A 72,089-nucleotide genomic window follows, 5' to 3' on the forward strand; every position below is an offset into this window, starting at 1 on the left:
CTTTGTATTATACACTCACAGTAATGATTTTTTAAAAAGAAATTTATATATGTTTTCTTCACTCCACTAAAAGCTCTGTTAGAGTATGGGCTGTATCTGATTTTGTTTACAGCTACATCCCCTGGGCCTACCTTAGTGTCTGACACAAAGAAGGTGCAAAAAAGTATTTTCACCAACAATGTAGGAGGGTTCCCCTTTCTCCGCATCCTCGCCAGCATCTGTCATTTCCTGACTTGTTGATTTTAGCCATTCTGACTGGTGTGAGGTGATATCTCATTGTTATTTTGATTTGTATTTCCCTGATGCTGAGTGATATGGAGCACTTTTTCATGTTGGCCATCTGGATGTCTTCTTTGCAGAAACGTCTGTTCATGTCCTCTGCCCATTTCTTGATTGGATTATTTGTTCTTTGGGTGTTGAGTTTGTTAAGTTCTTTATAGATTTTGGACACTAGTCCTTTATCTGATATGTCGTTTGCAAATATCTTCTCCCATTCTGTCAACAAGATGGGATAGGGAGGGAGACAAACCATAAGTGACTCTTAATCTCACGAAACAAACTGTGGGTTGCTGGGGGGAGGGGGTTGGGAGAAGGGGGGTAGGGTTATGGACATTGGGGAGGGTATGTGCTTTTGGGTAAATTGGAAGGGGAGATGAACCATGAGAGACTATGGACTCTGAAAAACAATCTGAGGGGTTTGAAGTGGCGGCGGGGTGGGAGGTTGGGGTACCAGGTGGTGGGTATTATAGAGGGCACAGCTTGCATGGAGCACTGGGTGTGGTGAAAAAATAATGAATACTGTTTTTCTGAAAATAAATAAATTGGAAAAAAAAAGTATTTTCAAATGATCAACTGAGCACAAATTATAATACATGCTAAGAAAGAAATTACCAGAATGCAGAGGTAGAAAATGTAGCTAATTAGGATGGTCAGGGAATCCTCTCTAAAGCCATAACATGTAAATGAGTTCTGAGGGAGGAGGAGGAGGCAGCCAGGGGAAAAGTGGGTGAATGTATGTATCTCTGGGGAAAGGGCTGAGTATAATCAAAGGCCATGAAGTAGAGAGTTCTGTATCTTCAAGGGAAAAAGGAGGCCTGGGTGGCTAGAGTGTAGTGGCGGGGGGAGACAGCCACAGGATGAGCTGGGAACATTAGGCAAGGCCCAGATCATTTAGGATTTATTGGTCATGATGAGACATTTGTGTTTTATTTGAGGAATAATGAGAAGCTATTAAAGGTTTTAGGGAGGAGGCATGCCCCCTGACCTAATTTCTGCAGAGATAATAGATTGTAGATGTGGAGGACCAGGAGGAGCAAGAACACCCGGCGAGGATACCCTCCGCATGAAAGCCGGGCTTGGGACGAATCACATATTAGGAAGCAAAAGAGAGAGGTGGATGGAGTCAAGAAATACTTTGGAGGAAAAAACGAAACCAGCAGGACTTAGTAATGGATTGAATTGGAGGCAGAGAGAGAGATTATAATTAAGGAGGTGTCCTCCTGTCCTTCTTAAACAGTTATGTGGATAGTGGTACCATTTATAGAGATGGAGGCGTGTGAAGATTTGAGGGGAATGATCGAGGATTGAGTATCAACTTTATTAACAAGGAGATGCCCATGAGATATCCGAGGGGACATTTTCAGGAGGGGGTTGTGTATGTGCGTCTGGAGCTCAGAGGACCGCTGTGGGTTGCAGCTCTAAATTTGGGGGTCACCAAATTATGATCGTAATACCAGTAATTTTTTTTATATTAATTTTGGTAATACCGGTGAGGACACAGGTAATCACCTATGAGCGTGTGAGGACCAAAGCAGGAGGCTAAGCCCTGGGAAACGCTAACGTGTGAGGGTCAGGTTATGAGATGCTTACAGAAAGACTGAAGAGTGACCAGGGTGGAAGAAGAGTGCCCAGGGGAAGGCAGGCTTGTGTCAATAAAGAAGATGTTATTGCCTGAGCCAGAGGAGGCTGAAGGGCCAAGTTCTCAAATGTACTTAATGCCACTCAACTGTACACTTAAAATGGCTCAAATGATAAACCTTAGGTACATTTTACCACACACACAGACATGCAAAAGTAGCAATTTGTGTGAGTTATGCTGGCTGAGAGTGTGTTGTGTCAGGAGCTCAGAATGCAGAAGATGAAGGGGCTGAATGGGGCCAGGAGTTAAGGCCACAGTCCCGGGCACACTTGAAGGCAAGAGCCTAGTGCAAGTCCATGAGCAACCGCAGGGCAGGGTGGGGGGCCCGGACACTCTGGTCTTGAACCCAGAGAGGTACCAGGCCACTTTGTCAAGGCTTCTCCCTTCTCATGGCAGTCTGCTCTCCTGATGCCAGGAAAGGGATGCCGGCCTGGGCTGCTGTCCCCTCAGAGGCCCCTCGGGGACACTGCATGGCCACATGGCCGGCCCATGTCTGATGACCATGAACCCAGAGCAGCGAACAAGCCCTGAATTTTCTCACCAGCTGCTCCATCATGGCTTGTGTCGACTTGAAATAAATCTGCATTGCTGGTGCCCAGAGACTAGGGAGGGCTTCCAAACCAGACATGCCTCCCACACAGTGAGAGGTGGGAGGCGGAGAGGGGTACGGAGCCTTCCTTCTTCACTGGATCCGGAGAGGCAACTTGTGTTTCAGAAAAGTGACAGACTTATTCACTGATTCAACATGTATTTACTGCAGGCCAACTCCATACCTGGCACTGCCAGGCGCTGTCAACATTCCTGCCCTTAGGGAGCTTATATTCTAATGAGACAGACAGACTACAGTAGGCAAAATACATAAATGAGTAACACCCAGGTGGTAAGTGCTATTCAGACAAATAAAGCACAGTAAAGAGATAGGAACTGTTAGGAGAGTGTTATTTTATGCATTAAATTAAAATTGCATAAAACTTATATGCATGATATTAATTTTGCACAAAATAAATACCATGCATTAAATAAATGCACAACCGGTATAATTTCATATTATGATCAGTACTTTCTTAGTCTGTTCGAGCTGCCATAATAAAAGGCCACAGACTGGTTGGCAAAGGGACCACAGAGATTTATTTCTTAGCGTTCTAGAGGCTGGAAGTCCAAGAGCACGGTGCCTGCATGGTAGGGTTCAGGCCAAGGCGCTCTCCTGGGTTGGAGACTCTTGACTTCTTGCTGTGTCCTCACAGGGCAGGAAGTGCAAGGGACTCTTGGGGGCTTCTTTCGTAAGAACACTAGTTCTGTTCACGAGGGCTCCGCCGTCCTGATGACCAAGCACCTCTCAGAGGCCCCACTTTCTGATACCATCACAGTGGGCATTAGAATTTCAACACAAGCTTTTGTGGGAGGGGAGACAGACCTTCAGATCATAGCAAAGACAGTGAAGAAATTAAAGCAGGGCAAGGGACTAGGGAGTGCCACTGGGGAAAGAGCATCTAGGGTAGAAAAGGTGAACTAGGAAGGACACAGTGGTACATCTGAACAGACACTGAAGTGATAGGGACATCCGTCCCAGTGGCAGGAATACCAAGGAAAAGGCCATGAGGCAGGACAGGTTGTAGTGTGCCTGGGAAAAGTGAGGTGGCCACAGAGGCTGGGCAGAGGGTGGGGAGGGTAGGAGGAGGATGAAGAGCTGGGGCAGGGACAGGCAGGGCTGTGGAGAGCAGGTTGGCTTTATCCTGATGTGTTGGGAGTTTTAAGTACGCATAATCCGACTCATATTTGGAAAGGCGCCTTCCTTCTGCTCTGTGCAAGCTCACCGTGGGGAAGCAGGAGCAAGCGTAAGCACATTCTTAGAACAATGTGGCAAGAGGTGATGGGGACTTAGTCTGAGATATTCATGGTGAGAGGGATGAGAATTGGTTCAGATTTAGGCATGAAACAACTGCAAGAAAAAAATATATATAAAAAAAAGGTAAGTTGATATTGATCGAACCGTGCCCCACACCAGCTGCTCTCCTAAACCCCATAATTCTCGTAACGACTCTGAAAGAAGGTCTCCTTATCCCTGGTTAGTGTCTGGGGAAGTGGAGGCTTATGAGGGGAAGCCCTATGGCCAAGGCTGCCATGTGTAATTAGTGCTGTTGTCACTGAAACCCCGGTTGTGTTGACTCCAAAGCCCGTGGCCTTGGCTATGGTACTGCACTGTGGAGTATCCCTGACAGGTCAGTGCAGGGTGGAGGTGAGGCGGGAGCCATACCTGGCACAGCAGAATGGGCGTAAGGGTGAGGAGCCAGAGAAAGAGGGAGATGAGGTGATGAGGTGTAGGCAGACAGCTTGGGGTCTGTTCCTCCTGACCTACAGACTGAGGTCTGCAGCCTGTGGTGTGGACGGAAGTCCTCAGGAGTTCTCTCCACGGGCTCTGTGAGGTCACAGTACTCACAGCCCTGCTTGGGTCCCCAGGTATTCAGAGAGGATGAGAGAGATGTTCTCCCCATTTTTACTTCAGTCAGAGCGCCATGAGGGCTCTGGGGTGTGGGATACCTGGTGGATGATTCCTTGGGTCTAGATTTCTAGAAACACTTGCCTAGGGGCATTTGACAGTGTTTTGAGCTTCTGAATAAACTCTGGTCAGTGAAATTTGAGTCACTACTGTTTGTGTGACCTCACAAGCCAGAATATAAAATAATTTTCAGGTCACATGGTCAGAGTGTCAGATTGCTAATGGTGGTTTAAGATCATTTAACACCACAAGGTCAGGGGTGCCTAGGTGGCTCAGTAGGTTAAGCATCTGACTCTTGATTTTGGCTCAGGTCATGAACTCAGGGTTGTGAGCCCTGTGTCAGGCTCCATGCTCAGCAGGGAGTCTGCTTGTCCCTCTCCCTCTCCTTCTGCCCCTCCCCCCGTTTGTGCTCTCTCAATCTTTCTCTCTCTCTCTTTCTAAAATACACAAGTAAATCTTTAAAAAAATAAATAAAAGTATAAGGTCAAATCCACACACAGATATGCCTGGAAAAGAAGGTCAAAATCTTTTTTAGACCCAATTGCATTCCACACAGCAGAAAGGAGTGGGGTGACATTCAGGCGACAGCCCCCCCCTCAGTGGCTGGAAACACGTGTGCGAGGCTGTTACGAGAATTTACCCTTCAATGGCTGAAGTCATGGGAATGGCTAGGACTGGCCCACAGGAACAAGACCTCTGCCATCTCTTACCGGCTTGATGCCCCGTGCAGGACTGCTCTTGTTCAGAAGCACCCGAACCTCCGAGTAAAAGTCACACATCAGTGCCTCGTGTGGAAGCATCATCTTAGTAATAACTTGCGTTGAGCATTACCAAGTCCATTCACATCCCCGGTGTCATGTGCCGCCATCACCGAGTCCCGGAGGAAGCTGAACAGGAAGCTGTTACTGATTTACAGCTCTGCAAAGGTGCCCAACAGCATTCGTCATCAGGGAACTGCAAATCAAAAGCACAGTGAGATCCCACATCACCCCATAGTGTGACTATAAAGACAACAGCAACAGCAGCAGGAAACCACGTGTTGGTGAGAATGCGGGGAAGTGGGAACCCCGATGCCTTGGTGGTGGGGCATAAAATCGTGCAGCCACTTTAGGAAACAGTCTTGCAGTTTCTCCAAAGGTTGGTAGAACCCACTGTATGAATTCAGTAATTCCACTTATATGTATGTGTCCAAAAGAAATGAAAGCAGGGACTCTAATACTGCCTTGTGCTCCCATGTCCACAGCAACCAAGAGATGGAAAAAACCCAAGTGTCCACTAATGGATGGATAAACAGAACAAGGTCTACTCATACAGCGTGATAATATTCAGCCATAAACAATTACAGAAGGTTCAATTTATTTTTTTAATTTTAATTTCTAGTTCTCTTTTCGTTGACTATCAACACTTAAAAACAAGGAGGCTTGATAAAAACAGGCAGAGAAGCTGTTTCCTGTTCTCTCTCTCAAACATGAGAGACATAACGAACAAGGTCCCATGTGTCCATCATCCCAACAAGTCTAGGATCACAAAGCACCATGATGAAGGGTATAACCCGAAGCCACAACAGTGTTCTTCAGTCACATTTTTTAAGGTTATCAGTGCATTTCTAGGGTCTCTTGATTTCTTGGCAATGATTCAGAATCCCTAGAAGAGAAATGCCACGTATAGTGAGAATGTCCCAGGCTTCCATGCCATGTCATTTTTTTGTTTGTCCAACATCAGAACTTGTCAGTGCCAGAAGTTTGCCTCCAGAGCCAAGGTCTGTAGAGACTTTCTCAGACTGGCTGAGGAGAGACCTGTGTTTGCTGATAAGAGGGCCTCATCATCGCAGTCAGCTTTTCTCCAAGTGTCCTGAGAGCACTTGGTATCTCCACTTTCTGTTGGGCGTTCGGGTCTCTTTCCATCTTCTCTACCATGAGAGCTCCATCCATCTCCACTCACCTTGTCTGGAGCTGACCCGACCCGACCATTTCTTTGCAAGTAATCAGATGATGTGTGGGGTCTTAATGGCCTGGCTGACAGCCGCCTGGATGGCAGTTGCATTCCACTTGGCTCGTCTACCGGAGTCGTATTTCCAGACATGATTTTCTTCAGTGACATCATTAAAGTGGCTTAGTTGCTCCAGAGTTTCCTTTATTGGTTTCTTCCTATTCATATACATCAAGTTCCTCTCTTGTCTCTTAGTATCCAGTGCTGACCGGTCCCAAAGTGCATAAAACTCCTAACATTGACGTTCCAAGTGTCTTGAACTTGAGGAAGGTAAAATTGTTCATCAGGGCTACAAGAGGCTTGAAGTTTGAACTACTTGGGGGTGGAGTTGGCTGTGGGCTCCAGTCTGCTGGACACTCCCAGTGGGAGCATTTCCCAGAAGATACAATTTCAAAATGATTCCATTTCACTTTAAACTATTTAGAACTCTTGGGGTGCCTGGGTGGCTCAGTAGGTTAAGCCTCTGACTTTGACTCAGGTCATGATCTCAGGGTCCTGGGATCGAGCCCCACATGGGGCTCTCTGCTCAGCGGGGGGCCTGCTTCCTCTCTCTTCTGCCTACTTGTGATTTCTCTCTCTCTTTCTCTCTGTCAAATAAACAAATAAAATCTTTAAAAAAAACTATTTAGAGCTCTTATCTTAAGTAGAAAGCAAGAAATTGGTCAGAAGTAATAAGATCAAGTACCAGCTTCCTTCTTATTCCTTCAAATAATTGTTTTCTGGCTTGTTCTTCCGTGATTGCCCTTCTCCAGACACACAGAGCACAAGTCATTGAAAGGCCAGCGGCTTTTGCATGGTGCCAAATATATGTACTGATGGGAAGTTTGGAAGGGCAAAGAATTAATCAGACGTAGTCAGCCTACTAATTAAAACAATCAGAAACACCAATTTAGAATTAGACACTTTGTTTCTTGCCACCTGGAAATGGCTGGCGATGGAGCTTGGGACTGTCAGCCACAGGAGTTCCAAGTGTCCTCAAACTAAGGAACCCTTTTACAAACTCTGTTCACCCTCTGAACCCCTTCTGGAGTCCCACCCCCACGTCCCCTCCAGTGGTATTTGATGTCACTGTGCTGAAGCAGGACCAACCGCTGGGCCAGGACATCTCATCTTCTCTTACCTGGTGGTACCTCAGTTTCCAAAGCATCTCACTCACATCTCCATCCCAGCCCGCTCCAAGGAGAAGTCCAGTCGATAAGGGATGGCCCATCTGAGCTGGTTGTTAAGAGAAAAGGATCCAAGGATACTGCTTCATACTTCCGTGTGAATCACTGTTTTGTCCAAAGGTGTTAGATGTCACAGGGATGTTTTGTTTTCAGAGGGTACAGCTTGGTAACTCACGTCGGTGAATGTTATGGAGGAAGCTGAAATGAGGATTTTCTCTCATCTTTCAGGTTTCACATATTCATTCAACAAGCATCTCAAAAGTCCCTTCTCTATGTCAGAAACTCTGTTAGGTGCTGGAGTTATAAATATTATAGTGTAGGGGATAGTGTAGGGGATAGACCATGGTGATACATCTTTTTTTTTTAAAGATTTTATTTATTTATTTGACAGAGAGAGATCACGAGCAGGCAGAGAGAGAGAGGAGGAAGCAGGTTCCCCACTGAGCAGAGAGTCCGATGCAGGACTTGACCCCAGGACCCTGAGATCATGACCTGAGCCGAAGGCAGTGGCTTAACCCACTGAGCCACCCAGGCGCCCCCATGGTGATACATCTTGATGACGGCTATAATAATGACATAATGTGAACATTTATCAGAACTTTTATTATAGGGGATGTTAAATGTCCTTGTCTTTTGAGTCTCTTGAACTTAGGAACTTAGGAGGCGAGCAGAGATCATTGGCCTGTCTGCACTGTGTACTGGGGAGTGTCTAGAACAAACCAGGCATGTAGAGGGCGTTCAGTGAAAATCCGTGGAATGAATGAATAAATGAATACATTTGAACAGAGGGCCCAGGTCCCGAGCATGGTGAATATGGATGAGACTGCAGTTTTGCAGGGAGTCGGGACTTCCCGTGGCGTGTGCACGTGTGCGCTCGTTCTGTCCGCCCCCTCCACTCTAGCAAAAGTTCCCCTCGCCTGTGGCCCTGGTGCTTTGCCCTTTGTTATTTTCTTCCACGTGCCTTTCCATGCCTGCCCATGTCCCTTGTCCTTGCTCCCCTTCGCAGCAGACCTCAAGCAGGTTGTCTACACCCGCTACCTCCACATTCTCGTTTCCCCACTCACTCCGGTTCACTTCAGTCAGCCCTCACTCCAGTCTGCCCACCAAACCTGCTCTTGTAAAACCCACCTCTGCCCTCCGTGTTGCTGACTCGTGACTCTGAGCACGCATCTTGCTTCCATAATAGCAGTGTAGACAGGGATGATCTCTCCTTCCTCCTCAATACCGCCTCTCCACCTGGCTTCCACGCTGGCCTCATTTCTGGCTGCTTATCAGACACTCCTTGTAGCCTGCTCTCTGCCTCTGCTTCCCTCCTTCCTTCTCTTGAGTTCCTAAAACTGGCCTGTCCAACAGCCCCCTTCCGTCCACCCTTTCTCCTGTCCCCCTCAACTCTCTCTGTCCCTTTGACCCTTCTCTACTTTTTCCGTTTTGCACACACTTAGCCAACCTCTAACACGTTATATAATTTACTTGTCACTGTGCTTGTCGTGTATGGATACCCCCTGCCCTTGCTAGAATGTAAGGCCACGAGCATGGGCATATTTGTGTGTTTTGCTCACCGCTGTATTCCAAGTTTGGAGATCCGTGCCTGGCATGCAATGGGCACTCAGTAAATAGTTGTTGAGTAGTATTTATTACGAGTGGCCACTTATTAGTGAATGTTTTCAGAAACGGTGGTTTTTGCTGCTCTACGTCTCAGATAATATACACTAGGCATCAGGGAAGGCTTCACAGAGGAGCTGACATCTCGAGCTGAGTCTAAACAGTGGAGGAGAAATTCATGGGGCACTGAGGGGCTGAGGGGAGGCAGTCCAGGCAGAAGTAACTCTTTCTGGGAGGCAGGGAAGAGTTTGAGGCATGAATGTTAGGGTTGGCTTTAGTTTGGCGTGGGCCGAAGGGCCGTGACGGGGAGAAGCTTAAAGAGTGGGTAGCCATTGGGGATGGCAGTGCTGTGAATGCATATAGGGGCTATTCATAGATTGAGATTTCGACTCCGAGTAAAGCAGACTTGCTTCCATCATATCATGCCCAGAGGCTTTTCTGAAAAGTAATCCAGGATCCTCTGTACTTTTCCTAAGTACTTTTCTCATGACTGCCCCACCAGAAATAGCTGAGCTGCCTGAGATCTGGCATGTCTGACCAAGATGCTCTGGGCCACAGTGCTTTCTAGAGGCCCCTCCGGGTGGCAGGTCCTAGCCTGTGCTCCTTAGCCCCAAAGTTGTGAATAACAAGATGGTGAGATTCAGAGCAACAGAACCCCACCCCAGCCACACTGGTGCCCTCCTGACCCCTGGAAGCCTCTAAGACCTTCCTTCCCTATACCGCCTGGGGGAATGGCTGAGACCTGGGAGCACAGAGAAGTGTTTGCATTTCTCCCCACCTAAGGTATGCAACAGCTTTATGGGGCCTGAGTAATGATGTGTGCAAGAAGCTTCTGGTCCAGGAGGAGAGGGTGGTCCCCTGCACTAAGCAGCATGCTGATAATACCTTCAAAGAGGGGAAGGAGTCCGGAGGCAAGAGTGTCCACTTCCAAGTAGAGAGATCAGGGAAGACTTCATGGAGGCAGTGGCATTTTGTATCATTCTTCATCAAAAATCAGTAGGGAGATGGGAAAGAAAACTCCACAGCAGGAGTGTGTGGACATCTATGGGCAGGCGGCCTCTAGATGAGCACCACTGTGAACAATCTATTAATTGTATAAATTAACAATTTTTTCTCAGGCAGCCAAAAAAACCCAGCCCTAGCAGATGTTGTCAGATGTATCCATTTTGTCCTATAATCTTTAAATAATCTTTTCATAAAGTGCCAACTGAAGTAAAGACCTAATCCATCCTCCCCCGGTAGGAGGGGAATTATCTTTCTGATGGTATAAAATAATCCTTTTAGGTGACATGAAACCAACTCTCCGCCTAAATCCTTTCTTTTTCCTCCCCCACAGGTGCCATCATTACTGTTAAGAACTCCATTTAAGAAATAAGCAGGGAGACTGGAGAGGTTATTTTGAGTCCCGAATAGTATTTAGTTAGAACCCAAATCTTCTAAAATGACAGCCTGGCTTCTGAGTGGCCCTGCTGAGGATCGTGCTGTCCCCATTGGAGGGGAGCCCCCATTTCCGGGGGGAAGAGCCAGGGGTCCCTGCCCACTCTCCGGAGACTGGGCCCTAATGGGCCCTAATAGGGGCTTGGGACAGTGAGAGGTTAGGTGTGGGAAGTGATTCAAGACAGCCGCAGGGAAGAAAGTATTGGCACCAAAGCGTTTTAGAGGTGGTGGTAGCAGAGATAATCCACTTACTGGTGCTCTCTTTGGAGGGGAAGATGACCCAGCTGGGTGAGGAGGACACGCAGCTTAGAATCAGAGACTCCTAGCTGAAGTTCTACTTTGCTGATTACCAGTCGTGTGGTTTGGGGACATCCTTTTCCTTTTTCAGTATCTGCACAATGGGAACAGCATTAGGAAAGCCCTTTCTTATAATATACACGTGGGAGAAAGCTACTTAAGCAGTAAATGAGGACTCCCGGGACAGGGAGTTTAAGAGTCATATTGGAGGTCAGCGTACTGGTGAGGTCTGGAGCTAAGGGCTCCTTCAATCCTGGGATCCTCTTCCTGTTACTCCGGGTGTGTATCCACTTTGTAGGGTAGCTTTATTAGGGCAGAACTGAAACTAAGAGTTGATTCTACTTTCCTCTGCCTTCTTTTCCTGGTCGTATCATGCAGGCTCCGGATGGTAATGTAATTAGTCCATCTATTATTTTCTCTCCTATACCTAATACCATCTGTCCATCTAGTCGCTGGAACGAGATTATTGAGCACATGCTATGTGTCCGTGGGGAAGGACATGCTGTGTGAAGTATTGGGCCCTCAGAGGAGAAAGGCTGCTTGTTCAGCCCTTGAGAAGCGCACAGATGAACCTGTACCCGAAGAGCATATGGTGCCATGTGATCTTGTAAGAGAGGTTTGCATCAGGCACATCATTAGAGCTATTTTCTTGTTTTCAGGAGGAGGGTGAGGAGGGTGGGGAGAGGCTACGCACAGCACCGAGAGGGAGAGCAGGGGAGCGGCAGAGAAGGCTGCTCTCTCACTCTCAGTAGGTGGGTCCTGATGGGAGTGTGTGCATATGTGCCTGTTCCTTAGTGTGAGTTTGAGGAGGCGAAGGGGGAAGGGCATCCCAGGGAGAGGGAGCAGAAAGTGCAAGTACATGTTGGATCTGCTACCCTGGCTCAGTGTGGTCGAATGGGGTGAGGCGTCCGGCCATGAGTGGCAGACATACTGGCAAAGTGGCAGGTGCCAGAAGGCAAAGGTATCTCGTGGCCTCTGAGGAGTTAAACTTGATCCTGAAGCTCCTTTTAAATCCTTCTAAACAGGGGAGTGACATTATCAGATTTTAGAAAGATAATTCTGGTGGCAGTGTGCAGCACAGATGGGAGGGGAGAGAATTGGAAACAGGGAACCCTGTTCTGCAAAGATTGTGATAATCCAGGCAACGGATGATGAGGGCCTGAGTGAGGGCAGGTGCGTAGGAATGAGGATGAAGTAGATTAGAGAAAGATTTAAAAAAGAGAATCAGCCTGGCGACTGATTAGAAACGGAGGAAATGAGTGAAGGGGAGGTGTGGAAAAGTACTTGAGGAGTCTGGTTGGGGGGACAGGGTGAGGGATGGAGGCATTAATCAGGAATAAGATGAGGACAAGGTTGGGGTAAGAGAAGAGGGGACAGAACTATGAATTCTGCTCTGGGTCTCTGGAGTCATGAATTCTGGGAAGAGGAATCTAGTTGGCAGTTGAAACTGGGTTTAAAGTTTGGGAGAGACTTTTACTTATTCATGACACAAATATTACTGAGTGTATGTTATGTGTCCAGTAACCTTGTAGCGTCTGGAGATACAGCAGTGACTGTGATGGACAAGATCTCTACTTTCATGAAGCGCTCATTCCCGAGGAGGGAAAACAAATAACAAACTAGTGGACAGATGCAAAGTAAAACAGGATAGCATGACAGAGAATAGCTGGGGGACTCCATTAGATAGGGTTCAGGGCAGGCATTTCTTAACAAGCTAGGATTCAAACCAAGATCTGAATAATGAAGAAGGGCCAGCCATGTGAAGACCTCAGGGAAAAGCAGTCTGGGCAGAGGAATCCGTATTGTGCAAAGGCTTTGAGGTGAGAACACACATGGCATGTCCAAGGAAGAGAAAGAAGGCCAGGGTGCTTGCAATGTAGCGGGTGAAGGAAGGGAACGTAGGAAATTAAATTGGAGAAGTGATCAGGGGTTGGATTGTATCATAGAATATGTTAGTCAGATGAGGCTCCTCTGAATGGTAACAAAGAACCCTCAAATCTCAATAGCATCTAGTAAAGATGGTTATTTATCACTCATACTACATGTCTGTAATGGATGGGCTGCAAATCTTCACTCCAAGACTCTGGTAGATGGGACAGCTCCTACCTGGGACATTCCTTGTCTTTTCGCAGAGGGAAGAGAGAAGGTACAGGATCATGTGATCCTTACAGCTTCTGCATGGAAGTGGATGGGCCCCTTCCACTGGCCCAAGCAAGTTACATGGCCGAAAGTGATGCCATCAGGGGTGGGGAGGCACAGTCCTTCCATGGAGAGGAGCAGCAGGAGTTGAGATCATCAGTGCAACCTTCCACATAGGCTATGGTGAGGAGATTCGATTACAGGATGGAAAACTATTAGGATTTTTTATTTCATTTTAAAGCAGAGGATATTATTATTGGTTGCCAAAGTAGGGTAAAAATAGGTCAAGAGTGAAAATAGGAGATATGAGAAGCGGGGCAATCTGGGAAAGTCCGTGTCAGATATGAGCACATGGCAAGGGAGTTCTTTAGGGTAGAGCCTTAAAAATACTACCAGGACCAGGCCCTCTGCAGGAGGCACATTATGGGAATGACTTAGCCTTGTTGGCTTTCCATATGTATCAGGCACTTGAGGATGGTCTTTGGACAGGGGACCCTGGAAAAGCCGTATTCTGCCCAAGATCACAGCATTCCTCCCTAGGAGTCTCCTAGAGAAAGACGCATATGATGCAATTTATAAAGGGAAAATAACACCTAAATGCTAGTGAGGGTGGGCCCTGAGCCACAATAAGGTGGGTTTTGTAAATTAGGCCAGAGGAAACAGAAGCAGCCGTGGCTTTTGCTTTCTCCTCCTCCTCACACCAAATACCATAGGAAAAGACAATCCCTGCTCAGGAATCTTCCTTCTTTTCCGCTTGGAAAGGAGAGAGAAGAGGGCAGGGTGGGTGGTGTGCTCAAGAACAGTGAGCCCCCAGGGCAGTGTGCCACTTCTGCCACCAAGCTGAAGAGAAAAGAGAAAGAAAAAAGAAGATGCCTCAAAGCTCCCGGTGCTGTGTGGACCAGGAGCAGACCCCCAGCCCACCTGCAGGGTGGAGCGCTGTAGCTGAGTTTGGGTCAGTCTTCCTTTTCTGCAGGGTGGGCTGAGGAGGGGAGGAAAGGAGAGCTTCTCTTCCCTCGAACGCTGTCTCCTGAGACCTAATGCCTCCAGTCCAGGAGGGAGAATGAGGAAAGCCAGACAGAGGAAGAGAACTTTGACTTTTTAATTTCTCCTGCCAAAGCTCCCCCTGCTGGTGGCTCCGTGGCGGTTACTCATTGCATGCTTGAAATATACCAGGGGGTCCAGGAAGTGAGGGGGGACCCATGGCTGAAATAGCCAGGACGATTGATTTTGCCACCTGGAGTTTTCTCTGAACACCAAATCTTGGCCTCTGTTTTTTATAAGAGAACGTCACAGTTCTTCAACTAAAATGATAAATGTCTCATGGGCAGGGCCCATAGCTTCGACTTCTTTGGACCCCTTCCTTCCCCACAAAGTCCAGCACAGGCCAGTGAAAAACAAGTTAAATACTTCTGTGAAGCAATGAATGAGGGACCAAATGATTTCCCAGAAGGCTTATCCAGAAGCAACACTTGTGTTCCAGTTCTCCCACTGCCCATGGTGTCCGTGATGAACTACGAAGTTCCGGATGAGAATGCAGATGGAGAGAAGGACATTTATTATGCTGTCAGAGAGGGAAAGCAACAGTGTAGGCCTTATGATTCTTTTCCTGCTGGCTGGGCCCTGTGGCCAACAGTTCTCCGTTTCCTCTAGGGCTCAAGGGACCACGATAGGCTCAGGCCATTACCCGTGGAGCTGGCCAGGAAGAGCCTACCTGTCAAATTGGCCAGAATGTAGCAAGATAAACTCCTGGTGAGTCCTTCTGTGACACCCTGGGGCTTTGGTGACAGAGTTAATTAATCAAGACACCAGCGTCAAAATTAAAGTGTGGAGGAAAAGTCAATTAGTGATTGAATAGCTATGAGGAGACATATTTTAATGAGGTTTCCTCTAATTTGGGCTGTTCCTTGCCCCTCCTCATTAGGTGTGGTCACGCTTCCTTTTTCTGAGCACTGTGAGGGTCAGGAAGAGGGAGGAATGAAGGGTGTCTCTCTAATTTACTCAGGGGTGGATGGGGAGAGACTTCTCTGCTGTCTGCAATATGCCAGGGCCCCATGAAGCTATTCATCACCACTCTGAATTCTTTACAGCTGGATGTTCATTTCAATTTGAAGTCACCTCCTCAGCAATCCTTCAGCAGGCTTGGCCAGGCTCCTGAGAGATCTGAGCCGAGAGAGGGAGACACAAGCCGGCCAGGAAGGCTGGAGCTGGGCTCTCCAGGGATGCATCTGCCACCATTCCACCCTCCACAGCCTCCCTTAACTCTATTTGCTTCTACAGGGAGACAGGGAAATTAGGATGTTTCTCAGGCTTTCCAAGCCCTTGTCATGGTTAATAAAGGTCTGGCATGAACCAGAGCTAGGATGGCTTAGCAGGCTCTGGTGCTGGGGACTCGGGGAGGGAACGTAGGTATAGCTCTTGCTCTACCGCCTAGGTGACACCAAGGAGTCCAGGAACCAAGAGAGACCAGACTGAGGGTCCCTGTTTCCTGCTCTTACTTCCCGTGTTGGGGGGCGGGGAGGCATGGGGACAGTGTGACTGACGGGTGCATGGTCAAGGGACAGGAAGTGGAGCATGGATGGCTGGAGGAACCGCTGACAGGGAAGCTTCTGGCTGCATTTCCCCCCTTGACTTGGATCGAGCTCGTGTCCAGGGCTTCAGGAGGGCTTGAACCTGAAATTGGGATCTAAGTTTACCATTTCTTTCTTGTCACAAAATAATACAGATTCACTGTAGGAAAAGCAGACAGAGAAAAAGCAGTTTGACCTTATATCACTACCCAGAGACTAACCACTGCTAGTCTTTTCAGATGCTTTCCAAGTAAATAGACTTAATGTTTTACATTAATCAGCATAGAGTTTAGGTCTGTATCATGATTCCTTCTGGTAGGCGCAAGTATTTGGGTCATTGGGAAGGCCCATCCCATTCGTTAATTTGTTATATTCACAAATGAAGTCTCTTCCCATTTATTTTCTAGAAGCTAAAAACTGTTGGGCAAAACTGAGGTCCTTTTCTATACAGGAGAAATCATGAAAATGTAATCATGGGTTTCCTGTGCAATAAAAAAGCAATTTAAACAAAGAAAATGATGGAAGGATGTAAATGATAAGAGAATCACTGCAGAAAAAACCTTATTCCTGGATGGGAAAATGTAATATTGTGAAGATAGGAAGAAAAAAAAAGAAAGCTAAAAAAACTGAAAACATTTTTAAAGGAAAGAAAAATATCAAGATGCAGATAACCAAGCTGCAAAGAAAAAAATATTTCTACATGCCCAACACAAGGACGACTTCTCATTCCAGTTTCTCTCTTTCTAGTGCTTTTCTCATGTGTGTGTTTTTTCAAGGGCACGAAGGCTTACAGCATAAACATGTCTTCAGCTTGTTATATAGTCATGATAGTTTAATTTTAAAATAAAGATTTATTTATTTATTTTAGGGAGAGAGAGGGTGTGCAGGGGCTGGGGTGCAGAGGGAGAGGGAGAGAGAAACCTAAGCAGACTCCACACTGAACATGGTGCCCAGTGCAGGGCTTGGGCTTGATTTCACCATCCTGAGATTGTGATCTGAGCAGAAATTAAAAGTTGGATGCTTAACTGACTGCGCCACCCAGGCAGGCCATGATGATATAATTTCCATGGCTAAAATATATATTTATTGCACATTGTTAAATTATTATCCAGTGTTGGATTTCAAAATGCTTCTGATTACCCTATTACAAAAATACTATGCATTACATTATTGTGTACATTACATTTTGTTGAATTAGTTCTTAAGAGTATATTTGCCTAAGTGAAATTGTTGAGTTAAAACGTTTGGACTTTCAGTAATTCTTGATTAATATGCCCAAATGCTTTCCAAAACCATTGTCCAGTTTTAGGAGTATTGTTTTCACTACGCCCTCAGCAGCCTAAGATATTATTAAAATTTTTTTTTATTGAGATATAAGTGGTATGACATGAAAGGCCCATATTGTAAGAAATCAGTTTGATGAGGTTTGGTAATTAAATATACCTTTAAACCCTTCCCCCATTATAGAATATTTTCACTACTCAAGAAAATTATTTTGCCTGTTCTGGACTTCATAAAAATGAAAACTGTAACAATGAATTATATACGCTCTAAACTCTTAATTCATTGTTATAATTTTTGTTTTAAACAGAATTAGTGGTCTTTTAAGGAATTAATAACATGCCCATTTGGGGTTTTTTTTTTAATATGGTTTCCATCTCTCTCCAAATTTCTCATTCGTTCATACATACTTACTCTGTTTATTCCGCTGTCACTGTCTAGATAATTCTAACATCTGAGACATCTCTGGGCTCGTATCTTTTGGTCTCTTAATTCTTTATTTATGCTGGATGCTGTGTGTAAAAGATCACTAGAGACTGATATAAAGAATATTTACCCATAGGAAAGGTTATGTCCCTTCTCCGAGCCTGCTAATGTAAGGGACAGAGACCATCGAAGCTCTGTCTGAGCAGGGTACGGACGCATTTAATCTTCAGATCCCCTCAGTGCATCACTGGTCAGGTGTTTTGAGAATGCTCTCAAGACTCTCTCCATTAGGGCTTGGGCCCTGAGCCCCAGTGAGACTCAAGAGATCTTTTTAGGCTTCGCAGCTCTGTTGCCAGCTCTCTAGACCATGGGTGGCTTTTTCTTTTTCTGCTTGGTAGCCAGCTGAGGCTTGAGTTTTAGGTCCCTCCCCCAGGATTCTGCAACTCAAGAGACCCCTCCTCATCTTCTGTCCCATTCTGTGTCTTAGGAAGGCCACTGTGCTGCACTTGGGGGAGGCCCTGGGTCCTTGGAAGGGGTTTCCCAGCTCTCTGTCTTACTCCCAGTCTTTAGTGGGTCTTGTCTTGGGAAACATGGTGCCTGCCTCAAGGGAATCCTCTGGGTTCTATCTTGCCTTTTGCCTTGGGTCTGTTACCTGTGTGCTTGAGGAAGACCTGTGTGAAAGTTTTGGCATGTGGGTGGGTGTGCACTTGCTCTGGGACTGGGGTTCTCAGAATTCTGATCTGTCACAGGAGCTCACATAGACCTATTAGGTGTCATTACGTGTTGGGCCGAAATTTCTTTACCTGGGTTTCTGGCAGATCCCTCTTCTTCCTGACACTTCATAGATAAAAGCAGCCAGGGATCTCTTCTATGTTAGGAAGACCTTGTCATTTCTGTACTTTAGTTTATTTAGGTTTCTTTTCCATCTTGAGCACTCTGATGGTTTTGAAAACTGCGATTTTGTGGCTTCCTCAGCTAGTTCTCCTGGCTAAGGCAGGCTTATCAGTCACTTGTCCCTTTCTACATCCTCACCAGAAACAGAAGTCCCAGGGGTATTATTTTTCAATTTATGCTAACTTAACAGAGGGAAATGGTAACTTAGAGTTTTATTTTATATTTTTTTATTCTCTGGGAACTGAACGTTTCAAATCCTTGTTTGCTAGTTACATAACTTCCTTTGTGAGTGTCTTTTGCCCTATCTTTTAGAGTCTTAATTTGTTTCTGACCCATATACACGATGTCTTAAATACTAAATATAGTGCCTCTTTGTTACAATATTTTTTGTTTGCCATTTGCTTTAATACGTTACTTTTTTTGGCAGTCAAACTTAGAGATCTTACCCTTTTTTTCTTTTTATTCTTTATGTTGCTTCTGAGCCTATAAAGTTCTCTTTCCTTTAGAGGTTTGGAAAATATTCAGTTCTATTTTTCTGAGATTTTGATGTTTTAAAAAACCCATGTTTAACTCTTCCACTCAATTGGAATTTGTTTTAGTGCATAATATAAAGTGAGATTTGAAAATTACTGTTTCTCCAAATTGCTAGTTAATTGTCCCAACACCATTTATGGGGTAATCCTTGCTTTCCCTCATTGAGCTGTAATGAATCTTACATCTTTGTACATAATCGGGTCCATTTCAGTGCCATCTGTTCTGTTACACTGATCTTTCAGTCTGGTCCTGGGCAGATACAGATGAATTTTTGAAACTGCAAAGCTAAGGAGCTAACACTGTTCTTGATAGGTCCTCACTGGGGGGCCAGGAGTCATTTGTCTCTGAAAGCATTTGATGACAATTCTGCAACTTTTGTTTATTTACTTATTTGATCACTTAATTATTAAGTCCTCAAGAATTAAAGCTCTTCGAGGGTTGTGATCGCCTTTGACAAGGTCAAATCCTGCCTGAGCCCTGTTCTCTTGGAAAACAGCAGGGGCAAGAAATTCACCACTCCTTTGTGTTCCTGGAAATGCTGACTGCAAAGAACCAGCCTATCGAGTATGAGCTGGATAAGACTCAGGGAAACCCCCTGTTTACCTAGGACTTCCCATTCTTTGTCTCCTAATGATTAGCTCCGCTCTTTATTCCTGAGTTATGTGGACAAAACACTCACCGGTCATGGCCTAACTTTAGTTAGGCTTTTTCTCCACCCCCACCCTCCACACCCCTGAGCCTTGAATTTTGACCCCTGCTCAGTCTGAGCCAGCAGTGGACTTTGGAGTCTCTCATTTGCAACCCTCTTGCAAATAGGCTGACCACAATGAAAAACAGTCCCTCATCAACCATCTGATCACACCCCTTGCTCATTGTCTCCACCCCCCCCCACTCCACACCAGTTCTTTACTCTTTCTTCTTCTTTATAAAAGTTCTGCTTGACTTCAGGCAGGAGCACTCTTGCCATTACTGTAGTCTCCCCTCACCCGCTTGCAATAATCCCTTTCACTTACATTATTATTTACTACTTGCGAAGTAATGTCTATCCATTCACCACTGTATCCCCAGTGTCTACACAATTCCAGTAATAGAGTAGGTTTTTAATAATGTTTCAGTTAATGGCTCAAGTTTTTTTTTTAATTACAAGAATAATCATTGAAAGAAAAAAATCAAACAGTTCAGAATGATATAAAATAAAGTATAAAATCCCTGTTCCCCTCAAGTTCTAACCTTTGGAAGTTGCCACTATATATATTTCTTTTGTGTCTTTCAAGACATTTTCTATCTTTATGTGAAAAAAATATATATGTACCTCACAGATGAGACTATTCTTAATTAATATTCTCCATTGTTCTGTAGTCATTCAGCAGTCAGTATACCAACGTGTCTTGGCATCATTTTCCATGTCAGTGTACGTAGAGCTACTTGTTCTATGGAACAGCCGGTTGTAGTCCATTGTGTGGCATATTCTGGAAGTACCATTCCTTATTTGTTATATTGTTCCAGGTTTTTGGTATTACAAACAGCAGTGCTGTAAATTCCCTACATGTTTTTGTGTGCCTGTACCAGTATATATACAAGGATAAATTCCTACAGTGGAAATATTCCAGGATTTAAGATGTTGGTAGATTATGAGACTGTCCCTCAGCTTTACAATTCCACCAAAAATGAATGAGAACAATTTTAAAAAATGTGGGTTTTTTTTGGGGGGGGGGCTTTGCCTATAATACAGATGAAAAATTGAATCTAGCTGCTAATACAGTTTACATTTCTTTGTGTGAGATTGAACATCTTTCCACACAGTTATTGGCCTTTTTAAAATTGGGTTGTTCTTTTCTTATTGATTTTAAAGAGTTCTTTTTATGTGAAATAAATTATATCATATATGCTGCAGATAATTTACCTGTTTGTCTTTGACATTATAAATGTGTTTTTGTTTTTGTTTTTTGTTTTGTTTTTGCCATAGACAATGTTCATATTTTTATATAGTCAAAAGTGTTCATCTTTCTTGTATCACTTCTGCGTTACTTTCAATTTGATGTACAGGCTTATCAGAGTTGACTTAAAGCCCACATTTATGAAGATTTAAGTAAGTTGTTTTCCAATTTTAAATTATTCAAGGGGCGCCTGGGTGGCTCAGTGGGTTAAAGCCTCTGCCTTTGGCTCAGGTCATGATCCCAGGGTACTGGGATCGAGCCCTGCATTGGGCTCTCTGCTCAGCAGGGAGCCTGCTTCCCCCTCTCTCTCTGCTTGCCTCTCTGCCTACTTGTCATCTCTGTTTGCAAATAAATGAATAAAATCTTTAAAAAAATAAATTATTCAAAGCAATATTTGCACATACAAAGGTATACTCATTGTTGACTATTTCCTGTGGGTCAGTTCCTAAAAGTATTATTTTGGAGCCCAAATGTGTGAACATTCTAAACGCATAGTAAGTGTTGCCAAATCAAGGCCAGTGGTTTTCACTCCCTTTCGGGTCCACTGTTCTATCTTCTCAGAACTCCAGCATCTAACTTTTTGCCCAAGAAAGTTAGATTCTGGAGATGAGAAGGGATGTAGATCAGGAAGACAGGAGCCCAGGAGAGACGAGCATTTTAAAAGAAAATATGAGGGACTACACCACAGGTACAAATTCCTGTTAGCATTGTTATCCCTGAGTTTCTACTCCTTCTGGCACGGTTTGCTGGAGGGGTTTATTTGATGGTCTTGTAGCTTTGTGGGGAGAACGAGGACTAATTAGAACCTTGCCTTGTAGTTGGGTTTGTACACGATCATAGTGAGTTTTGTTCTTGTTTTTAAAGACTTTATTCATTTATTTGACAGAGAGAGCGCACAAGCAGGCGGAGTAGCAACAGAGGGAGAGGAAGAAGCAGCCTTCCTGCTCAGCAGGGAGCCTGATAATGGGGCTAAATCCCAGGGTCCTGGGATCAGGACTTGAGCTGTAGGCAGACCCTTAACCGACTGAGCCATCCAGGCGTCCCTCGTGGTGTGACTTTTGTATCAGCAAGCAAGGAGGGACCCTTTTCTCTGTAGTTTCCTGCTACATGTGACCTCATGGTCAATGTAGTTTACATTATCTACTCTTTGATTTCCTGTGGCCTTTAATGCTAGATTGGAGCAAGGGGCAAATTCTCTCTGTTGTGGATAATGAATTTGGAATAAATAAATTTCTCACTTTTAAATCTAAATAAAAGGAGAATTCACAAATCGTAACTATTTTTGCTAGTTCCACCAAAGGTAAATTGCACACTGCCTTGCATACTTCTAGAAAAGCATGAAGCCAGAACTCTATTTTCAGAACCGAAACTGGTTGAGGTGCTTTAGTTAAAATGACAGGGGGGCTGATTTGTCTGATGGTTTCTTTTTTATGGACTCAAAAGGATATTATATAAGCTCACATCTAGAAATGTGGTTGAACGGATCGATGTCCTACATTAATTTCAGGGTTCACATGTCTCTTTATGCCTCTGCCGTCATCCCCATGGGACCGTAAGCTTCGTGATAGCAGGCTTGCTTTGTGTTGAGGACAGCGCAATGCCCAGAGAGGTGCCGAGGAGAGTTTTGTGACGTCACCAAGTGTAGCCACACGTGATTTCCTCTGGAATTCTTACTGCTGCCAGTTACTCAAGGCAGGGAGTTCTGATCTGATGCAGAATTTTTTCCCCCAGATAAGAGCCGACAGTTTTCTGGAACTTTCTGCAGGGTGATATAGCGGGGGCCATGGGCCTCGTGTACAAAACCATTTGCTGTTTGTACAAAACCCGGACTCGGTGGCTCCCCTGCTCAGTTCCTGTGTGCCTTTGGCAGGAGCACCTTGAATAACTTATCATGCCTTTTTTCCTTAAGTTCCCTGAAGTTCCTGGCAGGTTTTCTGTCCCATGCCCTCCCCCCAGCCCCCTTTTAGAGTTTTGCCACAGACAGGTGCCAGTTTGGCTTTTGGAGCTTGTGTGAGGTGGGAATGGCTTCTTGCCAAGGGAGAAGGATGGGAGGTTGATGGAGACTAAGACTGGGGAGGAGGATGTATTAATGATGACACAGGGTTCTCCGTCTGCCAGAACGTGAAAGTAACCCTGTCAGGCACAGACACGCACAGACCATTAGGCAACCCCCAGGTGGGGCTGGATGCGATTTTACCAGAAATGGGTCTCGGTGAGTGCCAGCTTCGGTGCCCATCCTGGCCTCCTCACCGTGCTCTGTGTCCTCATTGCTGACAGAGCTGCTAGCTGAAGAATTGGCCTTTAATGTCCCCGACCCTTCTGGGCGGTGAGGCACAGTCTGGGCTGTGGGGTTCAGGACTTCTCCCTTCTGGTCTCTGTTCTCAGAGTTGCTCCAGACTTCCTATGTGATATAGCTGAGTCCCTGAGCAGGGCTGGCCTCAGTTTCCCAGAGATGAGCAGGTGGGAAGATGGGAAGATGGTGGTCCACGGTGAATCAGCGTTTGAGAGGGGTCAGAGGCAGCAGATTAAAAATAAGCACCGGGGGGTGGGGTGGGGGGCAGAAAGCACAAAATTAGAGTTGGCGCATGAGGGGAAAAGATTAAACGGAAAAAGAAAAATCGCCAGCAGCTTTGGATTTACCCAGCCAGAGTTTCTCCGGTGGGCAAGGAAAGCTTAAATAATCCAAATTAATTTCTAGTTAAAGGCAGAGCTCAGAGAGCAATCAAACAGGTGACCACAGCTGGCACCAAATTTCACTGGGAGATAAACTACGAATGCTAAAAATCAGCCGTGTGTGCCGAGAGACAGACTAGAAACAGCCAACCCTGGGCTCAAGGTTGAGGCTAGAATGTTCCAGTCGTTTGTTCAGGACTTGGTGCTTGGTGCTGGGCTTCCAGTGTGTGTCTGAAACACAGTCACTGCCTTAGAGTGGCTCATGGTCTAAGGTGAGAGGTGCCGAAGAGAGCATTGCAGGGCCACAGGATAAGTAACGCATGACAATATGCGAAGGGGTTAAAGAAGGAAGCCGGGAGAGTAAAGAGGGAGGGGGGATTAAAAAAGGACTTTCTGCAGGATCAGACACCTCCTTGGAGCTCCAGGGACCAGCAGGGATTATCATGCTGCTGAGGAGGTGGGGAAGGGACCTATAGGCAGGTGGGACAACAGGTGTGGTGTCAGATGCCAAGAGGGAGCCTGGGCCTCCCCACGCAGTCCTGTCAGGCTGCCACATAGGGTGCCTTCTGCCATGTGCCAGAGGTGAGGTCACGGTCAGATCTGATTTAGGCTTTTGGAAGATTGCTCAGGCAGCATGGCAGGGTTAGATTTGGGGTGAGAAGAGAGGAAGAGGGGTGATCTGCACAGTGACAGCAGTCATCTAGGGAAAGGGATGGTGGCTTGAACTAAGGTTCTGGCCATGAGGACAGAGAAAAGGCAATGGATTTGGAATATAGCAAGGTATGGAATTTGTATCTTGGTGATTGGTTGGCTATTTCAGTGCGTCTTGTCAAGAGTCTTACTTGGTAGCTAGGTGTGGTGCCATCCTAGGGTATGGAAAGGAGAGGGGACAGGGAGGGCTTTGGACGCAAAGAGGGGACAAGTCAGGACCACAGGGGGCTTGGGGCACCTGTAGGACATCCAGATATCAAGTAGTTTGGAGTCTCACCCCTTTCCCTCTGCTGTGAACTCCCACTTCCTAAAGTGGGCACCCTCTGGGTCCTGCCCAAAACTTCCATCTGGGGCTCTCCCCACCCCCACTCCCAGCAGTAGTCCCCCAGCTAGTGTGTGCAGAGGATGGCTGGTCATGGCTTTTGAGGATATCCAGTTTCATGGTGCGAGGGAGTCTCCATCCTGTTGGCTTGGCCTTTGAGAGCTGATTTTGAGTGTTAATCCTTGGGGGATGAATGGGACAATGACTTTCAAACGATGTTCCTTTGAGCCCTGGATTTCTGGCTGGAGCTGCTCCCAGGCGGGTCAGGCTTTCCGGTCCCCACCCTTCTCTTGTCACCCAGGCCCCTTCTCTCCTCGTGCAACCCACCCAGGTGTTGTGAGCATTTCAACCTGTACTGTCTGGGTCACAGTCACCTCCCATAAGCCAAGCAGGCCATTGCGCAGAGGCTCACTCTTTTCATAACCCTGAAGACTTCTGTAGAACCAAAGGTCTGTTGTCTCTCTCCCTCTCTTCACAGAACTTTTGCTTAAACTGAGTCCCTACTATGGGAACTGTGTCCGTTCTACCATCCTGATGGTTACCAGTGGCGTGAATATCCTTGGCCTTTGGGCACTGGCCATAAAAAAAATTGCAGTGGTGACAAATGGTAAGAAAGAGAAGTATGTTAGATTCAAGGCAAATGGGCTCTACCCAAGTTTAGAAGGAGAGGACAGGTCTGAGGTCTCCCGGATGAGGAGTCAACCAGGTGCAGATGGGAAGAACAGGTGTGGCAGGTGGAGTGGGAGTGAGACGGGGACATGCTAGGAATGCTGGACGTGGGCAGATGAGCTGGGGGGAGCTGCGTTAGTTCCAGAGAAAGATGCTTGCTTGCATTAGAATAATGCAAGGGGACAGATTTGAGAGGATTTCAGGAAGTAAATAGAAATCACTGAGGGGTGCATGGGTGATAAGGAGTGAGGACAGGGCTGTGAAATGCGCTGTCCTTGGTTTCTGGCAGATGGGACGGGATGAGGGTGGCGGCATTCACTGAGATATGGAGCTGTAAGGAAGCGCATGCAAGAGAAAGGAGGACAGGTTCATCCCCTTGGAGTTTGAGGTGACTTCCAGACATCTCAGAGGAAATGACAAAGAGACAGTTGAATACACAGGTCCAGAGCTCTGAGATGTCTGGACGTGAAAAAGGGCTGTCTGTTGGGGCACCTGGGTAGCTTAGCCGGTTAAGCCTGTCACTCTTGATTTTGGCTCCGGTCATGATCTCAGGGTTGTGAGATTGAGCTCTGCTTTGGGCTCTGCGCTGGGCATGGAGCCTGCTTAAGATTCTCTCTCTCCCTTTCCTCCCACCTTTCCTCCCCCACTCGCTCTCTCTTTCTGTCTCTCTAAAACTAAAAATAATAATAAAAAAAATAAAAATGGCTGTTTGCTACCGATCCACTGACAGTGGGCTGCATGCTGGGCCTTTTGCATTCTCCCATCTGGGCAGTTAGCATCATTCAGTCACTCAGTGAACGTTCGTTAGACGCTGATCTGGTAGGCACGGGTGATACAGCAGTGAACAAACAGATGCTATTCCTCCCCTCAAGAAACTAAGCCATGGGTTTGCACAAAGTGTGGATGTGATTGGATTCCCTCCAAACTGTCTACTGCCTTATGATATTGGGGTTATTAAAGGTTGGTTGGGCGTGCGCTCTATTCCCCCTATCTTGGATTGTGGTTAACTGTTTAGAACAGATTTACTTGTGTTTTCACACTTCATAGCTACCTTTAGATAAGAGTTTCAAAGCTGTCTGCCCTTACTGCTTTGAAAGTGGTCTACTTGGTATATTTGTCTCTAGACATTGAGTCTGAAGCTCTGCATTCTTGGAGATAGGGAGCCAGACCTCAGATGCCTTCCTCAAATATTAGGGCTGATCTCCTGGGCTCTGAATGAAGTATTTCGGACACTGTGAGACTTAACCTTTTCCAATATGCATAGCCAGAAGAAAGTAAATTAATCATGAACGTTGATTTGCTCGTCCTGTTTGCTGATTTGTCTCCTTTTCTGAACTTTAAATATCTTGAGGCAGGGACTGTATTATTTAACTTTGTTATCTCTAGTACAGTCCATGGCACATAATAGGCAATTAATGAATGTACTTGCTAGATGAATAAACCAGTGGGGAGCATCTTTTGATGATTGTCTTGTTCTTTTAGTTAATTCTTACTTTATTTGAACTTGTGTGTTTTTTCTCATCTCCTCAAACACAATTCAAGTTGCTGTGGCTAAGAACCGTGGTTGCTGGGCATTGCTGGACTTAGGGCAGATGCCCACCACTTCTCTGTGGGTTGATTGCTTAGAACGAGAATGAGTTTGCCCCTCTAATCACTGTCCTTCACCTGTAATGCTCTTAATCGGCGAGTTTTCTCAATTCCACCCCGTTTGTGGGAGCAAAATCCAACAGGTGTCTGAGCCTTGCCTACCACATTGGGGCACGATATTCAGGTTGTGGATGGTGGGGTGGACGTTGACAAACTTAGATGAACTCCTCAGCTTCCACCAAGTAAGCACTTTCTCTCTGCCTGTTCCTGATGTCTTAAGAGTCAGGGGCTGTTCTTATTTTACAGTAGAAGAGAACTGAAGGTGTGAGGAGGTTAAGCAACTTGCCCGAAGTTAGGGTTTGAATCCAGACGGTCCTGCTTCTGAAACAGGCACTCCAAGTCAAAGATTGTATGATTTCTGTAAATGTCAGAATCATCTGGAAGCCTGGGGATGTTCCTGGACTCCACTGCAGGCTGCATTATTGTTTAGAGGATGGGCTGGGGCCCAAGAACGCATGTTTTAACAAGCAAGCACCCTAGAGGATTCTGGTAGTGGTGGCAGTGTGCCATCATGGACATGGGACATAGTCACTCAGAGGCTTAGACTGTGGCTCTGACATACCCATCACTGCCCTTTGGGGGACAAGGGATATGGCACTTTCCTGCTCTGTGCTTCCAGAAACCCATAAGCCTGGAACAAAGCTGTGCTGAGGGTGTGTCCAATAGAAGCTTTGACATGAGTTTTTCCTATAAATTGGGAGGCGGTTAAGCACCAAGAAGCAGGAGCTCCAGCCACTATCCATCCACCCAATCAATGAGATTGTCTTTTTCTCTCAAAGGCACCACCTTGGAAGTAAAACCAATAAGAGCCAAAGAGGGGCAGGTAAAGAGAGCACACATCCAGCCCCTGGCAGGGTGGTGTGGAAGCTCAAATTCACGAGGGATCATTTGTCATGTTGATGGTAGAGTGAAGCCCTTCTTGGAGCCCAGAGTAGAGGGAAGGAGGGGAGGCAACCAGACCTAGTAGAGATCCAGGATCCTGCCCAGAGGGAGGGCACCCAAAGGGGGAGTCCTCTTGGAGGAAGAAAGCTTGGACGCTCATCACAGCTGGGACGTATCCTGGCTCCTCCACCTGCTGACCGCATCACCTTAGGCCAGCGGCTTCGCTTCTCTGGCCTTCGGTCTCCTGATCTGTACAGGGAGAGCACTAATACCTACGTGGCGGTATGACATACAGCTTAGACGTACCAAGGGCACCTTGCCTGGCACACTGACCTTCAACAGAATGTGCTCATTAGCATGGGTCTGAGGTTTTCAAGGGCATGGCAGGGGAAGAAGTTGGTATTCAGCTTTCCCCAATCCTGCACTGAAAAACCCTCCAGGGGAGGCCCTGGCAAGAGTCCTGGCTCCAAGGCGGACTCATCAGCTAGTCATAAATATTTATGGACGGTCAGACAACCTCCTCAAATGTCTTCCCTACCCTTTGGTCCTGCTCCCTTCTTTTAACACTCGGCATCTCTGGTCTTTGGCAGGGAGGGGCTCCACATTTAGAAGGATGGGGTGGACGGATGGGGGGATCGTGGAAGAACTTGGATGTGAGGTGCAGGGCTGAAAATGCTTCAGAGCCTGAAATTGAGTAACTATTGAGATTTGCTTCGGAGCCTTTGTGATTTGCTGTTGGCATATTTATAGGAGACCCTGGACTGTGAAAGGGTGTGTGGGCTGGGCTACCTGCCAAGGAGGCCCTGGCTTGGTTCCTTCTGGAGCTCGCTAAAGCTTTTGCTGCCCTAGGGGGTAGCCTTGAAGCCAGGGGACATTCGGAGGTCTCAAGCAGCCCTCAGAAAATCCTGTCGGAAGTGATTGCAACCCGTATTTAGAAAAGTACAGTGAGAATTGCATTATTTTATCCCTGCAGGGGTCCTATGAGTCAGGCGGTGGTGCTGGGGTGGCATCCTGTAATGACCCAGCTCCGGGAGCTCTGGGGACAGGACTGCAGAACCCAGAGTCCTGGCTTTTACTCACTGGGGGAATGTGGCAAGTTCTTAGCCTCTCTACACCGGTTTCCTCACCTGAAGACTAGGAAGAGACGTATTTATCTCATATGGCTATTTTGAGATTTTTTTTTTTCTTTTTCCAGGTAAAGCATATAGCCAACATCTGGCATACAGGACACACGTTCGGTAGATACCAGGTATTGTTATGTCCATTCCGTGGATGGAGACAGAGGGAGTGGTGAGACCGAAGTCGCATAGGGAGGGGTGGAGGAGTTGGGACTCAAGCTCAGGTAGGTGGGACCACAGTGCTTTTGTTTTTAGTCACTAGGTATTCTGCTTGAGCTGAAAGATTTTCCTCGGGAGGTCTTACTCAGCTGAAGGGATGGGCAGGGGTTCGCGTCCCAGTCGGCCTGGCTTCTTCAAAAGGCGAGAACCTGCAGGCTGGAAGGGAAGTGGTGAGGGGCACTGGGGCAGCCAGGCCTCACACAGGAGGGGCTGCTGCCGAGGACGAGTGTTTTCAGGGCTGGTGCACTGCCTTGCTTTGGGCTATCTGGGTAGCCACCCAGAAGGGCCTTGCCTCCAGTGTATTGCCCTGTAGCCATAATTTCAGTGCCAGAAAGGACTGGATTTGCTGCGCCACCTTAATGGCTGCCTGGGCTCAGGGGGAGCAGGCTACATTGGGAGGAAGACTTGCCCTGTAGGCCAGACTGCCTGTCTGTTTCCTCTCTCTTCTCTCTATCTCTACTCTTGCGGTCTCTCAGCACTCCTATAAGACAGCAGGTAGACAGGGGCCTGGAGACTTCGAGACTGTCTGCTTGGAGCAGGGGCCTATATCTAGACCCTTGCTTCTCAAACTCTCTGGGATGAAGGAACAGGGTTTTTCTTTGACAGTTTCTTGCAGAATGATATTTTTATAAAATCTTTATTTTTCTTTATAAATGTATTCCTTAGAATACATTTCTGGGAAAATGAAATAAAAAGACATGAAAGTACGAGTCCCCCCTTTTACTACTAGAATAAACCTATTAAATTACTCTATTGCTATAAAAGTCTCAAAACACAGGCTTGGTTTCTGTCCTTACCTCACTGCGGAGCCGCAGTAAAGAATTTGCAGCTTGACCCTAAGTCAAGTGACCCTAAGTCAAGTGGCCCTAAGTGACCTGGAGTGGAGGCATGGACTTCTCCTGGGGGCCTCCGGTGCCCCCACCTGCAGGGGCGGGTCTGTCTTGCAGCCAGCGGTGGGCGTGGCTCTTCCAATGGCTGTCATGGTCAAGTTCTGGTGCCCAGCACCATACCCAGGGTGCGTGGGAGAGCCGCCTCCCGTCCCTGCTGAGGGCTGTCCCCGCTGCCGGAGGAGTTTCCGCGCGGTGCTTCCGCAGTACCACGTGCTGATGAGGCCCCAGGCTTGAGGCTGAGCGACTCTGCGGAGCTCCCGTAAATAATTGCCTCCCGGTTTAGGCGCTGGGAGCAGGACTCAGAGTCAGCTTCTTATCTTCCTCTCTGATTGGCACACCGGAGGGTTATTCGGGGAGGGGAGCGGAGGAGAGCCAGGGGCCCACTCCACACAAGCCTGCCTGTCATGGACCTGAGAAGCGTGATAGCATATCAGATCTTCTCTCCCCTTAACCTTGTCAGCCCGCCTTCCAGCGCAGGCAGTGCCCGCAGTTGACAAGAGGAAGGGAGAATGACGGGAAATCCCTCTCCTGGCAACAGGGAATCTGCGATGGGGTTCCCGAGGGAGGGGAGCTTGCCCGAGAATCGTATTTGCCCACACCTTGAACAGCATGCCCAGGAGCGGGTCCCCACCCATCCACCGGTCCTGCCCTCACCCTGAGTCGCATCCACTTGTCATCCCCGTGTTACCTCATCACGGTGTTTACAGCCGTGCAGCCTGATTCCTGAAAAAAATCTCCCTGGAGCAGAGACAGGGACCCTTGTGGTGATGGGTGTGTGTGTGTGTGTGTGTGTGTGTGTGTGTTTGGCTCCAGGGAGGTCTCCAGGCACCTGGCACTCTGCCTGCAGCCTCTTTTCTGTGTTCCTGTCTGAGGAGTTTCTTCCCACTTTCCGTGTATTTATAGCCTAACTGGTGACCGACAGGTCCTAACTCAGTTGGGCAAACACAGCTTCTGACCCGGGCCTGGGGTACGCCGGGTAGGGCCGCTCAGGTCCCGCCCTTACCATTTGGCATTCCAAGATGCCTTCCGCGCTCAGAAACAGGAGACACAGCTCCCACCCAGAAGAGGGAGTCTCCCCGGAGTCCAGGGTGGGATGCGGTAGTGTCTGCTGTGCTTTCCAGCCAATGCTGGAAGGGAGGTGGGGCCAGTGGGAAAGAGCGACAGGTGTCTCCCACGCTGGGAATGGCTGCCTCTAGCCTCCAGCCGCTCTGCTCTCACTCCCTTTTCTCTTTTGCTCCTGTAAGCCAAATGGCATCACCTGCTGCTTTCCCCCTGAAATTGAAAAAAAAAAAAAGGTAAGGATCAGGCAGGTGGGCATCAAAGGTCTCGAGTCCGGACGGTACAGAAGGGGACACTTAGGTCTTTGAAGGTACTGAAAGCTGGAAAATTTAGGGCTGGAGCTGTAACATTATAATTAAGGAATGTTAATTCCAATTCGTATCAGTTAGGAGCTCCTGGTTTGTAGCTGCCAGCTCGAGCTGCAAGTCACGTTTGCTCCCAAGATGGTAGAACAGAGGAGCTAAAAACAGGGCTTTGCAGTCAGACAATATTGGGCCTCAAACCTCTCTCTGTGTTAAAATTCCTCTTTTCCAGGGGGCTTTCCCGTCTTTCTGGGATGACCCTGTTCACTCCTCGGCAAGGGTCCTGTTGGGCTTGGCAAGTCAGCAGGTACTCCTGTCATTTTTGTTTTGTAGACAGGGGAGGAAAGCTAGTTCTCTTACCCTAAACAGTTTGCTCGGGTGCAGCCTCTCAGGAGAGAGCTGAAGAGTAACTGCTTGTAGCTGGAAAGCCACTGTGGCTCCACGAATACCTTCTGAACAAGACCGGAGGAGCTCCGCAAGGGTAGCAGGGTGGCAGTGATGCTGCGGGTGACGGCCCCCTTGGCGAGGAGCAGGACTCTCCACCTGCCCACAGCTTGCAGCCCGAAGAAGCAAAATCCGGGACGCCACTTCTGCATGCCATCCATAGCCACTGGCCTCCATTTTCTGTGGTTTTGGAAAAGCACTGCTTACTTGGGGGGTTGGGGTAGATTTGGGGGAGGAGTGAAAGCCAGCTGACTTGATCTCAGGCCTCAGACTCACCTTCGGACTCCTTCGCTCAGAGGAAAGGATGTGCTCACCACTCCTTTCTTGCCCTTTGTCCTTTCTTCCTCCCCCTCCTTGCTCTGGCCTGACCTGGAAGGGACGTGGCCAGGGAATAGCTAGTCCTGCCCTGGGCCTGTGCACTGGGCCCAAGTTAGCTACGGGGGAATTCTGGGGTCTTTGCTTTGCCCTGGGGGATCCAATAGCCAAGGACAACACATGAAAACTTTACGCAGTGGTAAAATGGTGGTCCCTGGGCAGGTTGAATGCAAAACAGCGACAAAGGTGACAAGATCCAGGAGGAGGTGGGGGGGAGGGTGTGCAGACTGCTTCTCACCGCTTCCCCTCCTCCCACCTGTTTCCTGTGAGGGGCCTGGGGGTGGGACCCACAGACTCAGTGAGGCCCCATGGGTCCCACAGGCTGGGGAACGTGCCATCCTCTGGGTTAGGAGGTTTCTTTGGATGTTCCCTCCCCAAAATGGTATAGGGCACGGACATTTTGTTAGGAGTTTTGTAGTCATCATTCTCTGTGGTTTCCTAGAATGTCTTTAAGGCGTAAAATCAATTATTGTCCGTCTTTGCCATAAAAAATAAATAGCAAGCAGAGTCACATTACTGCTGATGCCCTCTTTCTACCCCCCCTTTTGAGGAAAAGTTGGCAAATATAAGAAAGCCTAAATGAGAAGACAAAAATCTCTTGTCATCCCATCACCAAGAAATAACTATGGTTAGCGTTTTGAGGTAAATTATTTCACTCTTCTCCTTCTGGAAAAATATATTTTTAGCAAAACTAGATATCATACTGTAAATAACCTATTTCCTACACTTAACAATACCCATAAACATTTCCCAGCATCATTGGATAGTTTTTTACATCTTTTTTATGGGCGCAGTGAATTTCATCATATGGTTATAGCGTAATTTATTTAATAATAGCAAATATTTATAAAGTGCTTCCTATGGGCTATGCTTCGCATGCATCATCTAATTTATTCTTTACTAGAGCTCTCTGAGGTAAATCCTATTACTACCCACCTTTTATAAATAAGAAAGTAAATTTTTAGACAACATTTTGCCGCAGGTTGCACAGGGAGTGAGCAGAAGAGCTGGAGCTTGAACCCCCCACCCCGCCCCGCATTCTTTCTGGCTCCCAAGTCCAGGAGCTTCGTGTCCCACGGCCACCTTGGCCAAGCGTCCATTGCTGGCTCTTAGGTTGTTTCTAGCTTTTAAATTTTACTCACAAAGCTGTGAGGAACATCTTTCTAGCTATATGTTTTATACCTGCCATTATTATTTGCAAGGGCAGATTTCTAGAAATGAAGCAGAGAGGTCAAAGCAAATACACATTTTCCTGGAGTTGGAGCATTTGTTTGGGGCAGAGGCAGACGGCACACGGATGGGTCCCATCCTTGCTCTACAGCTAGGCCACCCCCAACCCCTTTTCCTAACCGCTGGGAAGCCTACTTTATGTTGGATTCCCAGCACCACTCTTAAAGAACGACCATTTCCCAGCACCCTTATGAACCCAGAGATTTCACATTTTAAAACCATTGCCACACAGTTAGTGGGGAAAATGCTATGATTTTTGTTTTATGAGTCTTCAGTTGTTCATAAAACCAGATAAACATTTAGAGTTTGTTAACAGGCCATCTGAATTTCATCTTTGTTGACTTTCTTGTCCACGTCCTTTGGGGTGGGGCATGGTTTTGACATCCAGGAACCCATGGCATTTGAGCATTCTTGCTCCCATTACTTTGCTGGGATGGATGGCTGGATGGGTGGATGATGGGTGGATAGATGAATAAGCTGCATTTTGTGGAATTTCCCCCTAAGAGTTCCTTATTCCTTAATACAGAAACTGATAGTAACTTTCCCCTCTGCGTTATTGACCTGGCAGCTCTTCCATTAACTGAATCCTGTTTTTATTTACTCTGCAATGTCGTCCTTGCTAGGGTTGGTCTGAACTACAGCTCTGGCTTAGAAGTTATTCTTAGAAAGTACTGTGCTCCTAGGAATAACAGTACTAGCTACCATTTATTAAGTACCCGCCAAGTGCACATTGTTTTTGTTCTTACCACAGTCATGCATGGCATATGACCTTGTCCTCATTTTACAGATGAGCAGAGGGCTCAGGGAGGTTAGGTTACTTGAACCAGGTCACACAGCTAGTAAGTGGCAGGAGAAGAATGCCCTCAGAATCATGCTGTCCATCAAGGGAAATTATGAAGGGGTTTAGGCATTCTCCTGTTTTCTCTCTTCATCACTGACAACCTTTATTTATTTCATGACTATCAAAAATTTAGACAATTGAAACTTAGGAAATTGTTATGGCAGATTTCATATCAAAGTATTGGAATAATGATTTCTAATATGTCTTCCAGTTGCTTGCACCGGTGATTGAAATGGATGTCCATCGAGTACCAAAAGAAGCCCATATTGGACTCAGGATCCACCCCCAGCCAGCCCTCCATTGCTGAGCCAGCCCTCCAGGTTTGTACACACCCCTCTTGCCCTAGTGCAGGCATCTTCAGTGGTATCTTGATGTTCCCTACCCCTCGTTCCTTGGATGCTTATTGACTGAAGGGTAGAGTCCAGAGCCTCGGGGTCGCTGGAGCAGAAGTCTTCCTGAGAAGCAGGAGAAAGTGGGAATGGGGGAGCTGTGGACTAGGTGCCTCCCACCTGCGGTGTCTGCTGGGATGGGCCATGCCTGTCTGCTCCTGCCCATTCCCCAGACTGGCCTCAGACAGAGGAATGGAGCAGCACTCCCCTCCGTGAAGCCTTCCCAGCCCTCCCTTGGCAATGGTCACTGCCTTCTGTTGATGGTGCGTGGACCTCTGCTGGGGCCCTGCGCATCCTCTCCCAGAGTCACGTTCCTGTATTTCTCCCCAGTCGACTGGGGAGTGCTCGAGCGTGGCAGTGGGGTTCTTAACCTTGGAACACAGAGTGGATACTCAGGAAGTGTTTGAATGTGAGCTCATGCCCTGAGGTGAGGAAAGCTTCTGATATACATGTACTGCTTGGGTTGGGCAGGCTATTCAAAACGACTTCATGAGACTCCTGGTGAGCTCCCACGGCCCAAGGTGGAACTGGCTGCTTTGACTTTTCTTTCCAACGGGAAGGCAATAAAGTCTGTTCTCTGGGCAGAACTGGGTCTGCCCACTCCTGCCATGACCACTAGTCCCCCTCCCTCTTCCGCCTCCCTGGCCCAGAGCTTCCTGTTCCCCTGCTGCTGTGGGTTGCAAGGTAAGGACGTATGGTAAGGACTCACTTCTGCATCTGTTCTTCCCAAGAGGCCACAGGCTGCTTCCTCAACACTCAGAAAAGGTCAGGCTTGAAGAAGCCTGGGCAGAGCCCCGCGGTGGTTGTTGGGATTGTGTGTGTGTGTGTGTGTGTGTGTGTGTGCCCGAGGTGGGGAGACAGCGTGGAACTGTTGGATGCTCTGCTCTTACTGGAAGGCTTATGGCTAAGTGAGGGGGGCAGAATGCAAGCAGCACCTCCGGATCTTCAATCCCGAGAAGTCACTTTCTTTCCTGTCTTAACTGCTGAAATCCACTGTATCTGAGAAGTGGGACTGACAGGGCTGGTTGGTGGCAGGTCAGGCGTGACTCTCCAGAGAAGGGAGCCAAGGAGGAGAAGAGAGAAGAGATGAGTCTTTAGAATTATTGACCATGAGCAAAAATAGGGATCCCCAGAAGGCTCGATTAGGGCAGGATCAAAGGTAATTACAAGGATCCTGAACAACTTGACAGCTCTTCCGCAAGGGTTGGGGGCATGGGAGTGGAGATTTCACAGCAGGGAGGAGTCCGAACTGCTCTAAAGTGAAGCCATAGGAAGAACTTGGTAACTCAGGGTTGGGCAAGCCCTGCAGACCTCTGGACCACTCTGGGTCTTTGTGGTGTCAAAGTTACGTGGTGGAACCTCTGGTGACCTTTGCAACTATGTGGGGACAGTTTTTGACTTCCATATAACTTAGAGTGTGCATCTTGCTTCTAAAGAGTGAAGACCAGGCTTGCTAGCCTTCCTGTAATAGGTACGACAGTCCTGAACCATCCAAGTTTTCCCAGCCCTGCAGGCCACAGTCCCATTGAGAACACTGGATCATATCTCAGATGCTTCCAAGTCTGATCATCTGGTCATCTGGTTCTGTCCTGGGTTAGGATTAGTCAGTTTGTTTTCTTCAAAGATAAAATGAGGGGAAAAAAATTGATCATCTTTTTCTTTTTTTTTTTTTTAAAGATTTTATTTATTTTTTTGATAGAGACACAGTGAGAGAGGGAACACAAGCAGGGGGAGTGGGAAAGGGAGAAGCAGGCATCCCGAGTAGGGAGCCCAATGTGGGGTTTAATCCCAGAACCCTGGGATCATGACTTGAGCAGAAGGCAGACCCTTAATGACTGAGCCACCCAGGTACCCCAAAATCGATGTAGAAGTAGGAGAAGGATTTGATAAAACTCAACACTCATTTGTGATTAAAACATGATCTCTTAACAAGTTAAGAGTAGTCTCTTCATCTAATAATTGTATCTATTACTCATAGCAAATACCATAATTAATTACAAAAGTTTAGAAATGTTCTGATTTAAAGAAAGAAGAAAGCAAGAATGTTCGCTAACAATCATCGCAAATGTGAGCATTGTGTTAAGGTTGTGTTTAACGAAAGCAATTAAACACAAAAATCAAATGAGAGGATAAGAACTGAGAAGCTAGAGATGTAGTTATTATTTACTTGTTTCTACAAAAAACCCAAATGACAGATGGAGAAATTATCAGTAGTTTTTTAAAGTCAGGTTTGCTGGGTAAAAGATCAGCATATCCAGGCTTATTACATTCTGCACATCAGTATTGACCAAATTACAAAGCTAAATTTGAAAAAGCGGCAATTCAGAATGGCAAGAAAACCTAGAAAGTACATGTGAATAATTATAATAAAATAAGTATTATAAAAATTTAAGTACTGTAGGAAGAATTGAATAAGCTGAGATAGAACATGTTGATGGATGGGAAGTCTTTATTATAAAGATACCGGTTCTCCCAAAGTTAGGCTGTAAATTCAATGCACATATAATAAAAATTTCAACATGATTTATCTTCATAGTTGACATGTTGATTCTAAAGTTCATATGAATAAATGTACAAAAACAGTCAAAATAATTCTGAACAAGAAGAGGGAATTTGAGTCGCTAAAAAAAGAGATATATTATAAAGACATGATGATTAAGTCAGTGTAGTATTGGTATAGGAACAGACAAATATATTAATAGAACATAGGAGACCAAACAGATCCAACCATATATAGGTCCTTGATATTTGATAAAGGAAGTGTTCATTACAGAATGATGACAGAAGGACATCTGGTTCTTCTGGGGTGGCTGAACTCAAATATTTGGATGTTCTAGACCAAAGAGTCACGGGCTCTAAGTAAAAACTTTGGTGTTTCTATTAGAACAGTTCTGTGGTATACTGAAGTGTTTCTCCAGATAGGGACATCCTTGGCAATATTGTTCCAGCCTACTTTTCTGGTCTTGCAAAAATTCAAATAAGCCATTTAATCTTCAGTTAAGCCATTTTTTGTTTATGACAACCAAAGTGAATTCTGTTGTATGCAACCTATGAAAGTTTGAAATAGATATACAGTTCCATGTCTAGGTATATATCCCAAAGAAAAATTCTGCAAGATGTGTACAAGCAGTCATACATGAGTATCCATAGAATTTTTTTTTATCATAATGCTAAAAGATTGGAAACAAGTATGTCTAGTAGGGATAGATGAAGGGATAAATAAACTGTGCTATGGTCATATGATGAAATATTATTTAGGAGGCAAAATGAATTAACTAGATCTGTGTATGTCAATGTAGATAGGTATCAGATGCATAATGTTGAGTGGAAAATACAAGTTGCAGAATGCTGTGTTCAGTGATACCATTTACATAAAACCAGTTTTATAAAATGATACCATTTATATGAAACTTACACATATTATGTATAAATATATTTACTTATATTTATATTTAAAAATCTAAAAACAAGACTGAACAAATATACACTAAATTGATGATAGTGATTGCACCTGGGGGGCAGGGAATAGGAAATGAATTGTGATTGAGAATAGAAGCAGCTTCCATTGTTTTCCTCTAAAATTGTTACATTTATCTTCTTTTGGAAAATATAGCATAAATTACCTGTGGGTGTTGAGTGGGTACATATTATTCTATACTATTCTGTACTGTTCTGTATTTCATAAACCAAAGAAGGAAGAGAAAGAGGAGAAGGAAGAAAAGAAGAAAGGAAGGAAGGAAGAGAGAAAGCAAAGGAACACAAGATAGCAAGAAAGAAGAGAGGGAGGGAAGAAATACTATATGTCTCTTCCATATGAATAATCACAGGGAACATTTCAGTGACATCACATGCACACACGCACACACACAGAGTTTTAAAAAACTGTTAATTATTTAAAAAATTATTATCTGTCAGAATGGCTAAAATTAACAACTCAGGAAACAACAGATGTTGGTGAGGATGTGGAGAAAGGGGAACCCTCTTACACTCTTGGTGGGAATACAAGCTGGTGTAGCCACTCCGGAAGACAGTGTGGAGATTCCTCAAAAAGTTAAAAATAGAGCTACCCTATGATTCAGCAATTGCACTACCATGTATTTACCCAAAGGATACAAAAATTTTAATTTGAAGGGACATTTTTACCCCAATATTTATAGCAGCACTATCAACAATAGCCAAACAGTGGAGAGCCCAGATGTCCATTGACTGAAAATTGGATAAAGATGTAGTGTGTGCATGCGTGCGCGCGCGCGCGCATGCACACACACACACACACACAGGAATATTACTCAGCTATAAAAAAGAACAAAACCTTGCCATTTGCAGCAACATGGATGGAGCTGGAGTGTATGACGCTAAGTGAAATTAAGTCGGAGAAAGACAAATACACTATGATCTCACTCATATGTAAAATTTAGGAAACAAAACAGATGAACATATGGGAGGGGTCAAAAAGAGAAGGATTAGGAAACAAACCGTAAGAGACTCTCTTTTTCTCTCTCTCTTTTTTTTTTTAAAGATTTTTATTTATTTATTTGACAGACAGAGATCACAAGTAGGCAGAGAGGCAGGCAGAGAGAGAGAAGAAGGGAAGCAGGCTCCCTGCTGAGCAGAGAGCCCGACGTGGGGCTCGATCCCAGGATCCTGAGATCATGACCTGAGCCGAAGGCAGAGGCTTAACCCACTGAGCCACCCAGGCACCCCTAAACTGTAAGAGACTCTTAACGACAGAGAACACACTGAGGATTGCTGGAGGGGACGTGGGCAGGGGATGGACTAACTCCGTGATGAGTATTAAGGAGGGAACCTGTGATAGCACTGGGTGTGGAAAGTGATAAAATTCTAAATTCTACACCTGGAACTAATGTTACACTGCATGTTAACTAAGTGGAATTTAAACAAAAACCCAAAACTACAAGATACATAAAAAATCATCTTCATTAGGAAACAAGATGGGATCGGGAGGGAGACAAACCATAAGAGACTCTTAATCTCACAAAATAAACTGAGAGTTGCCGGGAGGAGGGGTGTAGGCAGAGGGTGGTTGGGTTATGGACATTAGGGAGGGTATGTGCTGTGGTGAGTGCTGTGGAGTGTGTAAGCCTGACGATTCACAGCCTGTACCCCTGGGGCTAATAATACATTGTATGTTTATAAAAAAATTAAAAAATTATAATAAAAATGATCTTCATTAGGTACTGAGAACCATGTTTTACCTGTTGGGAAATGCAGCTAAATTTTGGGCTCAACAGTGATAATTAACTCATCTGAGGTGCTTAATAGTCTCCATGTACCTGATCTTTTGAGTGCCTTTTTTTTTCTAATCTTATTTCATATACTATTTTATTTGAAAACCATCTAAAATGAACTTGGGAAATAATCAGGGTGCAAACCCTTCACTTTACTCACCACGCCTACCATTTCTGAGTTGAACAGCATTATAGAAGGGTGTCATTGGTATAATGTTCAAGTTTGGGTCCTTGCATGCACTTTTATATAACTGCTCTTTAAATGTCTTTGTTGTGTGCCTTGGAGCCCACCAGGAACTGGGAGAGGGTGGGGACGTGGTGGGAGGTGGGCTGAGGGCTTGTCCTCCACTCTCTGGCACTATGAGCATTTTCTGGGTGACACTGAATGGGCCTGTTTTGTTTATAGTGAGATTTATTTTTTTAAAAGATTTTTTAAATTTATTTGACAGACAGAGATCCCAAGTAGGCAGAGAGGCAGGCAAAGAGAGAGGAGAGATCAGGCTCCCCGCTGAGCAGAGAACCTGATGCAGGGCTCGATCTCAGGACCCTGAGATCATGATCTGAGTCAAAGGCAGAGGCTTAACCCACTGAGCCACCCAGGTGCCCCTATAGTGAGAGGTTGACAGTTATGGCTTGTCACATGGAGCTCAGAACCAAGTGTTGGGCATTGGCAGAAAGGGCCCCTGGGCCTGATTCCATTGTCTATTGCTCTGTGACGTGGTCAACAAACACAATAAAGTCCATGGAAAGAGGATGAGCTTTGAGGTCACATGTACTTAGTTTGGAATCTGGGTAACACTGTTAGTGCCTCGCTGACAGTGGGCAAGCGATCTTCTTGGAGACCTACTTTCTTCCTTTACCACTAGAAATAATATTTCTTACAAAAACAAAAAGAGCTTAAATGAGTTCATTTGTCCTATGCATGGTTCCGGTAATGTTGGAGGCCAGGTAAATATTAGTTCTTATTTTTGCTCCTCAGCTTACTGTATCTACCAGATAATGGTGGCTCTAAGGATAAGATACCATAAGGACAGGCAAAAAAATTTTTTTGAAGGAAGAAAACTACTTTACAAAAGTGAAGCATTATTATATGATGAATAGTTTCTATTCCCAAGGTAAAACTTGTTAGCAGTTCTTGTATATCTGTCTTACAGATGCTGCTGCCTTCATTGACTTTGAATGATTGAGCAGCGGTATGGCCCAACTATGACGATCTATCTGTCACCCACTTCCAGAATTCTGAACTTGCCCACCCACGGTTAGGCCCAAACTCTGGAAGATGCGTACTCCCTTCTGACCTCTCTATCCTGGCCTCATTGCCATGCCCACTGGATGGGAGTGCTCAGGCTAGCCACAGTTTCCCTTCATTTACATTTTACCTCTTGGGCCGTGCATTCTTTTCTGTCTTTACTCTGAAGACCATTCGCTGCTGGTGTGACCACCAGGCTAATATGATTTGCCGAATCAGATATATTTTTTTGCTCAGCAATTGGGTGGTGGGGGTGGGCAGAGCAAGAATAGGATCCATGCACATTTGCCAGAATCTCAGCAAGATCAGAAGAGCATTCCCACTGGGGGATATTGAAATTAAGTACATAAGAAATTCCAATGCTCCCCTTTGCTTTGTTACTGAAGATGGAGGGAAACCAACATGTTTTTATAGCTCTGGTAAGATTGTCCCCCGAAAAAAGCCAGATAGTCTCCCCGCCGGAAAGGCAATTCTCTCCTATACAGACCGTCTTCAGGTCTACCTGGTAGCATCGTATTCTGAGGAATAATTTCTGAGTTGGTGCTGTATGCCCCTTTGCCCAAAAAAAATCCAAATTCTCTCTGCACCCCGCCCCCGCAATTACCACTAGCATTTCCACCACCAACAACCAGCTCCAATTGGAACTTAAAATCTGATTGGTCTCCTGGGCAATAGGCTTAATGACATGGCTGCCCTGGGACTCTCTGCAGGTGATATTTATGTAGATTAAGAGAGAAATGTATTAGGGGGAAAATGGGAAAGATTTGGAGATGGGAAAGGCTTTAGGGTATCTGTTCTCCAGCCTCTATCCAGTTTTTTGTCTGGGCCTTAGAGGTCCAAACAAAGCTAAAGGAACTTTGTGTTAGGTTTAAGCTAAATTGTGCTGAGGGAAAAGATCTCAGTGGTTGAACACATAAAGGTTTATTTCTCACTAAGTCAGTGTTGGCGACATGTCTCCAAGGCTGCTCCCCTCTAGAAAACGACTTGGGAATACAGGTCACTTACCTCTGCTGTGCTCTGGTACATGTGGCATCCCTGGGGAAGAAACAAAGGGCGTGGAGAACTCACAGCCCCTCTTTGGTGATTTGACCCAGAAGTTGCACACACATTTCCCCCTAGAGGGTGTTATGCTAAGCGAAATAATTCAGTCAGAGAAAGACAGTTACCATGATTTCACTTACATTTGGAATTTAAGAAACAAAACACAGGATCAGAGGGGAAGAAGGGAGGGAAAAAGAAAACAAGATGAAATCAGAGAGGGAGACAAATCATAAGAGACTCTTAATCATAGGAAACAAACTGAGGGGTGCTGGAGGGGAGGGAGAGAGAAGATAACTGGAGGATGGGCATTAAGGAGGGAAAGTGATGTAAATGAGCATTGGGTGTTACATAAGACTGATGAATCACTGATCTCTATCTCTGAAACTAATTATATTTTCTGTGTTAATTAATTGAATTTAAAGAAAAAAGTAAAAAAAAATAATAATGGCAGAACTGGTCACCTGGTTTCAACTTCATTGGCAGAGAGGCTTGGAGTTGTAGCCCTGTGAAATGAAAGGGGCATGTTCTCTGCAATGAGATATTTAGGGCACAAATGTGCCACAGTAGGGCTCCGTGACAAGGGGGGTTGGGTTGAAGAGAGAGCAATTCTTGCTTTTCTGTGAGGAAATAACATCTCTGGGAGGGCTGAAGGGATTGCAGCCTTGTTTGGCACCTTCAGGGTTTCAAAGCAGCAGTATTGTGGGGAAGCAGCTCTTGGCCAGGAAAGCAACATCTTCCAGAATATACCAGCAAGAATAGCTGTGACAAGAGACTACCACTGAGTGGTTTGGGGTGCATGAGAGGAGGAACATCAACAAGGAGAGAACCTTGTAGAAGAACATGAGACCCATGTATAGACATGTGGAGAGTCCCCCAAATATTTGGTCCTGAATTTGTAGCCCAGGGCTATGAGACTGTAGATTTGGTTATCAGTGCTTATACTGTCCCAAAGGAATCCATAGGCTGGTGGAGCTTGGGGACGTTTGGTTTACACTCCTGCTGCCTGTCAGATACGGACATGTATCATCTATATGGCTGTATGTCAGCGCTGAGGAGCCATTTCCCATCTGCATTGAGTCAAAACATTTTAGATTCATACCCTATTATGAACTTCTAAATACAGTAACTCAGGGGTCCTTGAAGTATGACCCTGGGACCAAAAGCATCAGTGTCACCTGGAAATGTGACTGAAATGCAACTTCTGGCCTCCACTCCAGGCCTGATAAGTCAAAGGTACTGGGAGGAAGGCCCATCTGGGGGTTTAATAAGCCCCCAACCCCAGTGTGATTCTGTAGCAAGGTCAAGTTTGAGAATCACGCATCATCTCATTGAGTCTTGGCAACAGTCCCTAGGAGTGTTCTTATTCCTTTTTTATGGTCTAGGAAATGGAGACTCCAAAGAGAATGTAAAGCTTTATAATTTGAATCAAGACTTAAACTCAGTCTCAAAGTCCTGTACTCAAATCTGGGGTTACAGTTTTTTTTCCCTGGGAGAAATTTAAGTCCCAGCATTTTAGGTCCTAATTCTGGGCTAAAAGGGATGTGGAGAAAATATCTTCTAAATTTCTTATTTTACAGATGAAGAAAACGAAGCCCAGAGAGGTTAGAACAGATACTTAATGGCAGATACTTAATATGTCAGTAACTGGCACAGTTTCCTGAAGCCTGGGGCAATGAACTTTCCACTAGGGCATGAAGAAACCATAATTTAATTTTGTCTGAGGCCATGTTTCTGCTTAACTGATCTGATAAAGTGTCTGAATTGGGACAGGCCACCTGCGTTTTCTGCATATCTTCCCCACCCCCCTCACCTACTCTGGCTTGGAAGAGTCTGTGTGGCAGTCATGGCTCTAGGTGGAGGGATCCCTATGGTCTGGTGATAGAGAACCCCCAAGACGAGTTTCCAGTGTTGCACAGAGCCCACTAGGAATCAGTCTCTGAGTAACGATGGACCCACTGGGGCTCTGGGAGCACTTGGACTCTTCCCTGACTTGCAAATTCTCCTTGGGGTCATGAATTCCAATTTCTAAGCCCGAGGAGGGTCTAGATCCTAGCTCTCTTCTTCTTGGGTTTTGGGGTTATTACTTTGCTCTCTAGATAGTAAATACTTAGTGAGAACTTGAGCCTAAGGTTCAAGTCTGGAAAATGAAGATTTGAGGTGACTTGTTGGCCACCTGAGTCTGTCCCATCCTTTCTCCACACCTCCGCCATGCTTCATTGGAGAGAGGAAGAAGGCATCACCTACTTCACACATGGATGTTGGGAGAATCAAATGGCATAAACCTGTGGCAGTCCTCCGAACAGGACTGAGAAGGGTCAAGTTACCACCTTCCTCTTGGTTGGAATGTTTTATTGAAGTGTAATATATAAAGAAGAGTATATAAATCATAAATGTACAACTCAGTACATTTTCACAAACTGAGGTCTTGGTTTAAGAAACAGAAATGAACGGCAGCCCAGAAGCCACCACGTGTCCCAAACACTTGCCCCACCCATCCCCAGATAACCATTATCTTGATTTCCAACACCATAAATGTGTTTGTTTTAAATGTCATATAAATGGATTAATATAAAACTTTTGTGTTTGGCTTTTTTTCTACTCACCATTCTGTTTATAAGCCCCATAAACTTTTCTCTTTGTATTTTAATACTGAATTACGTCCATCTTAGTAGTTTGTGGCACCTTGTACCACCCACATTCTGCCTCATGTCTTATGCTCACTAAGTGTTTATCTGGACAGCTAATGGCATATGGTACTTTATCCTCTACCAATGCCTTTAATGAAATCAGAACTGTAGGTCTTCAGAAGACTATAGCCAGAGTGCTTAGGTGACTGGACACTTGAGGAGCCAATGTCCTCAGCTATGAGATGTCCTACTCAGGGATGCCAGCTCCAGAGCGATGACACCCCTGCCCTTGTGTTCTGGGCTACTGCTTACTTCCCAGGGAAACCAGCCCAAAGAGGGCTGCTTCAAAGCTCTGCCTCTCAGCATGGTTGAGACACCTCCTCTCCCCAGGCCATGGGATAAATAATAGATGAAATCACTGTATTTGAATAGGATAGCTCTTGGGACCTCAGAATATTTTCCAAAGGAATTAAAGGAGAGTTCTCTTCTTCACATCTCATGGAGGTGAAGAGGGGACAGAATATACCTTTGCTTAGTGCTTTGATGTCTTCCGAAAATGAAAATAAGATCCCAAGATTCTTGGGCCACTTTTTTCCTCATTTTTTGGGAAAGTACCCCTTTGTACCCAGGACACCGTGTGTCACGCCTCCAACTGTAAACAAAAAAGAGGGCTTTGTGGGGACCTATTAAATTTCTCTATGTTTTATATCCTGCAGCCCGGCCCCAGCCCTGCACCCACTACCTCCTAGACAAAGAAGAAATGGACCAGAGCTTCTAAAGTTTTAGAAAACAGTGGTTCAGCCCTATTGCCTTAGGGATCCCTCACTGCTGGTTTCCTAGTTATTGAGGCTTGGTTTCCTTTAAGTTATGACAGTGGGATTTTTTTTAATTTTTTCAATTATTTATTTTCAGAAAAACAGTATTCATTATTTTTTTTTATTTAAATAAGATCATAAACACTAGAATTTTAAGAGTTTGAATGTCCCTCAAGTAGCCTAGACCCTTATTTGTTGTAAATGCTGCTTTTATTACCTCCTTGAAAAATTAGTTAACTGTTCTTTAACTTTCTCTGTGAACAGGAGCCCTCCCCTCTAACCCCACCCCCCTCCAAGACAGCCTGTTCTCCTGCTGAACAGCCCCTTTGTCAGGAAAGACCTTGTTGAGGCAGAAGTTTCCTCTGTTAGTTTCTACCTATTAGCCTTGGTTCCTTCCTCTAGGGTTATCCAGATCTATTCTAATCCATATAGTGGCTCTTTAACTATTTGGGAAATGACTATACCCTAACCCCCTTAGGTTACTTAATTGAATTCCTGCTTTTTGACAGGCAGTGAATCCTCTCTTCTCAAAGTAAAACATTCCAAGTTTTTAAAATATTTATCACATGAAGTATTTTTCAAACTCCACATTTAAATTAAATTATTTAAATGGTTTGTCAATGTCGTTCTTGGAATGTAACACCGCATGTTAAAATGCATTATTCAGCCAAAAAAATTAGAGGATGGTAATAGTAACACTGATAGTTCAACAGATCACTGGATTTCAGTGAAAACGCAGAAACAGTCCCAAATATATGTATAATACTTTTGTGTGTGATAAGATTTTTGTCTTGCATAATTTATCATAATAAATCCCAGATGGATTAAAGATTTCAATGTAAAGTAAATGGCCCAAGAGAAAAAATTGGTATGATTTTATAATCTAAGGGTGCAGAGTGACTTTGTAAGTATAATTCTAAAGGCAGAAACCATGCAGAAGATGACTAATAAATTTGATGACATAAATGTACTGTGTGTGTGAAAATGTCATCAACAAATAAAGATGCAAATAATAAACTGAAAAACATTTTTGTAATGTTCATGTCAAACAAAGGATGGAGATACTAGAAAGATCTCTTCAAGTTAATTTTTAAATAAAAGATGCGTCATCTTAATAGAAAAAGCGAAGGAAATAAACAAGCACTTTAAAAAGACATTTAATATGGTAAATATATGAAAAATGTTCAACTCCCTGGGTAAAGGAAGATACTCTCATTAAACCTAAGTATTGTTATTCATCAATAAAACCTTTTTAAAGATGGAAAAAAGACACCAACTGTGGTCAGTGTTAGCAGGCTTGGGGGGAAGTACACTCTCATATTCGGCTGTTTTAGGGTGAGTTGGTATACTCCTTCTGGAGGACTACTGGTTGAGATTGAAAAATGAGTCAAAAACTTTAAAAAAATATGTGCATACCATTTGATTCAGCAATTCCACTTCTGGGTAACTATCTTATGTAAATAATCAGTATTATGCTGTCCCAGATGGAGTACTTGGGACAGCTGGAACTCAAGCAGAAAGCTGGGAACTGCTGAGTTAGAAGACAAAGTTTAGGGTAGCTAGAATAACTAAAAAGTGAGGGTGGAAATCTTAGAAAGGGGCAAGAGGAAGAGGAGTCTCAAGTGTATTTATAAACTTTGGCCAAACCCTTAGACGACCCTCTGAATTGGGCATCCAAAGAGCGCAGCAAAAAGCAAAGCTGGAAGGTTGAAGAACTGAGCAGAGATTTCAGGAGAGACTGAATTTGGAGTTTGAGTCTCGTCAAATTTAACTGCCTGCTGGAATGAAAATCAGTACTCCTCTGAGGAAGAAAGAAGAATGCAGAGTCTCTGCAACTCATTATTTGAGAGGCCCAGAGTAGAATAAAAAGTTATTAGATGTAGAAGAAGCAGGAAAATACGACCCACAGTCAAGAGAAAAAACAGTCCAAAGAAAAATAACCAAAGATGACTCAGATATTGGAATTAGTCACAAGATTTTTAACACGGCTATTACAAATATGTGTAAGACCCTGACGTAAAATAGGGTTAACATGAACAGATGGGGGATCTTAGAAGAGAAATGAAAAAGAAAAAAGAAGAAAAAGAATCCAACAGAAAGGTTAGAACTAAAAAGTATAATAAGTGCTTTAGATTGGAGTCAGAGAAGAAAGTGTTATTGAACTTGAAAAGAAATCAACAGAAACAATCTAATCTGAAGAACAGAGAGAGGAAAATGAATAAGCCTCACTGTGGGACCACCTCAAGTGATTTAGTATATATATAAGCTTTGTGGTCAAATGTAATCCTTGAAAGGTTTATTTGACCCATCCTTACTGATGTTCATACTTGTTAGGCACTGCCTGGTTATCAGACACTAATAGTAAACTCTAGGTCAATGTTTGGCTTTATATTTGCATATCTGGATTACGTTTTAGCCTCTCTGTGTTCTGTCAGCCCCCAATACTATTTATTGACCTCACCGGTAGTGATTTTCCCTGAAGCCAGGCACAGTGTAACTGTCATGAAGAGAAAGCTCTCAACAGGTCTCTTGTGTTTCTATACATCTTGTGAGAAGCACTGACTGCTTTTGTTCTGGGCTGTTTAATGATTTTTGTATAGTAAACCTCTTTGGCAGGTAGAGATAGTTTTTCCTTCCAGGGCAGAAGGCAGTACTATTTACTATCTAGTTAATACAGAGTACGTCTCCCTCCAGGACAAAAGGACAGCAAGCTTACCACTTGTTATAATAGATTTGAGTTCCCTAAGCTTCTAGGTTCTTTTCCTATAACTCAACCCCCTGAGTTGCAGGTATCAATCACATAAGTCTCCTCTTTATGTTGCCCTATGGAAACTGGGGTGTGTGGACAATGCTGAACTCTGGCTACTGTTACTGCTGCGAGCAACAGTCCTTTGTCTCTGACCGAGTCTCATGTCTCCCGAAAGAATCCATGGAACTGGATTCCATGGAACTGGAATCCATGGCAGGCTGACTTGTTAGCTCTAAGTGGGGTAACACCTCATACCCTTCATGGTTCTTGACAACCATCTGCTCATGATCAATACCCTAATGGATTGCAAAAACTCAGACTCCTACTGCCCAACAACTAGGCAGCCTCCCCCCCATCCTCAGTGACGGGGTTCCTGTATTCTAATATAATGTCATGTTACCCCACCGAGGCATTGTGCTCAAAGATCTGTCCTGTCCTGGGGGCAGCTACCCACTCCCACTCCTTATTCTAAAGCTGCTCCTCATTTGGCAGCTGGGAACTCAAGTCCTGGGCTTGACTCTAAGAAGCCAGTGAGGAGAGGGCTGCTGTGGCTTAGGTGCAGGGCCCCGGTGGAGGCAAAATGAGCTGTGCACCGCACCCAGTATGTAAACAGATATGGGACTGAGCCAGGGTCGTTGCATATTGTTTCTTATCCCCATAATTATTGGCCTGGGGTTGGTGCTGGGAAAGGGGCAAAGTAGAAACAGAGCCATCGGCTCCTGTATAAGAGAGAGAAATACTGCTTCTGAGATTGGCCACATGAACTTGATCTTCCCGACACTAGGAAATTAAGATCTGATGAACACCAGAGTGGCAAGTGGTGGATTTTCAGAAAGGCCCAGGACAGCCTGGTGTGGGGGCTAAGGGACTGGGGTGGGGGTTGGGGGGAGAACAGACAGAGCAACTGCCCTACTGCAGAGCCATGCTGCCCTGTCTCTATGGTCTCTGCAGTGGCTCAGGGTAGGAGTGCTTTATCCAGGATCCCCGGCCAGGGATGGCAGAAATGACTTAGCTCGGGGCATGACCTTTGCTGGCTCTGTGCTGGGTGCCTGTTGTTTTCAGCTGGTGGAAGCTTCTGAGGGTCAGTTTGCCAGTCACCACTATGTAGCTTTAGGCAAACTACTTAACTTCCCCAGTCTGTTTCCTCATCTGTACAAAGGGTACAGTCAATATTACTGGATGCTCAATGTGGATGCTTGTGGTGGTCAATTAAAAAAAACAGGCTTAAAGATCAACCCTAGATTCTGCCACATGGTAGGGTCTGGAAATACCAGTAGTCCACAGATGTTCCACTTTTCACTAATCGGTGTTGCTTTTGTCTGTGTTTTTAAAATAGCTTTTTAAAAGTTGTAAGACAACACATGCACATCATAAAAACATAAAAGGTATGGAAGAATATGAAGAAGGAGGGAAAAATCACCCATCTTCCCATTACCTAGAAGCAAATGCTATTAACACTGTGGTATATTTCCTTCTGAGCTATTTTTAACCCCCCCAAACAGCTCCATTCCCTGTATATTGATTCTGTGTTTAAGTTCAGTCCTTGCACCTCCTGAAGCTCAGAAATCATTTGAATGTGAGTGTGAGGAACTTTTTCCTGTGGGGGAGGCTGGTGGGGGTGGTGGTGAAGGCATGTGTTGATAGTTTTCTTTTGTTTTCAGTTTTGCAAGCTGGGGGAAAAGCAAAAGCTTCCTACAGAGAATAGTGTTTTATTTTTACAAGAAAATAAACAGAGATCTCACTGTGCAGAGATGGGTGACCGAGTCCCTCAGTCTCCCTTCCCATGCTCCCCCACTGGCTGCCTTCCCTTATTTCTTATCGCTGTAAAGTTCCCTGGCTGAAATTACCAACCCTGTTGCTTAGCAGTTCATCTGCTCCTGCCTGTTCCCCTCCTGTCCCCAGGAACTCGGGGCCATGTGTTCCCTTGGCCCGTATGCTGACAAGCATCTTCCTGCCCAACCTGCCACCAACGAAAGCACTAGCCAGAGCCACCTGCTCAGTGTCTGCCCCTCCCTGACTTCCAGAGGCAGGAGGAGGAGTGGGAGGAGAGCAAAATGGAGAGAGGTACAGGGAAAATGAGTCCTCAGACAAAGGGACTCCAGGACTTCCCATAGATCTTTTTTCTTGGTCCTTCCTGTGGTCCTTACCCCTACTATTAATTGATTTCTGCCTGAAGGATGCTTCAGAGAACAAAAACAGCCAAAAATGGAGCCAGGAAAAGAAGGACCTTGCTACAGGGAGAATCTAAACTACTAATTTCAACATAGTTCATTAGCCTCCCCTAGATTAGGGCTGGGGGAGGTCCCAGGGTGGAGCTTCAATACCACAAGCTTCTCTCCTGGGTCATGGGTCATGCATTCTACAATCCCAGCCTCATCCGCAGGACTCTACAAATTCTTTTGTTTTGTTTCTTTTCAGTGTTCCAGAATTTATTGTTGATGCACTACACGCAGTGCTCCATGCGATACGTGCCCTCTGTAATACCCACCATGAGGCTTACCCAACTCCCCACCCACCCCCTCCCCTCCAAAACCCTGTTTATTTCTCAGAGTCTACAGTCTCTCATGGTTTGTCCCCCCCTCCGATTTCCCCCAACTTACTTCTCTTCTCCATCTCCCCATGTCCTCCATGTTACTCCTTATGCTCTGTAAGTAAGTGAAACCATATGATAATTGACTCTCTCTGCCTGACTCATTTCACTCAGCATAATTTCCAGTCCTGTCCATGTTGATACAAAAATTGGGTATTCATCCGTTCTGATGGAGGCATAATACTCCATTGTGTATATGGACCATATCTTCTTTATCCATTCGTCCGTTGAAGGGCATCTTGGTTCTTTCCACAGTTTGGCGACCCTGGCCATTGCTGTTATGAACATTGCTGTACAGATGGCCCTTCTTTTCACTACATCAGTATCTCTCAGGTAAATACCCAGTAGTGCAATTGCAGGGTCATAAGGAAGCCTGTATTTTTAATTTCTATTTTTTTTTTAAGATTTTATTTATTTATTTGTTAGAGAGAGAGAGAGAGAGAGAGCACGAGCACAGGCAGACAGAGTGGTAGGCAGAGGCAGAGGGAGAAGCAGGCTCCCCACCAAGCAAGGAGCCCAATGTGGGACTCAATCCCAGGACACTTGGAATCATGACCTGAGCCGAAGGCAGCTGCCCAACCAACTGAGCCACCCAGGCATCCCAAAGATTGATTGATTGATTGATTGATTGATTTGACAGAGATCACAAGTAGGCAGAGAGGCAGGCACAGAGAGAGGAGGAAGCAGGCTCGCTGCTGAGCAGAGAGCCTGATGGGGGGCTTGATCTGGTGAGCCTGGATCATGACCTGAGCTGAAGGCAGAGGCTTTAACCCACTGAGCCACCCAGGCCCTCTATTTTTAACTTCTTAAGGGGTCTCCACATTGTTTTCCAAAGTGGCTGCATCAACTTGCATCCCCACCAACAGTGGAAGAGGGTTCCCCTTTCTCCACTTCCTCTCCTACACTTGTTGTTTACTGTCTTGTTGATTTTGGTCATTCTAACTGGTGTAATGTGGCATCTCAATGTGGTTTTCATTTGAATCTCCCTGATGGCTAATGATGATGAACATTTTTTCATGTGTCTGTTAGCCATTTGTATGTCTTCTTTAGAGAAGTGTCTGTTCATGTCCTCTGCCCATTTTTTTGATGTGATTATCTGTTTTGTGTGTGTTGAGTTTGAGGAGTTCTTTATAGATCTTGGATAACAGCCCTTTGTCTGTAGTGTCATTTGCGAATATCTTCTGCCATTCTGTGTGTTGCCTCTCTGTTTTGTTGACTGTTTCCTTTGCTGTGCAGAAGCTTTTGATCTTGATGAAGTCCCAGGTTCATTTTGGCTTTTGTTTCCTTTGCTTTTGGAGACATATCTTGAAAGAAGTTGCTGTGGCTGATGTCAAAGAGGTTACTGCTTATGTTCTCCTCTAGGATTTTGATAGATTGCTGCCTCACGTTGAGGTCTTTTATCCACTTTGAATTTATCTTTGTGTATGGTGTAAGAGAATGGTCGTGTTTCATTCTTCTACACATAGCTGTCCAATTTTCCCAGCACCAGTTGTTGAAGAGACTGTCATTTTTCCACTATATATTTTTTCCTGCTTTGTCAAAGATTATTTGACCATAGAGTTGAGAGTCCATATCTGGACTCTCTACTCTGTTCCACTGGTCTATGTGTCTGTTTTTGTGCCAGTGCCATCCACGCTGTCCTGGTGATCACAGCTTTGTAATAAAGCTTGAAATCAGGCAATGTGATACTCCAAGTTTGTTTGTTTGTTTGTTTGTTTCAACATTTCCTTAGCAATTTGGGGTCTCTTCTGGTTCCATACAAATTCTTATGCTGGTTAGTTAAGTTAGAGTCCTTTATTATGTTAATGACTTTATAAAGTTATAGATATATAAATAATTCATATATATATACATATGAAATGCTGTCATTTATCTATCATAGGGCTACCTGATTTGCCTTCTTATTGGGTGGTTGTATGGAGGCTAGGAAGCCAGCTTTCTGCAGGCAGGGTATAAAAACACTCCTGTGACCCAAGCACAGATACTGTGACTGGAACTGGAAAAGATGATCACTGGAGAAGTTGACTTAATTTTCTAAAGGAGCACAGAAGACCTTCTGGGGAGGGATGACAGATATTCCAGTCCCTGCTTCCTAAAGTTCAAAGCCATGGAGATGTGTTAAGGATAGAATATAGAGTTTCCCATCAAGGTCTGGTGGGAGGGCAGGGTAGGGAGGTCCAGAACAAAACTGGAAGAAAAAAGGAACATGGGATAATGAGGATGAGCCCAGGGGGTCGGAGGAGGCAGGTTTGTGTAAGGGCCTGTGGTGCTGTCAGAAGCCCTGCCAGACTCGGCTACCTAGCACAGCACTTGTACCCCAGGGAGCATGTGGGGGTGCGGTATAATTAGGGTGGGAGTAGAAACTGAAGAGAGAGACTAGGTGTGGAGTACCCTTGGTTCATTCTCCCTCAAGGGCTACCGTGGGAACATGGGCCAAAGAGGCATCATGGCAGAAGACCAGTGGGCAGCTGCTAGTCTGGGAAAGGCCAGTGCTCAAAGCTCAAGGACCCTCTCCAGTGTCAGGGCGAAGTCAGAGCAGTTGTGAATTGCTCAGAAAGCAGCTACCTCCCCCACCAGCATGTGGATGTTCCATGGATACTCCTCTGAGACGATGTAAGCCCATAAAGGGTCTAGGGAGGGAGGAACACAAGGGCGCATCTCAGATTTCCTATTTATTTGGCATTTGGAGTTTTACCAGGTTTTAACTTAAATTCATGTGCATCACACTTATTATATAAGAAATCAGTGTCAACTATAGGAAATATAAATCAAAACAAGAAAATAAAAATGGCCCACACTCTGTCTAGGGACGAAACTGGTGGTAACATTTTGGTGTATTTTCTTCTAGTTTGTTTTCAAGACAATAGAACAGTGCATACTAGTCTCTAAATCTATCTCTTGCACTTAAAAATGTAATTGGCAGTATTTTCCATATCACACATTTTTCTTATCTTTTAAAATGGCTGCACCATATTCCATTGTATGGTTGTACCATGATCCAGTTAACAAAGCCTCCATTGTCAGCCCCTGAGACTGTTAGAGACCCTTTTTGAGCTCTAACTCTGTGTGTATTCTGGGCCTGCTCTACAGTGGAGGCGTGCACAGAAAGATGAAACATGCGTCCTGCTGTTCGTTGGGGAGAAGGTAATGGAGGACTTCCAACCAATATGGCAGACCGAGAGGATATAGAAAGGTGTTTCTTCCATCCATGCATATACAAATCTGCATATAACAAAAATAAATTCAATTGCAGAAACTCCCAGTGTCACTTATGAGGCAGGAACTCAAAGCCCAAGTGTTGCTTGTGAGCTGAGACCATGGTAGCCCAAAGGAGGTTAAGGCTCAGACATAGGCCTTAGGGGTTCAGATTGGGAAAACGTGATACAGGACTTCTGGCATAAATTGAGAGATTCTGAAGGCAGTAGAAAAACTCAGCAGATCTGTTTGGGCAAGTTTCAATAAAGTTTGCCATCTACCAGTGCCTTAGGTGGAAGACAGTCATATGCCAGAAATTGGAAACCTAAGCCTTCACTATGTGTACAAATTTACACCACATAAGTAACACTTAGAAAGTAATATGCATATGGGTTCAGAACTGCTAAAACCAGTGGGGTGCTTGTAAAGACAAACATACAGTATTATGTAGACAGATGATGATACCATTTATATACCAAGGACATAAGATTACCTAAGGAAACAAATGCCACCAAAGAACTCAAAGTAAAAAAGTAGAATCCATGAAAAGTTACAGGCTATGAAGAGGGACACTTAGAAGAAGCAGAAACCTGGATAATTAGCATTCCAAGATCGAGGGGAAATAATCTTAAATAAACTATGACTTGAGTATATTTAAATTTATTTAAAAACATAGAAGGAGGGTCAAAAATGATAAGAACAGGGCAGAGCGATACAGAAACAGATCTAAAAAGGAGACAGAGAAGCTTTCTAGAAATAAAAACTGTATCATTACAATAAAAATCTATTAGATGTAAAAAGTAGAATATTAGACATTAGTAGTATAATAGTAGTAGTGTATGTATGTATGTGTGTATACTGTGGTAGTATATATTTGGCCAAAGAGAGAATTAGTGATCTGGAAGATACATCAAGATTATCACCTAGAATTTGAAATGGAAAATATGGAAGAGAATTAATAGATATATAGTCAAAATACATCTAGTCAAGTGCCAGAAGGAGAGAATGGAGTATACATGAAAGAGATAATAGTTGGAAATATATTGGAAGAGAATTTTTCAGAATGAAAGGAACATTTAAATTCTTAAATTGAAGAATATTAGGTCCCAGGAATAATAAATACAGACAGATGTACATCTGGACACATTGCAGATACACTACAGAAAATAAAAAATAGAAAAATTAAAAAAACTTACTGCTAAAAGTCAGATTACACAAAGGAATGACAATTGAAGTAAAAGCCGACTTATCACCAGCAAAAATAGAGAACAACGAGAGATGTATCTTCACATTGCTGTAGGACAACTAGAGCCTTAAAATTCAGATCCTGAGCAAACCACCATTTAAAAATGAAGGGAAAGGAGTTTTAAACACAAACAAAGCCCAAGAGAATTTATTATCCACAGATCCCAGTGGTAAGAACAACGAAAGAATGTAACTCAGTGAGATGGCAACGGAACCAGATGGAAGGAGTAGAAAGCCAGAAGCAGTGGTGAGAAAAATAGCCACAAAAAGATAAACTTTTTGGTAACTGTAAATAAGTACTGACTGCAAAAGTGACAGTAACGAAAAGTGGACTACAAACAAGGTGGCCGTGAACTATTGGATAACGGTAAGAAGTGTGGGATGGGAGTCGAGGTGTGGGAAAGCGTCTGTCTTACTGTCCTAAAGGGGAACAGAGGCAGTGATTGACCTTAAACATTGTTGAACTGAACTTTTAAAAAAGTGGTTATTTAGGAATAACCACTAAAAGAAATATAATGCACAACTTCAAAAGCATAGAGTCTAAAAAGGAATAAAGAAAGCAGAATCAACTCCCATCGGAGGCGTGATAGGAAGAAGTAAGGAGGAAATAACCATGGTAGTTAATACCAGGTCTGTGAAGGGGCTGGGATTTGATTTATCCTACCTATACGCAAATAAGTTAGCCTGTTGCTATTTCGTGGATGCGGTTGGAAGACATGAGAATCTCAGATCAGAGATGAAGGACTTTAAGACTTGCACACAGTGGGACATCTGGGTGGCTCCGTTGGTTAGGTGGCGGACTCCTGATTTCAGGTCAGGTCGTGATCTCGGGGTCCTGGGATTGAGCCCCGAATTGGGCCCCACCGTCAGTGGGGAGTTGGCTTGAGAATTCTCTCTCCCTCTGCTCCTTGCCCCCTACTAAAATCAATCAGTAAATCTTAAAAAAAAAAAAAAACAATTCACACACAGCAAACATCATGAGAATCATGTGTGCTTCAGCTCATCGCTGCCCCTGTGGCCCACAGAAGGTGAAGCAGAGAGGTCCCAGGGGGGGTGTTGCACGTGCTGTGAGTGTGTGTTGCAGCTGGGGAGCACCTTGCTTGGGGACTCCTCTCTGAGCAGGCAGTGAGCATGTGCTGTGTCCCAAAGGGAGACATCACCTGTTCTCCCAGATTTCTTTACGTGAACACAACCCTGAGAAGTGAGTCGGGTCACGAGCTCAGAGCCTTACCTTCTTGGCCTATTCAGGAAGACGTGGGGAAGCCTGGGTGACTCACTGAAGAGTATCTCTTCAAATGGTGATCAAACACAAACTGAGATGATAGAAGTGAATTAAAATAGCAATCCCATAGGGCGCCTGGGTGGCTCCGTGGGTTGAGCCGCTGCCTTCGGCTCAGGTCATGATCTCGGGGTCCTGGGATCGAGTCCCGCATCGGGCTCTCTGCTCGGCTGGGAGCCTGCTTCCTCCTCTCTCTCTGCCTGCCTCTCTGCCTACTTGTAATCTCTCTCTGTCAAATAAATGAATAAGATCTTTAAAAAAAGAAAAAAAATAGCAATCCCATAAATAGAAATCATGATAAATAGCAATTAACCTTGCCTTTTAAAAAATTTATTTTTTACTTATTTTTAAATATTTTATATTTATTTATTTATTGAGAGAGAGAGAGAGAGAGAATGAGAGAGAGTAAGCATGGAGGGGAGATGTCAGAGGGAGAAGCACATTCCCCGCTGAGCAGGGAGCCTGATGCGGGACTCGATTCCGGGACTCCAGGATCATGACCTGAGCTGAAGGCAGCTGCCCAACCAACCGAGCCACCCAGGTGCCCCAACTTTGCCTTTTTAAAGACAGAATTTCTAATTTTGGGTCTAAAGTTGTGCAATGTATAAGACATACCCAACACATAATTTTTTTTTTTTTAACATTAGTGGTTTGACCATATTCTATTTCGGCAGATATCTTGCTGCCTATGTACTATGAGTATTTGTGTGTGTGTGCGTGTGCGCATTTGTGTGTGCATGTGTGTGTGTGTTGGTGGTGAGGGTGATGTGCTATGGGAGGAGCGGAGTTAGTTTCTTTCCTTCCCCTCCTTCCTCATGCTTTGTTAAATCCATTCACAACTCTATCAGACAGATACAGAAAGTTTGAAAGTAGCAGAAATCAAGAAGGGCGTACTATGAAAATACTAACCTAGACAAAACGGGGGCATTACAATAAATAGTGGATAAAAAATATTTAAGGTAAAAAACAAAAAACAACCAAACCCTCCACATTAATTCAGAATGACACACATTACCTTGCAACAAACAGAACAGTCTAGCTGAGGGGAAACAGAGTCAAATCCAGTATGAGGCAGCGCAAGATGAGTGTCAGCGGAGAAGTCCAAACAACAAGCACTTTGAGTCTGGACGAGGCAGAGATGGATCTGGGAGAAGTGATCCAGAAATGGGTTCTGGATACGGAATATACGGCTTTAGATAGGTTCCGCATGAGGGAGGCCCCAGGAAGTAAGTAACAAGTCAATTTCAGCTTGTTTGAGACACAGATATATGTATTTGTGGACTTTATAAACAAAGGGAGGAAGTACTTGCAGCATGGACCCCAGGGTTTGGACAACTGGAAGTGTTAGTGCTGGGGGCTAAGGTCAGCGGTCTCATCCCTATAAAGGCCTGTGTGCTTTTCTCTGCTCCTCAAATCTGTATCACAGGCCCACGCTCTTGGGCCTTCTGTGAATTGATGGTTCCGGAGAGGGCCTGGGGATTAGGTGACAGGTGGCATGGTACAATCTTGGTGCTCTTCTAGAAAAGCTTGGACACTGCCAATGGTGGGGAGAAGGACACTGAAATCCGGAGAGGAAGTGACTGGCCTCAGGTCAGCTAGCCCCCCACAGAGCTGGGACCGCAGTCTGAATCTCCTCTGTGCCCTCTAATTCTCCTCTGAATTACCCTCTGTGTCCACTGCACCCCATCATGGGGAAGCTTGGCCCAGTTGCCCTTGGGGACTTAGTGCTTTGGCCCTAGGCTACTTTGGCAGATGTCTGACTGCTCTTGGAAGTGTGTGTGTGTGTGTGTGTGTGTGTGTGTAGTGATGATGGTGATATGCTAGTTGGGGGTGCGGTTGATTTCTCTCCTTTTTCCCTCCTTCCTCATCCTTTGTCAAATCCATTCACACCTTTGCAAGCCAGATGGGAAAAGAAACTTTGGTGGGGGATGGGCTTTCAGATCTGGCTCCCTGGACACGGGGCCTGGGGTGTCCTGGTGTCTGAGTGCCAGTGGCTTGCTGGAGAGGCTCTAGGGCATATGTTTGGGGACAGTGCAGACAAATGGCCTGCAGACCCCCACATGGGTTGGGCCAGGGCATCCTACCATCTAAAGCCTTCTCACTCTGCAGAGCCATGTGCTAACAAGCTGTTGGCAGAGCACTAGAGAAAGACATATTCAAAACAACAGCAACAAAAATTGCAAGCCACTCCATCGGGCCTGCAGACCCCTCCCTGCATCTCATTAGCGCCCGGGGGTGGGAGGAGGGGGGGCTGGCAGCACTGCCCACACCTACTCCGGTAAACCAGTGCAGGCCAGTAGAGGTGGGTGGAACAGGAGGCGCCCCAGCCCCCCGCTTATGGCAGGCCTTCCAAATGCTGGGCTTGTTTATCTGTTCCCTAGCATTGCATCTTCTCCCAAAGTATCAGATACCTAAATCCTATTGTGTAGGGCTTATTTTGGTCTCACGTTCCTCAAACCAGCCAGTGCTTGAAAATCTTTTTTCATCTACGAAACTTGAGGTTTTCATACAATTTCCATGGAGCAAGGTGAGTCACAGCAGGTCGTGTGTTCCGTTGATCTCATGGCTTGGACTTGCCACAGTTGGCCGTGCTGGGTGGAAATCATGGTGCTCTCCCCAGACGCCTCCACTCACCGCCGCAGTTAGGACCCTCTCATCTCTAGAAGGTGAGCTCCATTTTCCATGGTGGAAACTATAGACCAAAAAAACCAATTCAGCAATTTGTTCAGCAAAAACTCAGCAATGTCTCCATCTTCTCCCCCGACCCCCTCATTCCCTTATCCATCTGTGTTTGTGTTCCCAAGTTCCCAGGCTTCTGAAAAAGCTCAGCTTGGGCTAGAAGTTGGTGTGAGGACCCACAGCCATGGCTATGGTCTCCGGGACCTCTTACTCGGGAGGCCAGGGAAGAAGGAGCCCCCTCCAGCCCCCAGGACTGGGGGTACCACCCTCCCACATTCCCCACATCCTCCCTCCCAGGTAACTCTGCACTAGTAGTAACTATGCATGTGGTCCTACGTGGTTTGAGTCAAATTACTACCCAAGCATTGCTCGGTCATAAAATGTGGATGGGGAAGGGAGGACTTCCACAGAGGGACTGCTGGCCCCTAAGGACGAGCTGGAGGTGGCTTCTCTTGATGGTTTTCATAGCAAAGACATGAAGCGAGGCCAACATGTGTGGCTGGATTCGGAAGCCACCTCATGTGGAACGCAGGGTGAGCTGCCCCGCAACCTTGGTATGGCAGATAGCTCACTTTTATAATGACCTTTTGGATCTGGGCTCCTGGAGGTGCCTCTGACCCCACACGTGATTGTTGTCAAACCATGAAGTGCTTTGTTTCCACTGCTTGCCACAGGTGGGGAAATTGTAGCTCCTAACCTTAATTAAAGTGGAGTGGGGAGGGGGCCCGTGGAAAGCTTGCAGCCTGGAGCTCAAGACCCTCCCTAGAAGCCCAGGCCGGCTAGAGAGAGTCCTCCTGAGCTCTCAACATCTGTGAAATGTGTCACAAGTCAGGCTTCCAGAACCAGAGTCCTCAGGGCACCTTCCCCTGCATCAGAGCTGTAGGGCTCCCGCTGCCTGGTCCTGGGGGAAGGAAGGAAGGCTGACTGCCCCCTGAGCCACCGCAGTGGGAGGAAGCTAAGGGATGGCACCTCACCCTCCTTCCCCCTGCCGTGCCTGCTCCTGGTCCAGTGAGACAAGATGGCACCCATCTCACCATTATAGAAGGCGGTGAAGGCAGTTCTGTGAAAACCAAGCACAAATGAAGAGCCAAGGTAAGCTCCCCATTTCAGTCTGAATGTCCCCATGTCTGACTCTTGAGTAAACTAGCATGCCCTGAAGGATACGGTCAGGTTTGGCTTTGCAGAAGGCTCCAGAAAGCTGAATTCGGCTGCAGGCAGGCTTGGCAGAGTCACTGAGCTGGCGTGTTTTCTCCTGAACATCCTGGAGGAGAGAATCCCGTACCGTCTCTGCATCTTTCCCCACCGGCGGCTCTAGCTTCTGGCTCCCCGCCTTCTTATTTCTGCCCTCCCGCACGGAACCCGGGGAGGACGAATGAGGAAATGCTGCCGTTCCGTGGATGCCCGCGACGCTTCTGTCAGACATGGCTCCTTGAGGAAGCCTCTCCGGCTAGGTGTGCTTTGTGTCTCTTCCCAGGCTTCACCCTAACCACCCACCGCTCCCCCCACCCCGCCCCGCGCCGGGCCCGTCTCTCCCGTCAGAATAAGGTAACTCAGGGCCGATCCAAGCAGGCTTCTCCTTTGCTCCTCTGTTTGGATATCAGCTTCCTAAAGTCGGGGTGAGGATTTGTGCTCTGGGATCCGAAGACAAGGATTTGAGCGGTGGCTCTGGCCCCCATGGGAGGTGGTTTTGAGCGGCCTCTTCTCCGCGTCTCTGCTTCCTTGGTCGTCACACGGGGGAAGTGATGGAACCTGCCTCTCAGGGTTATTGTGGGATTCACTGGAGTAATGTGGGCTGTCATTGTCTGCAGCAGGAGCTTCCGCACTGAGCAGGCACGAACGAGGCTGCTCAGACTTGAATTTGCTCCAGTGAGGAACGGGCGGGCCTGGCGACAAATGGCGGGGAGAGGCCCGAGCCAGCCTGCGTGCCATGGAAGGAACACCCAGCCCCTGTGTCCCTTCCCTCTGCCCCCCACTGAGCCGATGGATAATACTGGGCAGCTTCAACCAGGGATCAGATGTCTTCATGTGGAAGAGCCAGATCTCCTGGTAGCCAGGGGCCCAGCCACGCTGGGAGGCACGATTGAATTTTTCCTTTCCATCTGACAGTTCAGGACTGGATGTTACTTTCCAAATGAAAGCAGCTCTGGAAGGTCGTTGGGAACAGTGAATTGTGATTATGCTGGCACATTTTTAATTCTGTCTCATTACAGCTGCTGTTAAGGCTGCATTATAATAATTGCTTTAGTTCTGCTTTGGTATTTTCAGGCTTCTTTAATGTAGCTGTAATCTATGTGTATATTAAAGTAAGCCGAGCCAAAGAGCAGGGGCAGGCAGTGTTTGTGGACCAGCAAAGGGGATGCCTGTGGAGCAGACAGGCAGGCAGGGAGGAGCCGTGGCTGCGGGACCTGCTGACAGCAGGGGTGGGGGGCTGTAGGGGGAGTGCTGGTCCCAAGCCCAACACACACTCAGGCTGGGACTCTAAGCAAGCCCAGGCTGCCCAGCTCAGTTCCCTCATCCGTTCCATGAGCTGCGACGTCTGTCTTGGAGATGCTCAGAAGTCCTTAGGCTGGCGGGGAGGCCTGGGGATGACTGCACAGGGTCGGGGAGGGGCCCGGCTGCTGGAGGAGGGCTCCCAGGCAGCCCCCGGGCAGCACAGCCCCCGTGGCCTCTGGAGCAAGGACAGCAGTTCCAGACACAGTATGCAGACAGTCCCCCAATCCCCAGGGAACATTTTGCTCTGCTCTTTCTGCTATCACTCCCTGATTGGTTTTGTTTTCCTTTGAAATTTGCTTTGCTGGAAACCATCCCCACTCTTGGCTTACTGCTTTATGCCGCTGTCTTAGTCCCTTGATGGAGGCCTTCCTGTGACCCAAGACCGCTGTGGCCTCTCTGTTTGCTCCCCTCCGCGGGCAGTGGTGTCATTTTGGAGGGCAGAGTGCCGAGTGCCCTCCCACACCCGGCTGCTCCCATGGCGCTGTGCGCCTCGTGTGTTCGCGTGTGTTCGCGTTTGTCCGCTGTGCTGATTCAGAATCCTCACAACAAGCTTGTGAACTAAGTCATGATATCACCCCCTTTTAAGAGCAAGCAGAGGCCAGAAAGGTCAAGAGCTGTGCCCATGTCACCGGGGAGGGGCAGAGGCAGCATCAGAATCCAGTCTAGGGAGGGGTCCACCTGCTGTGCTCCGGGTCCCCCTCCCCGACCCCCACCATCTGCTTCCTGAGCACCTTCAGTCCTCCCTGCTGCTGTGCAGACCTCATCAGCAGCCACTCCGGGGCCGGAGGCTGCAGGCCGGCAGAGGCTGAGGAATGGATAAGGATGCTGTCGGCACCACTGCGGGGCTGAGCACCAGTTGAACAAAATGTGTCTTTCTGGTCGTGGGCTACCCGGCCTTGTAAGTCTGGGTGCTGTGGGGAGTGAGACTGTGGAAGAGCTCTTCAAGTGGGGTCCCCAGGCACCTGTACCCCGCCTTGTGCCTGGGCCACACCACACCCTGATATTTCCTGAAGGATTCCTGTTTATCCTCTACATTTTTTTTTTTTAAGTAAATTTTTTTTTTCTTTGAGAGGGAGAGAGAACGAGAAAGAGGAGGGACAGAGGGAGAGAATCTTAAGCAGGCTCCCCACGGTGTGTGGACACGGGGCTCGATCTCACAACCTAAAGGTCATGGCCTGAGCTGGAGTGAAGAGGCAGATGCTTCACCGGCTGTGTCAGAGGGTGCCTGTGAAGAGGGTGTCAGAGACTTTTGCTGGGCCTTAGCCCCGTGCCTTCCTAGGGAACATCATCTCGCTGGCACACGACTGTAATACAGCGTGTTCCGGCCACACATCTGCAGGCTCACAGGAGCCCATGTTTCAGGAGCTGCAGAGTCCAGGTCTTCTTGCAGGAATCTTTCCCACGTGGTTCTGACCGTAGGCAGCTTGGCTCGACCACCCAGGAGCGTGCGGACCGCCTCCAGCCCGCTTCCCACTGCTTCATTTCTGGGAGAGTTCTAATTGTGAAAAAGTTCCTCCTTATTTTGGATCAAAGTCCTTCTCCTGATATCTTCTACCCTTGAGTCCTAGTTTTAGCTCCTGGAAGGAATTCATTCCCTTTTTCACATGGTAGTATTTTGAATGTACGAAGGCAGCTCGAAGTGCCTCTTGTCTTCTTGTCTTCTGATTCGACGTCCTCCCGTTCTCTTTTCTTTTCCTTCTATTTAGATATTCCTCAATGAGAAAAAAATAGCAAAGCATCTTAGTTTGTCTCCAGCACGAACTAGGCTCACATAAATGCGTTCTCTTCTTACACTACTGTGTTCCAGTCCCAAAATTTGGAGATGACTACCAACGCCACCTCACTTGTGCTGAGAGCAGGAGCCTATAAACAAACTAGGATGTGGTTCCTGCTCTCGGTTGTGGAAGAGCAGCCGTGGCAACAACTGCTAAGTACCAACTAGGGACAAACTACCTCCTCTTTCCTATGGATTTTTTTTCACTGCTGTGGTAAATATGCTTTCACTTGTGTGCAAACAGTGTCACCCTCTTTTGACTGTAAGAACAACTCTGGAACAGGCTGCCCCCCGGGCTAACTCCGTCCCATCCGTCTCTCCCACACCACCTTCCAGGTCACCCGGCTGTCACTGTGTCCTTTATCTCCATCCTTGGCCCATCCAAGAGCCCTCTCCAATAGTCCCACCCCTCTTTCCCACAGGAACATGACACTCTCCCCTAAAAAATCGTCCTTAATTAGTTAACAAAATTTGCCTCCACGACACAGCCTGCTCTCCCCCTGAAAAACCAGTGACAGATATGAACAGCATTTGGTCTAATTAGTTCTGATATTTCACACAACATATTTGTGAGGCTTTTTGGAGGGAAGGGAGGAAGGCAGGGAAAATGCTTCTATTAAAAGAACAGCAGGGAGGCTTGCATGATGGGAGGGGCAGAGTTTGGGGTCTTCTTCTGTCGCTGCAAATAGACCCTTTGTTAAATCCATACTGGCTGGCCTGCAGACACTCTTAACTTCCTGAAACTCTGTCCTTGCCTCCCCATCCGTCTGCACTGGGCCTCCGCAAGGATGAGGCCCATGCGTGTGCCTTATTCCAGTGACTCATGAAGCCACCCTTCATGACTTACGAATGACCTTTTCTCCTCTAATGACAGAAGTCTGTGCAAGGCGAGGTAACGTGAGAGGACTTCAGCACTAGAGACTGGGAAGTCGGGATGTGACATTCTCTATCCGTCCTGCCCTTGGCTTGCTCTGTGACCTTGGAAAGACGATTGAACTCTTGCAGTCCAAGGGCTGTGGTTTGGGACCGGTTGCGGGGAGAGGGAGGTAAGATCCTATCTTGAGCTGCTAGAATAGATGTTTCTGGAGATACAGAATGTTGACCATTATGGAGTGTATAAATTAGGAGCAGTTCTTGATGTAGAAAACCAGTCCTGTATTTGTCACATTTGCAGCCCTCTGTTTACAACCTACGGGGTTTAAGAGCTGTGTTTACCAGTCCAAAGAGCTGAGCACACGCTTGGGGTGTCCCACAACATGGCTACGATCTCATGAAGCTCACTGGAAGTCTGTAGTTGAGATTGGAAGTCCATGCTGGGCTTTTCACAAGTTCAGGTTTATCCCAGTGCCCACCCCAAAGTTGATGTTTCCTAAATTTTTCCACATTTCTGTGGCAGAATGCGAAGCCTTAAGGTGGTACTGTGGAAGGAGCACTGGGAAGGGGACTCAGAACTCTTGGGTTTCTCTCCCCACTTGGTGTTGTGGCTGTTGGCAATTTGTTCACCTTTCTAGGCCCATTTGCTCACCCCTAGAACCAGAGAGTTGAATGACTTCCTTAGATTCCTTGCAGTTCGAATGTCCGTTATTTTACTGCCCCTTGGGCCAAGGGAGGCCAAGAGGATGAGCCTAAGCTTCAAGGCCGAGGGATACCTGAGGGATTCCTGTAGACCTCCCTCCCAAGGGACCACATCTGTGCAGTTCTCTGGGGGATCATGGCCCAGGCCTGCCCTGCTCCCCAGACTGGCCCGATCGTCACTTCTAGTCATGGCCATCTGGACACATGTCTTGGTCTTTATTTGGCTTGGTTGTCCCTCTCTACCTTCTGCTGCTGACCTGAGCATTGCCCTGTCATGACCCCCACCTGTACTGGCTGTCCGTCCCACCAGTCTGGGATGCAGACCTACTGCCCTCTCACAAGGAAAGGGTGAAATCAGCCACCATACTGGGTGGTGTTTAAGAAGGTGACCTGGAATGTCAGCCTAGGTGTGAATCTCAGCTCTGCTGGAACAAATCCCACCTGGGCACTGCTCAGTCTCACGGTCCTCTTCTGGCAAGTTGTGTTAAGAATTAGAAACAACACGTAAAGTACTTAGCACAGGGCCTGGCCTCTGGTAAACACTCAATAAATAAATGTTAGTAATGGTTCTGATCACTGATTCTGATCCGTGCGGGTTTTTCCTCACACCACGCAATTCTTGGACCCCGGTTGGGTGTCCCCCAGTTCAGTTCAGTTTTGACGCTGCCTGGAGATGGCATCTGATCCCACAGGGTAAGGGCTCAGTCCCACAAGGCTGAGAAGGTTGTTGAAGGTGCAGGCTATCACCTGTGTTTCTGACCCACTGCAGCAGAGGTTTCCAAGATTCCTTTTTTGGATTTGAGAGAACAAGCTCCCAGAACTCACAGCTTTTTATTTATGAAATTACTGGAGTATTATGAAAGGATATAACTCAGGGACAGCATGAGACAAAGTATGGGGGGTGGGGCTCAGAGCTTTTGTGTTCTTCCCAGGTAAGTTGTTCTCCCTGAATCTCCACGTGCTCACCAGCCCAGAAGCTCTCCAGACCCCTCCTTTTGTTTTTGTTTTTTTTCGGAGGCCTCATTACTTAGGCATTATTGATTAAATCATTGAACTTGAGACTTCAGCCCCTCATCCTCCTTGGAGGTGCGGGGTGGGGGGGGGTTGGTAGTACTGAAAGTTCCATCTCTCTAATCACAGGATTGGTTCCCCTGGCAATGGTCTCCCATCCTTTGGTTATCTAGAGGCTTTCCAAAAGTCACCTCATTAACATAACAAAAGACACCTTGATCTCTCTCCTCACTTAGGAAATTCCAAGAGTTTTAGGAACTGGATGCCAAAAACTGTGTATGAAGACCAAATATATATGACTTATTTTATCACAGTAGTTGTTCTCCCGTTGATGTTGTTACTTGTGATAAATCCTTCTGACACTTTTCCTCCAATCAGAAGCTTTCTTTACCAATCTGTTTTAACGGTGTTTTTGTTTTTGTTTTTGTTTTTGTTTTTGTTTTTGAGGGATGAGAAATATGGCATTTAATCACATCCCTCCATGGGTTCTGAATCCTTTCAGAAACAGACCAGAAGTCAGATAAAAATTAAGAAACAAACAAACAAACAGTCTCATTGCTAGTAAAGCAGGATTAGGGAAAGAACATTGAGCCCTAAAAGACCCAAGTATTTCCCCCAACTCTAGATGGGGAGCTGCTCTAGGGGGTGTTGAGTGGGGGAGAGTAAAGATACTGCAGGAGTCAGACAGAGAGAGGCCAAGATACATATGATTTTTAATACATGAGTTCTCCTGGGCGTAGAAGAGCTGCCTGGGCCTGAAGCCTGCCAATTCCATCATAGATCATAGTTATTTCCCCTTTCCGAGGGGGAGAGGCTGGTTCTAGGGGCAGAATGGGCAAAAGGTTACTTTCCAGCAAGGGTGCAAATACCTAATTCTTGGTGAAAGGCAGGAGGCCGGGGCAGGGAGCGTGCGGACCCACTGTAACTTCCTGTTAAGAATTCTCTCCCTTCTGGTCCCACAGATCCTGCAGGGGTGCGAGGCCACCAGAAAACCTCATCAACCTACTCTTACACAGCTTTCCAGAAGTTATTTCAAGAGGTCCTGTGCGTCTTCCCATAACACATTCTATTTTAATATGTCCTTTTATAATGAAAGGAAGGTATGATTATTGTGAAAAATGAGAACACCAAAGAAATACATAACAACCAAGTGACAGCCTGCTGCACTCTGTAATCAATGTTCCCGGTCTCTCTTCCACCCAAAAGTCCGTGAACAAGTTTTGTGTCCACAGCACATTTTTAAACAAGTTGTATAGGCAAGATTTATGGACCAAGGGGTCAGCTGAGTAGTCGTGCCCTCTTGCTAAGTTGATATGATATAACTGGCCCTTTGCAGGTGCCCTGGGCTGTCTGTCCAAGTTGGGTGGTGCACACCTGCTTAGCTGCTGTCTTCCCGTCGAGTTCTAGTATTTGTGCACCTCTACCTGTTTTCTTCCTGCTGTGTCAGGCATGTCTGGCTTTGGCTGGATTTCTGCATCTCCGGGTTGACTTCCTCATTTCTAAAACACAGATGCTTCTGGGGCATCCTTTTAAAGCTAAAGATAGGCTTCAAGCTATGACCACGGCTCTCTATTAGCCCACTCTGAAAATTTGGCAGACGCTCCAAGACTCAAGGGTTCTACCACTGTAGCTAACAGTCTTTCTCTGTCCCCAGCCATCCCAGCCCTGTTCATTCTGACCTTTCTCTGCTGCCTGGAAGGGTTTGGAATCCCCCTGCTGTACCGATCCCGCCCCCTTCCCTACCCTCCCATTCCTGCCGTGTCCCTTGGGCTGGATGGAGACCCCTGAAAATGGTGGCTTCCTTATCCAGTCCCCACTGGTCTCCCATCTGGGTATCTTGTGCCTAGTCTCCCTCCCTATTCCTTTTCCTCCCTTAATCTGTCCCTAGGGCAGAGTTTGGGCTCTATCTCTGTGCCCCAGCCTCCTGACCCTGTTGGCTAGTTGTTTTCTCTGCGCTTCGTTCTCATTTCTGGGATTCTCCCACATCACTTCCACTACATGGCCTGAATGTCCACCTGATGTGCAAACACCGTCAGTCCCCACAAGAGGTAAATTGTGTCCTGCCTGCCTCTGCACTCAGGTCAACTTCTGGCTCATTGATACCAGACGTAGACAGCCTCCATCTGTCCCCACAGCTCCCATCCCTGGACTCCTGGCCACAGGACCCTAGGCCATAGGCTGTCCTGCAGTGCACAGCCCACCTTTCCAGCTTGGCTGTCCCCTGCCCTGGCTGTCATCGGCCGTGGCCTACCGCGATCTCCCGGAAGGAGTCCCTCGCACACTGAGCAATCGAGGCCGTGTCTTTGGTGACATGTTCATCTGTCACTGCTATTTCCCGTGAGATGTGAACTGTCACTCACATACCGAGCAGTCCTGCTAGTTTGCAGCCCGATTTGGCAATTTATTTATTGTGACTAATACTCTGTCAGAAAAATATTGATGTCCCTTTAAATAAGTGATTTTAACAGGCATCCTCTAGGGAATTTCTTGTTGGGGGGGGGCACATTTTTCCCCTAAGGGACACAGCTTTAATTTTATCTTGAAATTGAATAAGAAAATAAGAGGTCGGTCTTAGGAACTCATGTCACAGGCAAGGCAGGCCAGATGCCGACAGGAAAGAGGACATCGGTGTCCGTCACTGTGGGTGCGGGCGGAGTGGCCCCTTCCCCGACCCCTCGTTTCACCTGCAGAGTAGTTCTCATTGAGAACTTCTGCCTTTTGTCTCAGAGCCTGGTTTCCTTGGCTCACACACACTCACATGTTTCCTCTAGCACTATGCAGCACTTCCCGTGCCCGCCACCGTCGGAAACGCTTGCACGCAGGAATCGATGACGTCCTTAGACAGGCTTGCAGGGCGGGCGCTCTTACTCTCCCATGTTACAGGCAGAAGAAGGGAGTCAGAGAGAAGTTAATGAAATCGCTCAAGGTTATACATCTGGGAAGTGGCAGAAGAGGGATCCGAACCCAGGCCTCCTGGCGCCAGGGTTGGCGTGACTCCCGCGATCCCGGCCTGTCTCCCAGGCATGGGGAGGCCGCTCCTTTGCTGTGGACCATCTACCCTTGGGCTCAGGTCCTGGGGAGGTTCCTGACTCGTTCTCACTGCGCAGGAAATCGCAGGTGTCAGGGCGTGACACACAACATCTTTGCTACCTGTCTGACGCATGGGGCTTTTTTCATCCGGCCTCTATTGCCTTCACCTGGAAGGATGAATCGAACAGCCAAGTCGATTCTGTGAAAACTCGGTGTCTGATTTGTCCCTAGATGAACTTGTAGCAAAACCCAGCCTCGTGCCAGTCCACTTGGCGGCTGCACACTGTTTCCAGTGGTGGTCAAGGGCCTTCGCTGACTGTTTGCTCCATCTTGTCGTGCATCCTCCTCACGACTGTTTGTGGCTCTGGGTCCAGGGAGCTGTCTTGGCAGCCCCTCTACCCGCCCGGTGTCCAGTGCCCTTTCTGCCCTTTTCCTGCAGGCCCTGGGGACTGCTTGTCCAGTTTGCATCCTTATTTCTCAGTTCGGTGTGCCGTGGGGGGGATTACATATTAGGGAAGGGGAAAGTGAGATGGTGGAGCAGGAGGCTGGGATGAGAATGGTTTGCTTTTTAGCAAGTGCCCTGGCTGCTTGTGACTCCCATGGAGTGGGCTGCACCTTGGGTGGTCAGGGAAGATGGCTCTTAGCGATCTGGGGCTCCCTTGCACTTGCAAAATTGGCCCTGGGGCAGCAGCGAGGTGTGGGAGGCTGGGCTGGGAACTAGGAGGACAGGGCTCTAGTATCAGCCTTGGTTTCTCCCCTGGATAAGGAAGGACTGCAGTCAGACATTCTCTTGGCCCATCTGGCTCTGGAATCTAAGGGTCATACATAGCAGAGGGTCAGTGGTATGTTGAGGAGGCCAGGAAGGTCCCAATTCCTGGTCAGTTTGGTAAAGCTAGACATTGGTCAGAGATAAGGGGAGAAGTACAAGTGGACAATTAAAGTTGGGCATCTTAGGTGGCTGGCCCTGTGACGCATTGACAGATCGTCTTATAAATGCAGCTACTCAGATGGCATTCCTGCACTTTCCTCCTGCCATTTTCCATTCCTTTGATCCCTGCCCCCCAACTTTCAGGATCTTCTTAGTCACTTCTTTCTCCAGCCACAGGCATGGTTTGGTCATGGCTCAAAGAATGGAGAGGGAGAGTCCTGATGCGTGATGGGGATTACAGAGTCCCCCGCCTAGCACATAGGCATTTATCTCCAAGTCTCTCGTTGAGTCGGAAGTGGTAGATCAGTGCATCCCCAGAACTAGCCAGAAGGGACTAGGGTAGAGAGAACCTCTGAGTTTCCTGTTTAGGAAGAACAGTAACTGTGGAGCTGATGGGGGATCCACCAGGCCCTTTGATGTGAAGCCGGGGGACCTGGACATGGCTTGGATGTGAGTCCCCCGAAACACCAAAATCTCTCCCTTCCCATTCCTCCTCTTCCCCCCCAGCCACCCCATCCCCCCACGCTTCTCCCCTGCCTGTGCCACCATCAGGCTCCCTGCCCATGATGGATTTTTCAGGCTTCGTTTAGTGACATAACCATCCCAGTAAAACATACAAATGGCCCAACCGTGGATCCTAATGTGCGGTAAACGGTTTTTCACCTCGTATCATTTTTTATGGGAAGAAATTGGCTTTGTGCTTCCCCTGCAGTACCCCATGCAGCACCCCACTCCCTTGCAGGTGGACTGTGCGGGGGGAGGGGTTGCCTCCCCTCCATCTGCCTAGCTGCCCACTCTGCTCCGAGCACTGCTCACTCACAGGGGCAGGGGCGGTTCAGCTTTGATTAACTGTCCCGTGCAATATTCATTTCCGGCAAGAGGCTCCCTCTGCTGTCTCTACAGGAACAGGGGGGCGGAGGGGGTGATGGGGGTTGGTAGTGGGAGAGTGCCAGGTTCCTGACTGGATTCAGTTCTTTGTTCCGGTTGTTTTCCGAAGGCACCACCTTCTGCGGTGATCCCGCAGCCTTCATCCCTGGCTCTGCGTCCTCTGCCCTTTCCTTGGTCCTTCCTGTGTTCTGTCACCCATGCAGCGGGCGCCTTGGTGCTTCTCTCTCTGCCGCATGGCGGTACTGGAGGGGATCTCTGAGATCTCCAGTTCAGGAGAAGAAGTAACCTCTGAACCGGCGAGGGGACTCTTCTAACCCCCGGAGGGAAGTTCAGTGATGCTAAACTCGGTATTTCCCAATGCAAGGTCAACTGCGGGACCCTGGCCAGGTCAGCGAACCCACATCTCTGGACTGAGTACGCCTTGAAATTGTTCTCCTTCTGCCCCTTAGCCCAGTCCTACTCAGACTCCACCAGTGGCTTCATTTCCTCCCCTCTGCTCTGAACTGGGGCATCTCCTAAGACCCCAGCCTGAGCTGTCTGCTCTTGTCTGTACGCATTCCCAGTGGACACTTCTAGAAGTACATTGGAGCTACAAGTGATTTGGAGGGAGGAAAGCGTTCTGCTGAAAATGAGTTGGGGGGGTGACTCAAGGGCCCCTCTGCAGCCATGGTATCGCCCTGCTCTCACAAGCAGCAAATTCCTTGCCTCTCCTCCTGCCTGCCTTCCTGCCAGCTGCCTTCTGCACGCCCAGGAAGGTGAAGGGCGCAGCAGGGCTGTGATACCACTGTCACTCGCTTCCTCTTCTTGCAGCTACTGCTGGTTCTGCCTCCATGGCCAAAAAGGCAGCTGGTCCTCAGCGCTGCACCCCAAGTGTCGCTAGGACTATGTATCCGTGCTTGTTCAGCGTCTGGTCTGTGGATGAAGCCACTGCCACCGTGTCCTGGGTTTCTGCGTGCCCCTCTGGTGGGGGCTGACTGCCCATCTCTCCGCCTGGCCAGCAGTGGGGCAGGGATGGCTTGCCGCTCAGCATGGAGGCTGTGCGCGTGCGTGCCCACGACCACGCATCTGTGCGCGCACTGACTTTGGAGGAATAGCTGCACATTTGGCTCAAAAGCACAGCGTAAGTATACACCTAAGAGGTCCTCTAACATAAAGATGGTATTTGGGGGGGAAATATTTGTACCTGAACAAAGGGAAGGTCCTTCGGAAATGTTAAG

The 72,089-nt window shown here is 46.5% G+C and overlaps 1 pseudogene; it reads right to left on the reverse strand.

The window, feature by feature from the left end:
* Window positions 1–6,111: 6,111 nt before the first annotated feature.
* LOC122905448 lies at window positions 6,112–31,781 on the reverse strand (annotated as a pseudogene).
* Window positions 31,782–72,089: the final 40,308 nt, after the last annotated feature.

The sequence above is a fragment of the Neovison vison genome, chromosome 4 (assembly GCF_020171115.1).
Source record: "Neovison vison isolate M4711 chromosome 4, ASM_NN_V1, whole genome shotgun sequence".
NCBI lineage: Eukaryota > Metazoa > Chordata > Mammalia > Carnivora > Mustelidae > Neogale > Neogale vison.